This window comes from Argiope bruennichi, chromosome X1 (genome assembly GCF_947563725.1).
Source record: "Argiope bruennichi chromosome X1, qqArgBrue1.1, whole genome shotgun sequence".
In the NCBI taxonomy this organism is placed as follows: Eukaryota; Metazoa; Arthropoda; class Arachnida; order Araneae; family Araneidae; genus Argiope; species Argiope bruennichi.
In genome coordinates, this window is record NC_079162.1 from 133,383,063 (window position 1) to 133,444,010 (window position 60,948).

At 29.3% G+C, this 60,948-nt stretch overlaps 1 protein-coding gene across 1 annotated transcript; it reads left to right on the plus strand.

Annotated features, from left to right (window-relative positions):
- Positions 1–6,987: 6,987 nt before the first annotated feature.
- LOC129958621 (protein RCC2 homolog) lies at positions 6,988–60,729 on the plus strand. The gene is made up of 10 exons (XM_056071219.1): positions 6,988–7,395; positions 22,369–22,459; positions 34,007–34,147; positions 36,496–36,627; positions 38,622–38,710; positions 44,815–44,929; positions 46,951–47,117; positions 47,221–47,407; positions 56,154–56,334; positions 56,420–60,729. The coding sequence occupies exons 1-10, from the start codon at positions 7,132–7,134 to the stop codon at positions 56,589–56,591; spliced, it is 1,539 nt and encodes a 512-aa protein (XP_055927194.1). The 5' UTR covers positions 6,988–7,131; the 3' UTR covers positions 56,592–60,729.
- The last annotated feature ends 219 nt before the right edge of the window (positions 60,730–60,948 follow it).

A 60,948-nucleotide genomic window follows, 5' to 3' on the forward strand; every position in this document is an offset into this window, starting at 1 on the left:
CAATAAAATGGAATTAAGTGAAACTCCACTGCTAGAATTTGCAGATGCATCAAAAACGACACACAAGGGTGTTGATGTGCTTTCTGGGCGAAACACGGCATGATGAGGAATATAATATTCACTATTGGCAATTTCAGGAGAATCTACAATTCTTTCCATATGATTTAACTGGAAATATTCATCCATAAAAGCCTTGTATTGTATTGCCATTGTTTTATTTTTATCTAACCCTTTCCAAAGTAAATTTAAACGCCTTTCCGCCATTTCCTTTGAATCGCCTAGTATAGAATGTTTTTCTTCAATTGTTGGTAATTTAACAACATACCTTCCGGTACTATCCCTCTTATGAGTGGAAAGAAAATGTTCCTCACAGTAAGTTTGTTCATATGTTTTTGATTCGACTGAATCATCTGTATTATCACCAGGAAAAGATTCTAAGTTAAAGAAATTTTTAACAGAATTCTCCAGATTATCATTTTTAAAAATTAATCCAGAAAAGAAATGAGAATTTCTGCCGTTGATTGTTCCAGTTACTAAATATCCGAACACACTATTTTGTAACAAGAGTGAATTATCATATGATCTAAATTTTTCTGCCTTCAATAAATCAAAGAACAACTCGCATCCGAGTAATTAATTAATTTTACTAGGAATATGAAAAGTCTCATCCGCAAGTTTTATCTCACTTGGGAAGTTAACTTTTGAGATATCAATTTCTTTAGAAGGAGTTAAATGAGTTATTTTAGGCATAATTAAAAATGATACAGTTCTGGAAAAATCATTGTCTTCATTAAAAATGGTAGTGGTTAATTTATTTTTAACGAAGAATTCTCCTCCGTTAATACCAGAGATGGATGCATTAACCTTTTCCCGCTTCAAATCTAAAGAATCGGCCAAATCTGCAGTTATTATGTTTACCGAACTTCCAGAATCCAACAGGGCTTTTATTTTTATTTTTTGACCAAATGCGTCTTCAATAAATAACTGTGTGGTGCATAGAATGTTTGAAGATAGTTTCGAGTTACTTGTAAGCGCTGACTCAGCATCAGGGGTTAGTTTTTGTGGCAACCTCGACGAGCCAGACGGTTCATTGTTTACATAAAGTTGCTCCCCCGCGTCTGGGGGCGTTACCTCTGCAAGGCGCGTACTTAAGAGTTTAGGATCCAGATGTATCAAAGAATTATGGCCTGATTTTTGACAGCTTCGGCAGAGGAATGTGGATTTGCAGGGTGGCTTATGCAATTTCAAACAGTTCTTACAAATGTTATATTTTTCTAAAAGCTCGATTCTTTTAGAAACACTCAATTTTAAAAATTCAGAGCATCTTTGTAAAGGATGTTCAAATTTACATAAAATACATGGCTTTACATTACTTAGTTTATTCGCATTAAGAAGAAAGTTTTTCGGCTTATTTTTTGCGCCTTGAAATTCCTTGTGGAATTTGTTACTTGTAGGGTATTTCCCTAATTGATCGAGTACCATCGCTCTTGATTCTAAAAATTGCAAGAGCTCCTTCAATGAAGGTATTTGTTTTGATTGTATGGACATTTCATATGCCTTTCTACTCTCTTTGTCAAGTCTTTCTAATATTATATTTACTAATATAGCATTTGTTAAATCATTGCATTCTAAATTCAAACTTTTTAAACCTCTCAGACTTTTATTTATTGTGTCTGTGATATTTCGTAAGCCTTTTGCAGACTCAAAATTTAATTTTTCTAGTTTTAGCATATTTTGAATGTGAATATCAACAACTGCTCGCTTATTTTCAAAGCGTTCTTCGAGAGCAGCAAACAGTGACTCAAATGTATCGTCACTTGTTTCTATAAATTTAGCTTCACCACGGAGGGCAGCTTTTAAATAAAATAACTTTTGATCATTCGTTAATTCGGTATTATCGTTTATTAGACACATAAATTGATTTTTGAAATTACTGAATTCTTCCATTTTTCCGTAAAATAGCGGTAAGGGAATTTCCGGAAGTTTCGTTTTTAATTGAATATGATTGATATAAGCGTTCAAATTTGAATTTTGATCATTTATATTATGCATTACATTTTCCTTAACATTATAATTAGAAAGTAAGTATTTCAAACTTACCTCTAATTCATTTCTTTCTTCTTCGATATCCAACATTTCTTGATCGCACTTCTGGCTTAGCGTTTCATCTTCGTCGATTTCCAAATAATCCTTGAATAAAATTTCTAATTCATTTTTTTATTTCTTCCACAATTACCAGCTTTTGTTGACAGGTGAATATAAATTTATTTTCTTCTTCGACCGTTGAACTATTTTCAACAAACTTTTTAACACTTGTTAGTTTCGCCTTTATCCTTCCACGGATTCTATTTAACTCTTTGGCTTTTTGAGTTTTATTTTTCTCCATATTTTCGCTAATTCGTCTTCGGATCGCTAGGACAAGAATGGAGAGGTTCAACAATAATGACGGACCTTTTTTGGTTTTATAAAGAATTTATTGTTTCTCCGCTTCGGGAGTTGGTTTGAGCTTTGCCTTTCGGCGTGCTGCTACGTCGATGATGTTACAAAGACTGGCGGTTTTTTACATATACCGCTAGAGGGCGTTACAAGTGAGAGGCGGGGCAACATGCTTATACGTATGATGATACGTAACAAATGTTACGAATCATCGACTCCAAATTCGGATTCTCCAATTAAGCTAGACCCAGATCATAAACATTAAATTAAATAAGTTGATACTGAATAAATAATCATCTTATTTATAAAATTAATCATAAACAATTTCACTGCGATAGTTACAGAAGTAAAACTACGGCTAGGGTTGTGTGAACTAGAACATATCGCTAAATATTAAAGAAATTATTTATATTCATTGAGGCCTACTTCCAATATGAGTACTGTGTATCCGGGTTACAAAATAAAAGCGAGTAGTACTTATCTGGGAATAGCCAAAACGTGTTAAACTGCCGGACAATCCGTCATTGTCCTCTCCTAGCTTGCGGCAGCTACACGGAAACCGTAAGCTTTCCGCAACAACTTTCTTATGATTATTAGGATCGCCTACGTAAGAGTCATTTCTGCTGAGGAACTCTCCACTGTCCGTTCCGATCTTCCTCAGATTCTCAGGATCCCTCTACTCCTTTTTTTTAACTGCCAGGTACCGTTCACATACTCCAAGGAACTTTAATTTCTCGCCTTAGCATTCGCCTTGGTTGAGCACTACCACTTCTTATTGGCTATTTTTACCTTCCGTTGATTAAACAAGATGGATTACTGGTCAACATAGAACGACTCTCCTGAAGGGCGAAGGAGTAACCCCAAATTAGTCATTCAACTAAAGACATTTTTGTTGCCCCTTCGAAGGAATTCCCTGCCTCATGCCCGCCAAATTTTTCAAACTACTCTCACAAGCCTCTTTGACAAAATACAAAGATTAGGTACATACTTTACACATCTATTCATGTACTTATAAAACTATTTACAACTCAAGTACACTATTGATCTTTTAAAATTATCTTCAAAGAAATATATATCTAAAATTCTTCATTTTCTTTAGATCTCTGATGGTAACTTATTATCGTTATTTTTCCAGTTTTGACAAAAAAAAAATAACTTTAAAATTCTATATCCAGTTTTAATTTATATAAAAATACTGATAATTTATGAAAACCAGCATGTACATTTGAAATTTTTTAAAACATGAAATCAGATCAAAATTGTCGCAATTCTTAGATCAGACACTAACTAATTACCATAATAAATTTTGACTCGTTAATTATATTCTGATAATAATGCTCTGAAAGTAGAGGTTACCAAGGCTCTAAATAAAGTATCAATTAGCAGGTTTCGAATTGTGAGCAATTCAGGTTTAGTAAACAGTTATTTCTTAGTCTGCTCATATTTCTAACCTTCCTTATCTGTTGTCTCAAACGGGCTGCTGTGACCTAGTTATAAATCTTTGATATCAAGGCTGGAGAGTTCCAGAATCGAGATCAGATTTCACTAAAGATCCACCATGTATGTGAATCTGATGCTCGCTTGATCTGACGTCGTAGGTTAAATATTTTCCCACTGATACAGTGTAAAATTTTAAAGAAGATATAACAGGTCAGATATAGTACTACCTGACCTGATTGCGTTTCGAATTAATAGGTCCGTCCCGATATAAATTTCGTGTTGCTTCGAAACGAAATGTTTATATAACTGAACCAACCCTTGGCTCGAACGCCATGAGCTGAATAGTAGAACAAAAGTCAGCCTATTTTGTTAACTTTAAAAACAATTTATATTGGTAACAACTCACAATGGGGAACGAAGTATAAGTATAAAGAAACACAGGCCTTTATTGTAATTAATCATGAATTAATGTTTATTCTTCCAAATAACATGTTTTCCTTCGAAACTCTTCACCAAAAAAAAAAAAAAAATAGCCTTCACAAAGTAGCTCATTTTAAATATCTTCTTCAAGCTTTTAGATGTCTTTTTTATGTCTTCTAGCAACCATTGCTTTGAATAATCTCCAAATTTCTAGTTGAAAGGGGAAAGATGAAGAGAAACTGGCACATATAGGTATGTACTCTGCCTTTCGTGCCTTCAAATGTCTTGAAGACTTCTGATAACCTCATGAACTTAAATTTTAGGTTTCAACAAGACGTTAATATAACAACATATCAATAATAATAAATAGTATATATATTCGTTCAGAAACTAAACTTAACGGTCTGTGAAAATGTTCAACCCTCATTCAATTAAAATTCGAACAAAAAGTGTCAGTGCTAGCCCGGACAGAAGCGAAGTCAAGAGAACAGTGCACTTGCTGGGTTTTGAAACAAATTTCATGTAACAAAACAATAATTTATTACATTTAGATACTTATTACATTGTACAGTTTGGCCTAATAAGCACGTATGGTATATATGAAAATAACAAATAATTAATTTATTTTCACACTTAATCACACAAATAATCATTAATAAATTAAATAACAAAAGTAAATTCTTAATAAAATTATTAAATACAATTTGTTACTTCGAACTTTTAGAATAAATTTACTAGTGTGATTTTTGTTTCATTTTCTTACATATCTTTTTTATTCTTTCCTAACTTTCAAAACTAGATATTTTTTTTATTAATCTTAATTTATTCCCTATATAAATAGTTTTGCGTAGTAAATTTGAAATGCTGAAATAACAAAACTTTTAGTTATGAAACACTTTTTGGTGAGTAGGAGAACGAAAACGTCAAATTAAATTACTTTGAAAATGCGACAAAAAAAAAAGAAAAAAAAAAAGAAAGTTAATGAGGTCTTTACGTTGTTGTCTACTTTACCTACTTAATATTACGCACCTGCAATGACGTATCACGAAATGTAGTATTAAAAGATGCCTTGTAATTAAATATTCTGTAAAAAAAAGAAAGATGTCCTTTCACAAACAAAACTTTATATTCTTCATTGTCTCATGATAATCATTTTATTTTAAATAAAGTATTAACAGCAAAAAAAAGCATTTTTTTTCTTAGCATGATAATTTATCATATTCTTTTTCATTATTTACTTCATAAAGTTGAGAAAGCGTCTCTTAATTTTCAGTCAGTTGAGCTTTAGAATTCTGTTTGGTACTTAGTAATCAGTTTACTGACAACAGCGACAAAATAAATAAATAAATAAAAAATCAAGTCTCCGTGAATCCATCTTATAATATTTTTCTCCTAAGCAAGAAAATTAAATGTTCATTACATTAATCCTTTTTTTTTTGTGTGTATAAAATGAAAAAATGCTTCAATCCAGAATTTTAGCTAGATTGCACAAATACCTAAATACTTTAAAAGTTACTAATGAATGGAAGATATAATTTAAAACTGCAACAGCAAAATATATAAATCAATTCCAGAAGTGGAATGAAAGTCTTGTAAAGATAAAAGTAATGGAAGATCCCCTATAAAGCAATAAAAAATTTCCATAGAGAACGTTTTGTTTTGGGATTGTCAGGTTGAAAACTGTATCTCTGCTTGTTACAGTCAAGGGTGTATTCTATGGAGAATTACTAACTTTTGACGGCCAGAGGAAAATTTGATTGTGTGCCAGCAGCTCTAAAAGAAATAATTGCTCTTTCGACTAAGATTGGAACTGTGTAATCGCGGCTAGCTATCTGCAAATGCAATTTGATTATACTTTTCTTGGATCTTCACCCAAACTTTTCTTGGATTGGTGGACGTTAAATGTGCTCAAATCGCTGTATATAATACTCAAATTTATATATATTCGAATGAAAACCAAAACATTTTTCTTTTACAAAATCAGAATGTGACACAGGACTCTCGGAAACTCAAAATTTTATACCGTCATACAATGTGCAACCCCTTAGGACCGGCCCTGAAAATGATTATTTTCACTTAAAGTTGAACTCTCTGCTGTTAGTGACGAATAAGAAAAGGAAAGATTATGATCATATCTCTAAATATTTTTCCTCGGAATGATTTCAGAACATTGTCAAAAAGTTTTCTTCCCAACTTTAGTGTCATGTCAGTTGAGACTCCTTCTGAAAAAATATATGAAATCTTTCATCTTGAAAGCAATGTATCTTAAGGAACTTTCATATTAGAAAATATATACCTCTTAATGAGTCTTTTACCCAATTAATGCATTCGCAATTGAAATTCAAGCAAAACTTGCCATCTTGTCAAACAGCTTCTTAATCACTCTGCCATGAAAGCGGTAGAATTTGTCAAGGGGTACTTTTCTGTTCTGATGCACAGAACATTGAGTGAATAATTTTGAACATGTTTGTTATCAACTGTTGATTCTCATCACCAATAATTCTTCTAAATAGCTTTCTAATCGCCAATTACATTGTTTATACTTTAAATATTGTTTTGTCATTCTATCTTCTTCGGAATATAAGCAGTATATGCCCCCGTTTCCTCCCCCCTCCATCTAAATTATCCCCTCCTCCCGCCTCTACCTCTTTTTTTGCGCGTCTTCCCGTTTTCTACGAGAGTTCTTTGCAATTGGCGGCATTTACATCAATCCTTCATAGTTTTCAAGACAGCGTTAAATGTGCATTGCTTGTTGTGTAGCTGTTTACCGTATTGATTGACAATTTAGCTCACCATTTTTGTTGCCGTGTGGTTCGGGCTGTTCGTAAAAAAACAATGAATCCTAAGAAACGTAAAGAAGACGAGGAGGACAATTCTGATATAAAAGAATCATTTCAAAATAAAATTAATGAAAGTGAAGCCGCAGATATTAATGCGTCCAATTCCGGAAGCAGTGAATGTGGGAATTCAACGGATCAACAAAAATCAGACAATGGCGGTTCATCGGAACAGCCTGGTACTAGTGAGAAAGTTTCTGATGAACAACAACCCAATGATGCTGCTAATCAATCGTCTGACCAACGTGAAAAGAAACATATTGTAAGTTACCACGTGCTTGTGTTTACTGTAAGATACTAGTTTAATTTGCAAAGGGTTTTCTAAACAATGATATTTTACATTATTTATTAAATAACAGTTATATAATTTAACTTTTAGCCGAAAATAATTACCTGGTAGGTAAGATTAGCTAGAATGAGTAGTATTCATGCAGTTATTTCTAAATAATTTTTTTTTATTTTTTGAACTTCAATTTTCTGAAAGCATTTTACTGAGACATATTAATGTCGATTTTTTTTTAGTGTATCATTGAATTAATAAATTGTACATATATAAATAACATGTATAAAATATATAAAAAGTTTTAATTCACCGTAAATTTGTTCGGAATTGTAGATGATTGTTTTCCCGATTTTAATTGTATTACTAGAATGAAATAAATGTTTTCCCTTTTTAAAATAAAACGATAGACTAGAAAAGATACACAAGTATATAGTTATTTGTCAGTTAAATTATTTGTTAAATTTGTAGAATTGGAAATTTATTCGGTATGGTTTAAAGCAATTTTTTTTATGTAATGCAGTATTTTAAGGAAGTGAACTATCCTGATTTTTGCTTATATAAAGCAGTTTTTTAAAAAAAAAAAAACAGTAAACGGTTTTTGAAGCCCTGTGATTTATTATATGATTAAAGAAATTGTGCTCACATATACATTTTTTTTAATTTAAAAAATTACTTAGGATTAAAAAATTAATTAGGATTTACTTTAGTGACACAAAGAAGGGAAAAAAAAATCATGCATTTAGCCACATTAAATAAATTGTAAACCTAATGAAATTTATATTAATTGTTTGGATCTCCAGAATCTTCTATCATATCTTTTGATAGTTTTATGTAATTGTGTCTCTATTCTAGATTCTAACCATATGTTTAGTCTAGAAATTTCAATAATAGTAGCTTATGTCTAACTATGCTACATATCTTATAAAAATCTAAAAATACAGCAATTTCTTATTGCATCTTTGTAATTGAATGTTTTTTTTTTGTTTTTTTTTTGCAAAGAAAAATTATTTTATATATGCAACAACTTCAAAACAAATTGCTTCAATTACATGATATTCATAAATTTCTCAAAAGTGCTTTATTTGTTTTAGAGATTGTTTAAAAACCAAATATTTTAATTAAAATGAATAAAAATATGTTGTAGAGTATTGTATATTGAATAATAAGTATGAAAGTTTCTGATTATTATGGTATGAAATTAGTATTTGTATCATCTCTTGAAACATATAGAATGGCTTATTAACATGAAATTGTGATATCTGGGAGAGTATATTACACAAAAAACAGACAATATAGAATTCTTTGAAATTAAAAACATTTATTAGCAATTTGTTTGTAAACATATGATTTATTCACGGAAGCAGGTTATATCAGAAATGTAATTTATTATGATAAAAATATTATTTTAAATTTTTAAAGGCAGTTAAATAGATCAGCATTCTTTCTCATTAGTGATTTTTATTTCTTTGTTCCATTTCTGTTTTATTCATTCTGTTTTGACTAGGAATGTTTTATAACTTCTGGGTTTTATAGAATGAATGTACCAGTTTTTGATTTATAAATCGTTTTCTTGACTCGTATTTACACAGTTGTTTCAAATTAAAATTAACTGTTTATAAAATTATTTCTTCTATTTGAGTAGCTTTATATATAATAGAAAATACAAAACTGTATATTTATATGCACAAATACATGACCTGTCCCCTTCCATGCCCTTTAAGAATTTTCTTGAGAAAGCTCCGTGGAAAAAATTGGCACCGACTTTATACATGTTTTTTTTTTTTTTCTTTTTTCCTTTCCATTTTGCAGTAGTATTTTTTATCATATCAAAGGATAGTATTGCTATGCTTTTAATATATTCTTTTGACTTGGACACTAACTGTTGCTGATGAAAATCTAATCTGATTGTTTCTCTTCTCTCATGTCTTTGCTTACTGTTATATTTTTAAAAAAAAGAAAAAGAAGAAAACATTTTTATAATATTAAATATAAAAAAGGAGCATAAATATTAATCAAAAATGAATATTGATTTTGCAATGCTTTTAAAATTGGTGTTATTAATTCAGAAAGAATTACATGTAGAGAAAAACATTGAACCACTTATGATATATTTCTGATGTTGCTTGGCCTTTAAATATGCAATAGTCATGTGAATATGTGTTTCTTAATGTCTGTTTGCATTAAAAAGAACGAAAATTTTTTGAGAAAAAGTTCAGAAGGAGTTGGATTATTTTAAACAAGGTCTTTTAATTTTGGAAGAATTGAATTTAACTTATCAGTGAGTGGAATTCAGCTTATATGTGTGTTCTTATGTATATGATATTTTTAAAAAAAATGTATTTATTTTTTATACTTTTTACTACTCAAAATCACAAGTCTACTAAAGCAAGAATTTCCAATTCCTTGTCCATAGATCTCTGGTGGTAAATATTTTATTTCTATTTAGGAGTAGTTTTCCCTCGTTTATCTGTATCGAACATCAATTTTATACAGATTTGCAATTGGGCAAGTGATAGTTCCGATCAGTCAATGCCATCATGTGTGGGGAAATCTGTGTATAATTATACCATTTAAATGAAAGATCATCTGACTTCCCGGAATAGCCAAGACAATTCTATTTCGAGAATTATTGAATTCGTAATATTTATTGAATATTTTATTGAATTCAGAATTAAATTATCCTGTATTTTACTGATCAAATATTGAAAATATAGGATCTTTGTAAAAAAAAAAAAAAAGTTTTGCAAAAAGATTTTCTTTGTAAGTTGTAGTTACCCATCGAATTTGTTTGCTCCTATTTGATAGCAGAAAGAAATGATTCTCTTTACTGCACATAATTAATTTTTCTAATCTAGAAAGGGGAGAGGAACCCTAAAGTTCAAATTCAATTTTTACTGTTTACTTTTAGAACTATTTTTTCTTCCTGAAATAGTTCCTGCTTTAACTTGATTCTGTTCTGTATAATGATACTTTGTTTGAGATCTGCAAAGTAAAATGTAATGAGAAGAGAGGTGGAGTTGATTTCTCCTCAAAAAACAGTGTACACACAGTTAAAGGAATTGTAAATATTTGTAGCTTTTAACTTCAGAGTGACAGAAGCATCTTTCTGTATATTCATTTCTAAAGTTGTTAATTAGTATGTATATTTCTTAAACATCCATACATAAAGTATTCTTTAAGATTTCAGAGATAGGATTAAATGCGAAAGAAAGTTTGATTTATTATAAAAGCTAATTTTTCTAACTTCTAAAAGCCATGAGATCAAAATATAAGTAGGTACCCCAATTACTAAGTAAATGTTTGTAGCATTTTGCTTTATTTCAATATATTTTCCTGCATATTCAAAACATAACAAATATATAACTATTTTGATGCAAAATTTTGAATGAACACTTGCATTGCTTTGATTTGAATTTAATAATCATTTTCACATTGAACTCTTGAATTAATGCATCTAGCAAGAGTCCCCCCCCCTTGAAAATAATATCTAGAAAATTGTAAATTCATTTGTGAAATTGCTAAAAGATACCAATGTTAAATAATTATACTACAAATTTTCTTCAGTTCTAAAGATTTTTTATGATTTCTTGAAATAGATTTATAGTTTGAAGGAATGTAGTGATAGATATAATTGTTTTGTCTGACCATCTGGCACATAAGTGATTCAAGAATCTGTTGTCTATAAATCTTTTTCTTGCTTATTTTTTAATAATATTTTTAAAATTTCATTATTCTCATTGGGATTTGTATGTATTTCTTGCATAGATTCAATTCTGTTTTATAATGTCCTCGCATATTAATTGTAAAGGAATTTTTTCAAAACATACCTTCCTCTACTGATTAAATTTTCTTGGCGATTTGATTTTGTACCTTAGGAGGAGTCTTGTTTGTAAGAATGGCATATATTATGCTAAATATTTTGTTTTGACAGTCAGATTTCATATCACCAAAAATAAATTTAAGCACTTCAGTTTTTTTTTTCCCTTTCTTTTTGATATTTGCTTTAAATAGGTAGATAGATGTATTTTACAGGGGTGTTTGTGCTCCGGGGAAACCCCGGAATTCCGGGGATTTTGAACTTCGATACCCGGAAATTCCGGGGATCGTCGTTCAAAAGGAAGTAGGAATAATAATGAATTATTTATTTTGATCTGGGTAATTTTGTTTGCTTTGATAGCAGAAAACGCAAGGTCAGTGTGTGTGGTGAAAACTTTTCCTTTCTTTCTCCAAAGGCAGTGATAATGCGTGAAAAGGGGGAAAAAACTTCTTTTTTGTTCTTTCCTTATTGCGAGTTATGACTCATTCCCCGGTTCTCGGACATTCTCTTCTGGATTCTTTTCGGCAAGTAGGCGCGGTAGAAAAAAAAAGGGAGAGACTTCGTTCGACCAGATGTACGATCACGTGACCTGGGTTCAAAGGTCTTAATTTTGCAAAATTAATGGTTATTAATTTTGCAAAAAAAGTAATTAATTGAACTTTTATAATTAGGTCATTCAATACTTCATAATCGTAATTTTTCATTTCCCCCCCCCCCTTCTCGAAACTCCAAAATGTCGGTAGTAAGTCCGTAAAAGTTTCAGGGGATTTTTTGGGGTCCCACAAACACCCCTGATTTTAGAAATTAGACTTTTAAAAAGATTCTTAGAAAAATATACTTCAGTAAATATTTTTCCTTTAGTGAATTATGCATGCTCATATTTAAATTTCTAGTGGTTTTCTTATAAATTAGACCATGGAAAAAGTGCAGAACTTTTTCCAAATTTTCTTTACTCTGTAATTATAGACTGCAAAGAGATCTAGAGAGTTGTCATTGAATCACCTTAGCTGGTTTGTAAAATATGTACTTCTCATTGTTCAAGTTTCATCAGTTTTCAAGTTTTTCTTTTTGTAATTCTATTAATTGTTTAATCATAATTGAGTGTAAAATGTATTTTTAAAATTTTACTAAATCTTTTTATTGTTTCAGTTAAAATTTTTTGATGTTTTAGATTGTGTTCTTGCACACTTATGATCCTTGATTTTTAATTTTTTTGTTTACAATAATTTGTGTTTGTATGTATAATACATACACAACTTAATTTAGCATTCTGACATGCTTATTTTAACTGGATTTAAATTTGTGTCAGTAAAAAAAAAAAAAAAATCTTACAATAATATATATGGTGGAAAAAAAAATATATGGTATAATGGTGTAATTTTTTTTTTTAAAAGATAGATGAAGTTTTAATGTTTTTTTTTCCCTGCTTTTCTAATTGTGAAAGAGAAGGATGGCAATATATATATATATATATATATATATATATTATAATAGCGATTTTATTGTAAAAGACGGAGCGTTCGAAAATTTATTTCGATATAATATCCTATGTGAATATTCCTTTGGCTGTATTTTGAACAAAACCGTTACTAGTTTGCAGCGTTCTAAACTGTTTTCTACTGATCCCAAATGCAAAAGATGTTTCTTCCGATCTTGATTTTTTTTTGCCCGTTATAAACCCAAATTAGCCCACGGTGCGCTGTATTGAAAATTTCCGGTAAACATCCGAAAACAAAAATATCGATGCGCTATGAACGCTACTGCTCATTTCCCAGCGCGCAAGTATTATAATTATTAGGTGAGTTTACATTCAGCCAGTTATAAGATCCCATGAAATCGCGCATGCGTTGAAAGAGCGAATAATAACAAGTTCTTGTCTCGATTAGTACAGTTTCTGCGCATGCGTGGTCTTACTGGATGGATTATAGCTGTCTGGGTGTAAATCCTACAGAGTCGTGCGACAGCTAACAATAGTTAGTTTACATCAAGCCAGTTTCAGTTCACGCATAATAGCAAATGCTTATCTTGACTGGACAAGTGCTTGTTGCTGTCCAGTTTGCGGGCATGCGTGTTCGTGCTGAGTCGCCTAGTGCCGCTGAATATAAATCCTACTTTAGCGGGAAATTTTTTGATACAGATGTAAATAAACTGATAGAACGATTAATCAAAAATTCTGGTAATGCTCCATGAGATATAGTTTGTGACAAATATGTATCTTACGGAATCTAACGAATGATGTGACAGGCGAGAATTATGATTTTTTTCGCTTGTTTTTTTTCCTGTCATAGTTTCGTTATTGAAAGGAGTGACGGAGAATCTACTCTGAGTTGGATATTTCACCGATAACATTGAAATTCAGACCCTATTTGCGCAAAATAAATAAACTATATTGTTACAGTATCTTCGCGATATTCGCTGGCATTCAGAATATTGAACAACAGTGTTGGGATATTCTATATTATCTTGTGCTAATAGGGAATGCTTTGTTTGTCATCCTCCACCTCGAACTATTCTCTGTTCGTAATGAGACTTGTGAAACGCTTGTGGGTTGGAGAGTATCAATACCCGATTTTTATTCGTTAGTATAATCCAAAACTAGTGTTTCCTTTTAAACACTGTGCAGCTCCAATTCTAGTGTCGCATTTGATTAGGGTTGCTATATTAGCTTTTTTTTTAATAGGACCAGATATTTTCTCGAAGCATTTTATCATAGAAATGTAAGCTTTTTCCATGATTTTTAAAATGAGTATAGAAATTAATATTTTCTTTTAGAAATGTTAGTCATTATTCTATTCAAATAGCCCATACTCGACTATCTTTTAAACAAAATAATTGCTGTCTTTCTCTCTCATACACACATACAAAGATACCTCAACTGTCAAAATGCTACTTTAGAGAACAACTTTTTAAAAACAAAGAATTTGTGTAATCTGTGTTTCAGCCGATTCTATAAAGCTATTTGTCAGAACACTGAAGAATCACTCTGTTGTTATTCCCATTTTCTTGTACCCAAAATTCTTTCTCGGGCCTTCTTATCAGATTTTAATATTTTTTTCCTTTATTTTTTTAGGTATCAGTGTAAAGAATTTCATTTTATCATAATCTTCAATGTATTTTAGCAATCTTTTGCATTTCATATTATATATATCTTAAGGCAAATAGGATCGTGGATAAATTAGGTACATTTTATTCTCTCTTCTCTCTCCCCCCCACCCCCCGGAATTATCACAGTTTCGACATGCCTTTTAACAATTGTTATGTAAACAAGGAGAGTCATTTTTGGTAATTATTTTTCAATTTCAGTGTGATGGAAAATGACAAATGAATATTTAGTTTCACCCTGTTTGTTAATGTTATATTATTGATGAATTATTAACCAGTCTGCAAAGGAAAGCTCGATTACATTTCACTTTTATAGCTACAGTATATATTAATCTGACTATTCTGGAGGTTCAGCATTGCATAAAAAATATGCTACCTTTTCTTTGAAGCTAGATGATTAATTAGCTATATAAATCTAGTTTTTTAATAGTTGAATGACCTTTAATAAAACAACTAGAAAGTTTTTATGACTTTCCTTGTCTGGTTTTAGTCTTGTATTTTTTTTATTCGTGTCAGAGATAAGACTCAAAACACCTCTTTACACCTCTACAGATTTTAGATAACTATTCATAAATTCTGTAAAAAGTTCACTCCCAGATCAAAATTTTGTTTGAAATGGAATACAATTTCAAATACATTAAAAAAAAAAATCAATGAAATAGAAAAAAAAATTCAGGCTAGTGATCTGATAAGATATTTGTCGCTTTACCTTGACCTTGACCATAGGTATATCCTGGTAAAAGTTGATTAATCTACACTTTTTAAAAATCTTTGAAATAGCTGAAAGCGAAGAAAAAAAAAGATCAACTACTGATTTTAAGAATTAATGCAGAATATACGTAAGCGATATAAGAGATTGTCCACGCGTAAGGGAAGTAGGTCTAAAACAGTTGAAAGTAAAGACCATGGAAAATAAACATTTCTCTCTCTTTTCCCTTCCTCACTATTCTTGCAATCAAATGTTGGCTTACATTGTAGAGGTTCTTGTATTGCCATGTTTCTGACATCCAAGTTGTTTTTGACTAATGAAGGGTCATGTATAAATTATGATAATACTTTATAATTTCACCTCAAGATTTTCTAGAAGTTTCCTTTTTTACTGCTGCATATATTAACTACTTGTTAATCAATGAAAGACCTATTCAATGCAGGAGCATAACTTTAAAATAATGCTAGCATGCTCATTAAAATAAATCATTGCTGCTTCATAAAATGTATTGTTCAAGGGTTTTTTATTTATTTAATTTTTTTTATGAATAATGAATCCAGATAATTCACTGTAAACACTTAATGCATTTTTAAAATATATTTAAATTTAAACACGTTTACAAAACAGTTGCTTAGATTTATTTATTTGTAAAGTTTCAATGTTTAAAACTTAATAAGATATATATTTTATCTTATTGATATATTGATACATATAAGATAATTGATATATTGATGCAAAAAAAATAACAATTTAAAATGACAGAATTATACAACGTAAGGACAGAGAATTTCTACCTGGATAAAATATTCTTGCTAGCTAACATTTTATAAATATTGTAGGTTATGTTTGGCAATATACTTACAGCTCCTTCCCCTTTCAAATGCTTTTTGCAAGCCCAGAATTGTAACTAAATACAAAATGTAAACACCATAAAAAATAATCTTTTATTAATTTTATTATATCCATGCATTTTAACAAGAGATTTTAGTAGTTAGCAAACAGAAAGCTTAGTGTATATAAAGCATCTACTCTCGAACATTTTTTGGGGACATCAAGTCAACAGTGGGAGGGGAAGGCAACCGTTTTCAAAACGATAAAATCGCTCTGCACCGTTTTATGACCCTATTTTAAAAGGGGGTAGGAAATAAGCATATGGTATTTTGGCCATTGTGTAGATGTCTGCATGACCAGCCTTCTGAGCCGAATGGAGAGTCGAAAAGTTAAATGCTTACAATAAAGGAATCCAAGTATTTTGAGTAATTTTTATAACTGCTAGCATTTTGATCAAAAAGTCAACTTTAATGTGAGGAGAAAAAATTTAGCAGAGTAAAAAATTTTAGAAATTTTATTACCTTCTTAAATTAGGGTTCTCTACAAAAACCGAATTTTTGAAAAACCGATTTTCAAATTCAGTATTTCCAAAAAATCGGTTTTAGCCGGTTTTCGATTTTTTTTTTTGTCAAATTCATGTAAAATTTAAAAAAAAAAAAAAATCAATATCAAAGTCAAGTTAGAATGTATAAAAAAAAAAAAATTAAGGATTACATATACATATTACTTACACAAAATAACGAAAACTCAAATAAAAATTTTGAATAATATTTATATTATTTTCACTAATTTTAAATTCTCCTAAGAAAATATTATTTTAAAAAACATAAAATATCCACTGAACGGTAACTTTGTTTTTATTTTAGACAAAATATTGCCTGAAGTTGAAAATACTCGTTCACTAGCTACTGAGCTTAGTTTTATAATTTTCATGGCATCAAATAACAGATCTAAGTTTTTTTTTTTTTAATCTTTTATCTGTTGCCTTAAATAATGAAAGTTCAGCTTTTAGTTTCTTTTGGATTTATAAATTTTTCTTCAGGGTCTTCAAGAAACTTATGAATTGATTTTTCCATGGCTTCTTTTAAAAAAGTATTACTCGGATAAGTAGTTTCTTCGATTTGCTCTTAATCAGAATTAGTTTTCACATAAGAATTTGGAAATATTCTAGACAATATCTTTTCAGATAATTTAATAGTTTTGGTTGCTCAAGCTAAAGAAAGTATACTAGATTTCTTCGCTGAACTAGAAATGTTTTGTGGATTTTGCAAATACAGCAAAAGAGTGCTAATTCTACTTGTCTTCTTTCTTGAATTCGTTCTTCTAAAGTATATAATACTTTCAAAGTTATATCGGGGTTTAAATATTTTAGTTCATTTAACAGAACTTCAAATATACCTTCACTTGTTAATAAATTGTCATCTTGTCCCCTAAGCCTTCAGCTGCTAGAAAAATCGGTCCCAAGACTTCATGAAGTTCTAAAAGTTTAGGATATTCAGCTTCATTCCATATATAAGAACTAGTATCATTAAATGATAAAACAATATATTCTTTTACTGCCAGAAATCTTCCAAATATGTCCTCCATTCTATTTCATCTTGTTTTGCAGTCAAGGATTAAATTTAATTCATTTCCCTTTTTTTTTTTTGGTATAATTTTGAAGAATGGTGTTTTTTACTGGAGATTTTCTAAAGAATTTACAATTTTTTCTAAACTGATTATTTGTAATTGTCAGACAAAATAGACATATGCACATATGTATATATACCAAAATAAATCGGTTTGGCATGTCTTTTCCACAGGCGCAGTGCACAATGCATAAGCACTGGCAAACACAACTCTCAACGTTGAAAAAAATATGTTTGCTGCCCGTTGCATGGAATGAATAGCAAATCAAATAAGTTTAAAATTAATTTTTACATGATATGAATTCTTTAAACAGGTTTTCGTAATTTAAAAACTGCTTTTTTAAAACTGGGTTTGAAAAACCATCAAACCCTACCTTACATATTGTAATATATTTTTCGTATATGATCAGTATATTGCACATATGATCTACATATTCAAGCTCAGAGAAATATGACAAATAAATGCAATGACATAGTCCTGGCCATCAAAACCTGGCCAAATACTGTTTGGTATTTTATGGTGAAGTAATCAACTAATCTGGAAGGGGACGGTAATGAAATACACTCTTCTTATCCATATGGCTTGCACACAAAAGGGTTAAGTGATTCAAGAATCAACAACCTTTTTGTTGCCTCTATTGCCAGTGTTTTCTTTATAACAAGAACATGTTATAGATTGAATGCAATACTCTGATAAAACAAACTGCTTAATATAAAAGAATATAACTGATGCATTATTTATAAAATAAGATATATTCTTTCCCAATTATTTTTCGAATGATATTAAATTCAATCTTATATATGAAATCCTTTACCTCATTAAAATCTTATCCTTTACCTGTTATTTTAAAATAGCAATAGCTAGTATGATAAATAAAAACTTTACTTAATACAAGTATTTTTTTATTTAAATTTGCATTATTTTTTAAAAATTTGTTGTAAATAAACTTGATTTATCAATATATCATTAAATAATTTTAAAAATATGATTTTATTGTCTATAGTTATATTTATTGAAATATTTCATCATATTTCGGCGCCATCTTTAATAGATTCTGTCTAATCTGTTAATTAATCATACCTAAATTTACTATTTCAAGGATTATTATAAATTTTTTTAAAAATTTAAATGGAACTTCTCAAAAACTTCAAACTCAGAAGAATGTAAAATATAATGTCTCAGAAGAATACTAAAATTTTATATGACATTATCGAAGAGTTTTGTTTATTTATGTGCATCTTTTCTGATAAATTATTTTTAAGTATATACACATTGTATATTGTATACATTATGATTTTAATGGCTGTTTCTTGGATACATCATGTAATGATTTATGTAAAACACTGCAAGACACTTAATTTTTTTTCTGAAATAATTGTGATTAAGATTTGGATAGTAGAGAAAAATTGAACAACTATTTCTAATTGTATCTTAATTCACCTGGTAATATGTGATTTCAATATTAGTGTCTAATAACCAAGAGAAATTATTTAGCAGCATACAAATGTGATAAAAAAAATTTTAGTAACTGTTGATTATGATAGTATGCTACGTTTCATTAGGATTTAATGTTGCATATAGAAAGCTATTACAACTTTAAATTAAGAAAAAAAAACAAAAAAACAATTAACTTTAAGTAAATAATTTGGTAAAATGTAAAATGAATCCTCAATATTTGATTAAATCATTACCATATGACAATTTAAAAACAATTCTATAAAGTAATTTGTTTACTTAAATTTGTATTTTTTTAAATAGTTTATTTGCTCTATTCAGCATTAATTTTTCCACTTGTCAACTAGAAGCTGAACATAAATTTTATTTTATTAAGTGTAATATTAACAAAAGGAATCATATTAATTGAATTCATTATGCAATTTTTAAGTACTTATTTTTCAAGTTGTAAGATTTTATGCTGATAATTGTTTTGAATATTTTCATATTCATCTCTTTCAGCACGGGTTTTTTTTTTTTTTTTCAAATAAAGTTATTTAGCTCCATATGACTGCAACATAATGCATGTACATTTGCATCTTTTGTTTTGAATGAAAAGTGTAACAAATATAATGTAGCATTCTTATCACTCATGTATACTCATCTGCATGAAAAGTGCTAAATTTGAAAACCATTTTTAAGCACCTGATAAGTAATTAATTTGGGGAGAAAAAGCTTTTTAAAAAGTGCTTAAGAAGTGTAAGTATAATATTCTCTTCCCTCCACTCCAAGCATTCAATGTGATAAATAAAAAAAATAATCATAAACCTTTTTTTAACGGGTATATCAAGAGGAAGGGGAGAACCAAAAGGGGAAAAGAGAATTCAGGGGTGTCAGTACATGTTTAGATTATGCTTAATGACCTATTTTTTGACCCCCTACTCTCTATTTTTTCAACAATAGATTCCACTGTATGTTGAAAGACGGGAATGATTTTTCCCAAAGTGACAGCACGAAATACGGACTGTACTGAATTGTTACGACTCAAAAAATATTCGAGCTTCTTGATTTTTAGTGTATTAGATAGCAAAGAATTTATTTTAGTTAAATATGGCGAATGTACATTTAAAACTTCATGGGTTGTTAATAGGAGTGGAGTTAGAGTTCATCCCATAAGGGGTCATGATTTGCCTGGTGGAGGAGTAGGATATAATGATTATCCTCTCAGGTTTTCACAAGATCTTTATTTATCGTCTCATTGAATAGCCTATTTTGTGAATGAAGTATAAAAATATTTACAAAAATTCTGGTTGTAGATATTTGAAAAGAAATAATTGCCACAGCACTGTAAAAGTTCATGTAAGCTTTTTTCCTATATTAGAACAATTTTAGATTAATTCAGGTTCAAGCAAAATACAGAAATAAGATCTGCAAGTCAATTTATAAACCTGAGTTAAATTACAGTTTGCTTGTGTTTTTTGTATATCTGATCAGCTTTCTCAAAAAGAAAATTTTAACATTTTCCTTACAACATCCATCTTGAAGGCTTTACAACAAGAATATTACAGCATATGTGATATATTTAAATATAAGAAAAGCATTTAATTTAAATATTTGTAAATAAGTAGTGTGATATTGCGTCCATTTCTAGATATCCAATGGTGCATTTCACATTGTAAAAAAAGGGGAGGGGCTTGAAAATAAGATAAAATAGCTCTTAGCTGTTATAGGCTTTGATGATATTAGTGAAACTTTACTTTTTATCAAGTATTTTATCCTATGATGCATATCTAATCTTCTTCATCTGCTACAATGTACTCCATAGATCATGAGGTTTTGAAGCTTATTCTGAACCACTGTAGTGCATATATAATTTTTAAAAATTCAAAATGTATTGAAATTTCTTTCACATGGATATATTGATACTCGCAGAATGCATAAAATTTTTTTATCAATCTATTCATTGTGCAAAATATGTCAGCAACTCGAGATATGTACTGTTGCAGTAGTGACATGTTTATTTAGATGCATCTTGCTTTTTTGCAAAAATGTGCTTTCTGTATTTTAATTTTTAAATCTTATGATTTGCTGTTGTACAATTTAAAAAAATCAATCATGCCTTTTGTCTTCAAAAATATTGATGATTGTGGCATCTAGGCTTTTATGTTTATCTGTACAGGACTTGGCTATCCAACTATGAACAGTAAAACTTGTAATTTCTTTAGTGAAAAAAAAGAAAAATTGCTAATAGGGAGAAAACTACAAATTTCTTGCAATAGAAAAATTCTCCAAAAAGATATTTGTTGCTCCGACAGGAAGCATATCATCCCTAGAAAGTGGTTAGAATGTAACCTTTGAAACAAAAATAAATTCGAATACATTAATTTTTGAAATTGCTAGAAAATGCAATCAAGATGCAGAAAATGTAATCAAATCATTTATATTTTGAATTCTAAATTCAAATTTTAAATTTATAGCGATAAAAATCTGGCAACATTATCTGATATTGATAAACTAAATTTTCTGAACTTATGTAGAATTGGTAATTGATTGATTACTGTTCTTTTATATAATTCGCATAAATGTTTGTATCCTTGAATAGTTCCCCTCTCCCATCTTCTTGAGCAATTAATTTTTTAATCCCTTTTTATTATGTTTTGGAGATACGTATAATCAGTAAACTAGATAATGTGTGTAGCATATAATATGAATTCTGTTCAATTCTTGAAATTTTCAGACTTTTCTATTCTTGTATTAGTTATTACTTAAAGCTAGCATTGACATTCTCAATAAGTGATGAGGCTCGATTCAATGTTAAGATGAAGTTATAGACATTTTTAGGTTAGTCCCACCATGTTAGAATATTTCAATTAAAATGTGGAAGCTATTTTTTCATTAAATATTTTGCCAGCTACTAATGAAGTCAATGTTGAAATGAGTATCTATGATTAATATTCATTAAATTTATTACATTTTAGAATTTTGATTAAAATTTTAAATGGATGTGGGTGTTGTGTTTAAATTTTGTATATTCCGTTTATAAAATTCAGTTCTCTTCTAAATTTAACATTTAATATCAGCATGTATATTTCAGAGTTAATAAAGTATGATAGTTAAATGCACCAATATAAAAAAAATTATTCAAAATTACTATTAAAAATTTATAAATTCTTTAATATTAGTATTGACTACTGGCTTTTTCATCCTTTTATATCCTGAAAAATTATTAAAACCTTCTTCTATTTAAAATATCTAGTTCTTAGAAGCATGAAGATGATGCATTTTATTCTTGTTAGTAAATTCATATATTTAAGAAGCTTTCATACTTGATTTAGTAATCCATTTTTTAATTATTATGAGTTAAGATTTCTTTTTCTAAGATGTTTATATATCAGATAATTAATCAAATTTATACCTCTTTCTTTTCAAGCGCTTAGAGGGCTCTAAAACTGCTGGAGTGCTACTCTTTTGTGGAGGTACAAATTGGGATCTCATTGGTCGCAAAGAATTGCCTAAAAATGGTAGGTAGTTTATTTTTAATCCTCATACCTTTGTTAGCTCTTTGGTTTGATGATTTTGGCATAACTCAGAAATCTTGTAGTTCTTCTTTCCGTAGATTTTAAATTCTGAATGTAAATTTTCTTGTTTGCTGTCATCTCGTTTTTAATTATACTTTTATTATGTAGTCGTGCAGTGAAAATTGACATTAAGACCATTTATTTTAAATGTTTATATTTATTTTTAAAGTTAAAGAAGAAATAGAGACTTTAGTTTTGCTTTGGAAATATTCTCAGTAAGGATCTAATTTGTCTTGCTGATCCTGCAATGATATTTTAATAGAGTCTATGAAGAAAGTTAAAAAAAAGCAGTATGATTATTATTTTAAAAAAATTAGAATTGTGAAATTGCTTAAGAGTAATAATTAAAAGAGTAGTTGCATATTGCAGAAGGGAAAAAAATGGATCTAAATGATGAATATGATACAGGTTATCCATAAATTATTCACCTGATTAGAAAATTAAAGTGAAATTGAAAAACTGAGTTCAGGATGAGATACAGTATAATGATAGTATACCTTTTAGAATGTTCATTCATTAAAGTTTTAAAACACAATAGCCAACCAATTTCAAGAAAATGGTCCTTAGACTTGCAGCATATTTTATATACTAATAATGTGTCATCTTGTTGAGCGTTCGGACAGCATATTCAGTAAGGCATTGCATTAGAATTTGCAACACCTGAGTTCAGTCATAAGCTGGTATTTTTTTTTTTTTTCAAATTTAACAATTTATAAACAGTTAATAATTTGTAAAAAATTTTTTTATGCAAAAATGTTTATTCTCCTAATTATTGAATTATAATTTAACTTTTGGGAGGAAAATCATAAATTTATATGCACTTTTAAATAAAAATATTCAATTACTTAAATTAGCAATTTAAAGATGGTTTTAATTACTCATTTTTCTTTGCAAAAATAAATTTTTCATCTCTCTATTCTTGAATTATAAGTTAATTTTTAGAAGGGAAAAAATAAAGATATGGATTCATTTTTCTTAAAGTTATTAAAATTATTTAAATCAATAGTTTATAGTTTCAGTTATAGACAATTCAATTGCATAGTGCAAAACTAAATATTTGCTCACTTAATGCTGGAATTGCAATTTTATTTTTAAGCAGGAAAAATAACAAATATAACTCAAATGATGATAAATATTAATTGTAATTCTTGTTGTCATAAAAATATTTTATTATTTTTATATTACATACTAGAACCAGAATGGTAATTATCATAAAACTTTGGAAACAAGATACGTTTTGATATCTTTTACAAATGATGAATAATGGTTAGTCACACGCAAAACGTTAAAGGGATCGATTAAAAACAAACTTCATTTACTTAAATATTTTTTTTATCTTTCTTCAGAAAATTGGACAGCATCAAGCATACTGTCATCAATATGACTGGATATTCTAAAGGCATGCTATCATTTTATTCAATCCCATCCCAAGCTTAATTTTCTAGCCTGTGTCCATTTCTTATATGTATGAGGAAATTATTTATATTGGCATTATCTTTAGTTCAAGAAACATTTCTCATTTTTGAAAATAGAAACCATGAAACTTTTTGCTTACAACTAAAATTTTCCCTTATAATGAAAAAGGGATGTGCATTTTCTGGTTATGAGGAACAAAGTATCCAAAGTAGTTATATCAGTTTCAACAGGCTGGACATATTTTGCATGATGGAGATGCAATTAAAATTTCAATGAAGAAAATGTTTCCACCATTAAAAATGTATTTGCGTTCACAGTAAATCCATTCATTGTGCTAGCTTAGAAACAGGAATTGCCAGATCAACTGTTCATAAGTTGTTCATAAATGACTGAAATTGCAAATGTGTCAACAAATCAGACTTAATGGTCCAGTCATTTGCAAGAAATTTTCTATAGATATTCTTGACCATATTAGTGACAATTTTCAAAAGATCATATTTAGTAATGATTAGACATTTGATGTTTTAGAAGAGGTTAATCATCATATCTAAGATTTATATGTTGGAAAAACAAATTTTGTAAAGGAACATATAGGAGGTAACTCTAAATTAATGTCAGTTATATACTAGTTTAGAATCAAATGATAGATCCTTTCTTTTTCATAGTGTTAAATATTGATTCATGTAGTCATGGACATTTACTGGGATTTGTTAAAATTTCATGCCCTGCTTCTATTACAAGAAATGTGGCCAAATGTTTTCCCACCTTGATAAGGCGTTCTGTGTAAGTTACATGATTTTTTTTTAAGAAAACATTTCCAAATCAGTAAATTGATAGAAATGAAATGCATTCATAGCCTCTGTATTCTTCTAATATTACACTGCTATACTTTTTTCCCTGGGAATACCTGAAGAACCAAATTTATACTATGGAAACTCCCAGTGGTGAAGGTTTAAGAAGCCAAATTCCCATAAAAACAATTACTTTGACTACACAAATGCTTAACATTCTATCTGCACACCCTGCGATTTCTGCGTTTTGACAATCGGTCTGTTTTCTATTGCATCCCACATTTTTCGCTGTTGAGAGTATTTATTTTTACGATTACAAGTTTTTATTATATTATTACTGTGTAACATATAGTATCAGTTCATTTTTTTTGAAAAATATTTTAACTTATTTGCAAACATCGCATCTCAATAGAGATTTTTAAAATAATGCAGTCAGAAGGTTAAGGTCTGAAGGAAATTGAAAGCAAAGACATTCTCCCAGCAATAATGAATGGTGTTCATGTTCAAGTATATTAATATAGAAAATTTTGGATTTTTTTTAATGAAATTCAGTTAGTCTTTTCTCTCTTATTCGGTATTATAATAAATCTTAGGTTATCCGTTAATTTTTGAGCTCTCTGGTCTTTTTAAACCATCTTAGCTGGAATAGGTGCAATTGGCCCATTTCTATAATTGATTTATGTCCCCTCTGGGTTTCAGTTCTAATTTCTGATATTTCATTTATTATTCTAACAGGTATAGTTTATAGCAGTATGACATATAGAAATTATTTTTATCTAAGAAAAAATGAATCTTTTTACCTAAATGGGCCTAATTTATTCAGTCTCATAGGTAATGATATTTTAAAATTTAATTTAAACTTAATTTCTTAAATTAAGTTTAAATTAATAATTATTTAATAATTAATTTTTACTAAATGAATTTCACACTGTTTCAAAATTTTACAGTTTTTTTTTTCAATGCTACCATTTTAATAATCATGCAAATTTTTCCTGAATTTTGATAATTTTTAAAAAATATTTTTTGCCTAATTTCTATGAAATTCAAAATGTTTTCATTGTTTCATCAAATATTTAACTGTGTCATTTTCTTCTATTGTTGAAAGCTAATGAAAAAGGATTTTCTTTAAATCGTCATTGCCGATGAATAAAAAAAGTGGAATTACTGTACAACAAAGTTACAAGATATAAGAGCCACACATTTACATTTTTCTTTGAGCTGTGATGCTATGGGACTGGCCATCAGTGGAATGATCCGTGTACAGAATGAAGAGAATAATGAAGGGCAATTAAAATATCTGGTAATTTAAGGGAATCGTGGAATGAAGTTATATCTAAACATTTTAACTGAAATTAAATATATCCAATAATCCTGGTGAACCAGTTGGTCGCCAAAGGTGACTGGTTGCATAATACAGAAACAGACGCAACAAAATATGTATTTTGTTTTTATGCATGCAAATACTTTCTGCAACCGAACAAGCTATTCAAATGACGCATTTTTCCTTAAAAACTTGGAAAATAGTTACTTGGAAGCTCATAGAAGTATTTATTAACTTAGGGAAAAAATCTATCACTTGCTATAATATACTATAATATATATAGTCGCCACAAGCCAAACTCGCACACCATTGGGGAAAAAAAAAAAAAAAAAAAAACTTGTTTTGCCAAAATATTTTAACTAAAAGGAATTAGAAAAACTCCAAAAGATTTTTTTAAGTGAATTTATTGTACAGCTAAAAACAAAAATAAATGGAACCAATTCATAAATTATAATTAAAAACTGTAAACATAAAATTTAAGGAAGACAGCTCGTAAGCCAAACTCAGACTTCTTACAATTAAGCACCAAATAATTGTAACCGTGGGTGAAAATTACTGCCAACTTTGTGGTTAACGTTGTAGTTATTCGTGGAAATTTCCTAATTGTGCATTTTTTTTTCAGTTATTGTGGAAGTAAACGTTAATTTAATTAAAATATCATGGCAAAAGAGTCGATTGAGCATTGAGTTACGAAAATTTGTTTTTAAGCACGCTGAAGTCCGTGAAAGGAATATTAGATTGTCGACAGAAGTCATTCAATAGTTCATGACATTATAAAATGCTTCAAAACTAATAATTAGGTGGAAAATAAGCCTAAGATAGCCCACAACAAGATTTTCACCAAAGCAGATAAGTGATATTTAATAAGAAAAGTGAAAGCAAATCCATTCATTAGTGTACCAAAGCTAGCTATTATTGCTGAAAAGGAATTAGGAAAAAAATCCAGCCTATCAACAGTAAGAAATATGCTCCATAAGGCAGATTTCAATGGGGGAAAAAAAGCCAGACAAAAATCTTTCATGAGCGAGACATCAGACCGTAAGACTTAAATTTGCCAAGTGGCATGAAAACAAGGTTTTTTTCTTATTGATAAAACGTCTTATTTACTGATGAGAGCTAATTCGATATTTTTGGATCCAATGATAGGCCTTACATCTAGAGAAAATCTAAAGAGAAGTTGGGCACAAAAAGTTTAAAAATAATTGTGAAGCATGGTGGCAGATCAGTAATGGTCTAGGGCTCATTTTCAGCTTCTGGTCCAGGAATCCTGCATTTTATTGATAGTAGAATGGATCAGAATGTATACCTCGATATTTTCAAGAAAAATTTGCCACAATGTGTGCAGAAACTTTCTCTTGGCAACAACTGGCGATTTTATCAGGATAATGATCTGAAACATAAAGCTTATCGAGTGCGTTCCTGTCTCTTATATTAATTGTCCTCATGTCGTGGACACTCCAGCTCTAAGCCCTGATATAAATCACATTGAAAATTTACGGGAATTTAAGTAAAAAATTTAAGTTTTCTTTCTCCACAAATTAAATATGATAATTCGAATTCATGGTCGTAAAGGCTTGTTTACCGGTGTATCAAAAACGGAAACCAATTAAAGGGAAGAATTCGAAGAAGTAATTCAGGAGTTCTAACACATATTCTTCTTTTCTTTCTTTCTGCCATTCTTTTTTTTTTCCCCTTTCTTTTTCTTCAACAATGAGCATTGCCATTTATTAAAATACTGGAATATTTATCCCAACGGGGCAACACGAAATATGTTCTGTGTCATACTTATTGCGAGTCGAAAAGCGTTTGAACTTCAATTTTTGATGTTTTAGATGTTGAAGAATTTATTTTAAGTTATGCCTGGTGAACTTTTATGTGTTGTTAAAGAAGAATATGCAGATTGGTTCGATCCATGGAAAATAAGAAAACAATAGAATAAATTTGGTGCTTCAAAACGATATATCGAACATGGGAAGAAGTGCTCTAAAAACTATAACATATTCTATCATCATTCTCATTAATATGTCGTTTTAAAGCAATCGCTTTATGGTCTATTACAGGTATTCATCTGTACTTTTGAATTGTAATTAATTGCGGTATATAATTACGTTAGTCAATCGCATACTATTTGTTATGATGAAGTTTTAACTTGAAGCTTTTAATTTTCAATGACCGTGATGTCTTGCGCGGTATTTTTTTTTTAATGTCCCCCATCCATTTGAAAATTTTTATTTGTTGTACGAATCTCGCTAAATTTGTTTTGACTAAGGGGGAAAACCTTCTGGATCTGGTACTTAAAATTTTTAAAGAAATGGGGTGGGGGAATTTAATTTTTTTTATTTTTAGGGGTTTTTATTTTTTATATTTCACGTTTTCTGTCATTTTATAATATTTTTTTCCTTTTTATAACTCTTATAGAATATTTTTTCCATTAAAATCTCTCTTAATATATAAAAGTTTGTCCTGGCCAGAGCAAAGCATAAAGCCATTGAAGTTAGGAGCATGAAATTTGGGAGATGATTTTTTGGGCATTAGAGGGCCACTAAGAATGGATTTCTCAAGCTTTTAATCAGACGTTTAATTAAAAATTGAAAACAGAATTTTTAACTTGTTTTCGTCATAACATCAAAGCATTTTATCGCAGAAAAGTTATTTTAACATTGCTTTAAAAGTTTAAAAAAAAAAAAAAATAGCCTTTCAATGATAAAAATTTTGTTGAATGTATTTTTTTTCTTTAGTTTTAATAATTTTTGAGAAATCAGTTTTGAACGCAGTTTATAACAAAGATTTTTATCATAATGAAATTCAAAATAATATCATTGCTCCTTCGAAACGTTGAATCGTATTATTTTGCAGCTGTTAAAGGTTATAATAAAAAGGGGGAGGGTGCTTTCTTTGCTTTTACTTAAAAAAATTTTTAAGTAGTTCATTGAATAAAATTCTTCATTTGATGAATTTTGTAAAATTTTGAAACAATGCGATATATTGTCTCGGGCTGGCTTCAAGAAATGCTATTTAAACAAATTCTTCAATTGGCATTTTTACTTTCTCTCATACAAAATTTCGAGAAAGTATTGTTACGAACCTGTGATGCGGCTTCCCAGCATAGCTGGTTCCATAGGAGGTCCCAGAGCTTGGCGACTTTGGCGCCAAAATAGATTATACCCGAAACGTCGAGAATTTTCCCGATCCGTCCAGTAGGAACGGAGATACGTCTCGAACGTTCCTGATTGGTTGAGAGGCTTCTAAACCCCGCCTCCTGGGACCTATAAAAGGAGGAGGCCGCAGCTGCTAGGGCAGAGTCGAAGAAAGAAACTATTCAATCACTAGAATTTCCCAACTTAAAAACTACAAGATGAAAACCTTTTACCCAATATTCCTACCCTAAGTCAAGAAATCTAGAAGCGCCCTCAATATATACAGTGAAAAATCGAAAGTTACCGTAGAAAAAACACCGCTACCATCTGTTATAATTGTGCAGGTTTTCACCATGCAGCAAGGAACTGCAGAATGACACCCAAGTGTATCAAATGCGGTGGTGCACACGCAACCAGGGACTGCAGCATTACAGAAAAGATCCAAGAACCAGTCTGTGTAAACTGTAAAGAAACAGGACATACAGCTGCCTGGAAAGGATGCAAAAAATTCCCTAAACTAACTACATTAAACGGAAGACCCTCCTACGCAGAAATAACGAGAAGAAATCAAAGAAGCCAAGACCCCCAACCCATCCCCACACCTCGAAAACAGAACGCGGAGCCTACTTTGACAGCTAATGAAGAACTCCCCTCTCTCCAAGAAACCCTGGAAATCCTAAGAGAACTTCGAGAAATACTCAAAGAATTCCCCAAATTAATGGAAGCAGTCAAGTTAGCTAAGAAAACCGATAACAAAGAGGAGAAAAAGATGATTATCCTCAACGCTCTGATCGGCTAAGTCCCACCAAAAGTTAAGACATTCCTCTGCAATAACCCAGCATCCTGATTGGTCACCTACAAACAATAGTTTATCCTTCACCGAACTCAGAAAACCTTCCTGCATCACCCTCTCCTACTCCCCTGACAGCTGCTTTCCTATTGGCCAAGACATCACACCCTCTCTCCCTCACCTGCCATGCGACTCATTCCTTTCTGAGGACTTTGCTCATTTCTCCTTCAACCATCTCCAGGAGATGTTCACAGTTCAGGTCAAATTATCTCAAGCCAGGTCTTCCCATTTTGTGCAATGTTGGAGGTAGCCCATCTCGGGCGGGTACTCCATTAATCGTTGTCATCTAGGCCGCTGCTAGGGCAGAGTAGTCGAAAGCGACGGTGAAGAATTGGTCTTCCAGGGATAAGAGGAGCTGCGACGGAGTCAAGCTCCTCAAGTGAAGCTAGTGCTGAACTAAGCTGTGCGCTACTGTCTGCAGTAGAGAGTCTTGTTATATGCTGCTGTTGTTACTGCAAGTCTCGGCTGAAGATAATCGTCTTCTGTACTGTATATAGTTGTCGTCTTTGTGCTGTCCTGTGTGTCTTCGTGTAAATAAACGTCGTTGTTTTATTTTCTACTGCCGCCTGGTGATTGAGCATTCTTCACACCATATAACTTCCACTATCCAAACGAACCCCCTGAAATTTCGTAACAGAATTGTAATCGTCAAAAAATTCGAATTTGAGATTATGACGAATCTCTTTGAATTCGAAAAAACACATTCTTGGAAAATGTCTGTCTGTGACAAAGATAACACAAAAATAATTTGAGCTAGAGACGGATGAAATTTTGCATATAATCTTCCCACCAAATTTGTAATTTTTATCACATTTTGAGAAATATCCATTTTAAGGAAGTCTTTGTCCGGCTATTCGAATATAAGTTATCATAATAACTACAAAACGAAGAGAGCTAGACAGATAAAATTCGATACACAGATTTAACATCTGTATTAAAGACAATTCAAATTTTGAGCCAAATCCAGCTATAAATTCACCGTATGCCAGTCTGTACTTTCAGAAACAGGTAAACGCAATAACTCAAAAATACAATGACTTAAATATATCAAATTTGGTATGTAATTTTGTGATTATAAATGTAGTTTTGAGTCAAATTTTTTGTTTTGATTAATTGGGAAGAATGCCTCTAAAACCCTAATTCGCTTTTCGAATTCTTTCAACCGCATGCCAGGGATTAATCACCAAAACCGTTGCCAAGGATCATATGATAGAATCTGTACAAATGTTTAAATTCACGCCTAAGGTTAATATCTCGTAACTAGTGTACACCAATGTCGCGCAAGGCATTTTCTGGCAGTATAAGAGAAAGTTTTGTAGAAATGCCCCCACTGATTTGTTTTGCTTCTAACTGCAGAGGGGTTTTTTTACTGCATGAGTTTGTTTTTGTTATTTATGAAAACTAAGATTTGTTAAAGCATTTTAGTTTCGTCTTAAAATATATAACATTTCTTCTGTAATTTTTATAGACCTTTTGCTTATAAAATAAAAAGCAGGTTTTTATTAAATTTTAGAAAAGTTGTTTAAAAAAGGATCTAAAAACTTGATTCAGAACATGGCATTGTTCCATCATCTATTTCATGGCAGTTTTGCCAGTCGTATGATGATAGCGATAGGAATGCTTTTAGTTCTTAGCTTTATAAGATTGCAAATAAAATTACTAAATAAAATGAGTTAGTGCACGAAGAAATTTACTTTTTCCATCCCAGCTGTGTTGAAACTTATTTGTTGTTGCTTATATAAAAATCAAATTCAAATTTTTGGTCATGCTGTGTTTCTACATCACTATCGACAATTTCAGAAATGTGTATTTAAATGGATTGGTAACTTATTAATTTTAAGAAATGTTGAAAAAGATAAATTATCTTTATTGTTAATCTTATAAAAGTTGACTTAATTTTTTGGTGTATATTTGCTTTTATCCAAACCGAAAATTTGTTTTACAACATAGGACGTGCTTCTGCAGTATTGCAGATGTAAATATTAAAATTTGAAAACACATTTAAATTTAAACATTTTTCAGTAAAAACAATGCATTATTATAAAACATAAAATAAATCCCATGCTTAGAAAATATGCCATTTACATATACATACTTATTCAAAGGTGCTTTTTTTTTTTTTTTTTGCTAAGTTGCTTAAAAAGTGCTTAATTTTTGCAGCAATTTCTCACCTATTCAATTTAATTTATGCTCCTTGAACTCAAAATTGCTAAAATTCTTCTATCTTTTTCTCTGTACCAGAAAATGTGAAATTAAAACCCTGTACTGAAAAGAAGTTTGACTTTCCCAAATAATGTTTCATTTATATATTTTTAAGATTTTATTCTCTGTCGCTGAGCAAACTGTAATGGCTTTTTTTAAATTCTTTTTCAATTTTGTAAAAAAAAAATCTTTGTACATGGATATCATGAAATTTTAGAATATTTTCAAAAAAATCACAAAAATGCCATTTTTATTTGAACTATGGAAACTTTGTTATAATTTTAGAAGTTACATGCTAACGTGCACTAAAATTTCCTTTCAATTTGGAAATTCTGAAACTTTTCCTCATATTATTCTCTTTGCAGAAAAGAAAAAAAAAATTACTATATTTTTATAAATAGAACAATCAGATTAAGTAGTGAAACATTGGCCAGAGATAATAAAGAAACTTCATATTTTTTTTGGAAAATTTCAATTCTACATTATTTATTAAATTATTTTTTCCTGAAGGTTTTTGCCACCCCATTTGGGGTCACGTTTGGAGTATTGTTTTTGCTGACAAACTTTTCATTCTTTTCGTTAAGAACATATTACGAGGTAATTGGTAAGAGGCGGAAAATTATTCTTTCCGGCAAATTTCAATTCAGAAACAGTTTTTAAATTTGCTTTATGTTAGTATTCACTTTTTTAATTGTGGAATTCGCGAAAGTCTGTCCAAGCTTAAGAAATAAAGGTTTCTACTTCATAAAATAAAATGCAATAGTCGTATATGTTTTTGTTTCTTTTAAATCTACATTGGGATGAAATGATCCACATTTAAAGTGTGTAAAATGGTGTTACCTCCATCTGCTTGGTATATATGACATATCCTAAAAATAAATAATTAAAAGTGGAAGTAAACTTTTGAAATGAATAGAAAGAAAAAAAAAAAAGCTTTCCATAAATTTCTGATGTTTCTGGTTTAGTGTAATGTTCCATATGTATACCTCTAGAGGTACCTTAAAAATAAAACATCAAACACTTTTATGTTTCTTGATAACGTTTGTTTTTTCTTTATATAGTGAAGTATTAGTTTTGAAAATTTATTTATTTTTAACTGAATGCTGCTAAATCGGAAAAATTAGTTTTTAAGCTGTTTAATATGAAATTGATTTTGACAAATTTTTTACACAGTGTGAACTAATTGTCTCCTAGAAATGGTTGTAATGAGAGTGTGTTTGAACTGTAGATCATCTGATTGAACTTTGTTTGGAGCTGTCCTTCTGTATGATAAAGAAGGTGTTATCTATCCATATGTGACAACCTTTTAGAGGTAATGTTGCATATGACAATAGAAAATTTGTCACAAAACAAGTTTTTTTTTTATTTGTCAATTTTTTTTCATGTAATATCACATTAAAATTCATTAACAGTATCAATGTTAAAATCCTTTTAATATTTATAGTATGAATATTTCAAACAGAGACTAGTTAAAATGAGTAGGGTTTCTTTTTGTGTTGGAAAACTAATAATTTTCAGTTATTAATTTTTAAACATGAAACAAAAATCCTATTTGGGTAATTTTTACTATTAAGTAGTTTATTCACTATCTTATTAAATGATCTACTTTTTAGCAATTTAGACTTTGTTGGATTAGTTGTTTTACTATAACTTTTATCAATTATTTGTTCCAAATATAACTTGTGGAAGATCTTAGCAGTCATTTTGTGAGATTGAATTTATGTTTTTGATAGATTTGTCATATGCTATTTACAAACTTTTATCCTTTTTTAGCTAAAGGAGCTGTTGGTAGAAATTTGTGGGGACCTCATCGGATGACTTCTCTTCAAGGTGTCAGAGTAACAGCGGTCTTTTCTGGTAGTTGTGCTGTTCATAGTGTTATAATCATTGAAGGAGGGCAAGCTATGACATGGGGTATGGGGAGTTTTTGTTTTATATTAAATGTAATTCAGAAAATAATTGTATGTAGCCTTTTTAGACTTATACATGCTCACTAATGACTTTCAAGATTACTTGTTACTTTCCACACCATTCTTAGTGATTTGGAAGTGACCAGTCTAGAAATTTTAATGAAATTGCCGCGTATGCGTTTATTTAGAATCTAATTTATAACCCATTTCAGGATTGCCACACCACCGGGAGAACTCGGAAAACTGGGAACATGCAGTTAATTTAAAAATCGGCTTAAAAAAACGAGAAAATACAGGGAATTTTAGGTTTCGTAATTATTTTTTCCCCATCTAAAAAATGCCGATTACAAGAATAAAAGATCGCAGTCATCGCTTCCAAAAACGAAACTGTACCATTCGTGATTATGTAATGCGGAAACTCGTGAACCTTTTCTACTCTCTCTCCCATTTTTCTGTATAGAATAGTTCAGTTTCGATTTGCGATACAGTTGTTCTTTTTCCATAAAAGATTCCTGAATTGAAGCTAATGAGCATGCACGAGACATCTGTAACTGTGTGAAAGATTAGAACACATTTCTTCGGCGGGAAGCGCAACATTTAATCTGCGGACACATCGCGGTGGTATTTAGTCACGTGACTATTGAATAGTTTATCATATGAGAAATAGTGAGCTTATTCAGTGCAAATTAAAGAATTTAAAAAAAAATAATGAGCTGCACAAAATGCGTATTTAATACGAAAAATCAATCCCGATTTTGTTGAAAGGTTCAAGAAATCCCTCAAAATCCATTTCTTGCGTACTGCTCGCTTTGTAAGAAAATAACAAGCCTACGTAATATGAGAAAACAGGTGCTTTCTAGTTCATAAAAGGGAAACAAAATTATGTGTCAGTTCAGAACAATCATAATTATTAGACTTTACATCGAAAGGAATGAAGAAGGCGATATGTCAAGAACGAAAACGTCAAATTTACTGTCCGAAAATAAACGATTTCCAACTTTTTAGTGCATTAAAGCTGAATTTTTATGGCTATTAAAACTTTGTTGCATTACATTCGTCCTTTAATGCATTCAATGATATATCGGAAATATTTTGACGCATGTTCTTTGCAAGTCAAATTGCTAAAAATATATGTTAAGCCGTACAAAAATGTTGTGCCTTATTTGTTAAGGATTAGTTCAAAAATCTGCAAATATTGATCCTAAAATACATGAATTGGCAAAAATGAATAAATAAAAAAAAGTAATTTTGCTTTGTAATGTTTTTGTTAAGTTATCATTAAATTAATTGGTGCGACTTACAGTTAAATTTATAATTTATTTTATAATATAATTTATTCGCCCCGCCCTTAATATTTCAATTTTGTCTTGCTAAATTCTGCATTATATATATATATAATATTAATATATTGCATGTAAATATAAACTTAATATGCTATTATTTTGAAAAATGTTACATTATAACTAGCCTATGAGTGCTATTTTTGCATGTTTTCGGGTCTTGAATATACGTACATGGAAAACACTTGGATTTTTTTTTTTTTTTTTCCCCAGATTTGAGTGTCAACCCTGTACTTGTTTTCAGAAAATATTTTTAGTTTTTTTGTTTTTCTGTTGTGCGAATTTCACTTATTTATATAGCATTGGCCAACAATTTAAAGTGTGCAAACATTCCATTCTTTATCTTAAAAATAATTTTATACTGAAGTTTAGAAAAGGAGATTTTTTGGGGAGAAAGTTATTAGTGCATTAGTATGCCTGTTGCATCATTAAAAATCCTATTATTAGTATCAAATTAATTTTGTAGTTAAACGGAATTTAGTTTTAGAATTGATATTACATTTAAAATAAAAGTTGTTTATTGCCATAGTCTTAAACAATACAGTTTTCACATACTACCATAATTATTTTTAAAAAAGGTAATTAATGTCATGACAAGCTTGGAAACATTTTGCTTCATAATAATCTTTATTATACCAGCACCTATAAAAATAAAATGTTTCATATGCCTGAATTGTTGCAAGTTTTATCTTACATTAAAGTAAAAGTATTTGGTTAATATTATGCAAATATTTGGTTAATTTTAACATTTTTTATATTTTATCAAAATTTCTAATTTTAATGACTGCATAAAGAAAAGTTATAAGTTTTATAATTATAAACAGAAAACTGTGAAAAAAGGAATACTGTGAATTTTTAATGAATGGTTTGTTTTAAAAAGAGAAATTATAAATTTGCATATCCTTTTCTTTTGCTTCTTCATTAGTAAACACCCTTATGTTGTATCAAACAAATAATACTTTGATTGTGCAAATTATGTATATTATATATATAAATTAATTGATGGTTTTAGGTCGAAATGACAAAGGCCAGCTTGGTCATTGTGATAATAAAAGAAGAGATATTCCTACCATTGTTGAGACATTGAAAGATCATAATATTATTTCTGCAGCTTGTGGCCGTGCACATACTTTATTTCTATCTGGTAAAATTTGTTTCTTGTAAAATTCTTATTTTAATGTTAAATAATTTTGGTGATATAACTGATAAGCTAAATATTTCCTAATTCTGTTTGCTAATTAAATATTAGTAATTAAATATGTTTAAGAAATGATAATATTTTAAAGAAATGAAATATTGCTTTGTAGTTAAATGTCTCAATTTTATTTCTTGAATTGTAATAACATCAATGATTTCCGTGGAAACTGCCCTTATTATTAATTTTTTAATGATAATTTTTTATGTTGAATAGAAATTGAATTTATAGCAAGGAGAGAAAACAATGTGATTAATAATGGTGAACATATAAACCATAATTTGCTTAGTCATATACTGTTATCCAAAGGGCTAAGATATCATTACATTAATGATATCAAGTAAGTCATTGTAGTATTTTTTGTTGTTATTGGAATGAACCTTCTATCATTTGCCAATTATTTCACATGCACTTTCCCCACACTCTCCCTTTCATAGTAATTTCAGATACTGCAAACAGAAGGTCAAATAACTGTTTTCTGTATAAAAACCAACTCTAAAATATTATCAGTTACATAAAATAATCCCTTGCCTAATAATATTTATTTTGAAAAATGTGAATGAAAATGTCAATAAGTTGCTGTAGCATCCCAGCTTTAGCATATAAAAGATGGTAATGAAGGTAGTATCATATAAATCTTAATCATTTCCACTATAATTTGTGCATCTTAGTTCAGAAAACTTCAGTGGGCGTTAAGAAAATATATAATATTATTTCTTTTGTGGCATTAATCCGTAACATACCAACTTCTAAGAAATTTAATAAAATTTACGAACTGCAGAATTGCCACAATACAGGAAATTTAAAAATCGCCTAAAAACAGGGAAATTGAAAATTTTCATAAAAATCGGAAATGGATAGGGAATTTTAAGTTTCTTGTTTTACTTCTTTTAAATCTAAAAAATGCCGATCACTGAACATTACAAAAATAAAATATCGTAGGCATAGCTCCAAAAACGAAACAACATCATTCGCGACTATGTAATCGCGGAAATTCGCTCCTTTTCCAATCACTCACTTTTTTCCAGTATATATCAGTCTAATTACGTTTTGAGAGACTGTTGTTCTCTATCCATGAGATTCCCGGATGGCTGCGAATGAGAATGCGTGAGAAAACAGAATAAATTTCTGTGCCGAGAATAGCAACATTTAATTTGCAGAAGCATCATGGTTGTGTTTAGTCGCTCCCACATCAGTTTATTGAATGCTTTGTTTATTATTTGAGAAATTGAGCTTAGTCAGAGTAGATTAGAGTTTTTTTTAACAATGAGTTTCCCAAAAATCCATATTTAACACGGATTGGATGGATAAAAATATGAGTCCTCACTGGATTAGAGAAGTTTTGCGAAATCCGTTTGCTGCGTACCGCTCGCTTTGTGAGAAGATAATAAACTTTAGTAATATGGCAAAACAGGCAGTTAAAAGAGGAAAAACATACAAAACTGCGTGCCAGATTTTGCTTCAGTAATTTAACTGATTTTAATTTAAGTGCTTTCGAATATGATATAATACACAATATTTTAAATTTATTTTAATATTAAGTATAAAATATTTTAATTTTTAAATTATGACTGAAAATATATCTATTATCACATACTTAAAAACTGTTTCAGTTCTATGTAAAGCGTACATTTTACGAATTATTATGCACATTTTTACAAAATATATTACGCCCTATGCTTAGCGGAAGAAAATGTTCCTCCCTGTACGGACAGTCGGTGTTTGCTTGGGTCCCAATTCTGTGAGAACACTTCTTTCCACCAGAAGAAGATAATAAATATACAATGCAAACAGTATGTTCAGAATGGTTTTAATTTACATGTTGTGTATATTTTTCATTAATTAATGTAAAAATCTCATTTTTCTGTATTTAATCTTACTTTCAGACACTGTGAAAATAATATTTAACTCTGTGTAGTAATAATACTTATGATTTCCTGTAGAAAGAGGCATTGTTTATGCTACTGGTGACAACAAAATGGGTCAGTGTGGCATAGGATCCCAAAATACTGCTATTAATATTCCAACAAAGGTGTGTATTTTTTTTTCTAATGGTATTATAATAAATGGTTTAAAATTGCTGCGCTTCTCTTTTAACTTATCAGCTTGAGATGTTTCTTTAATGAAGTGAGAGTCATTGTATGTAATCACAGTTCAAAATTTTCATTCCAAAACTTTTTTTTATTAATTTTTATTGATTATAAAGATTTCAGTTTCGACAGTTTGAGGAAATTTTATGAAGAAATTATTAAGTCCTGAATGTACAAAACGGCGATAAAACAGTGACTTTTGTGAAGGAATTAGTTAGAAATTATGCATGATTATTCTGATTGAAATACTTTTATTTGCACTCCATTTTCTGTAGTAGCTAAACGGTTTGCGTAATTTAAATAGCAAAATAGTATTATATATACAAATTTCTTTCTTTGTACAATAAGGAAACAACTTTTTTTCCTTGTAGTGATTTAATTAAAACATTCTTTGTTGCTGAAAATTCTAAATTTCCAAAGCCTTGTAGCTGTTACTTAGAATCTACAGTGTTGAAATTTTGACTTAAAACCGTAAGTTTTCAGTTATTGCAAGTTCTTTCTCAGTGTACTTCTTAAATTCTTTCGTCCTTTTGAAAATTATTATTTGTTAACCAATCTTGCCAAATTTATTTTTTATAAAGGAACAATCATGCGAAATCTGGAACTTGTAAGTAGGAGAAAAGTTATGTAACCTTTGTCCTTCAAGGTTTATATTTTATCGGGGTTTTTGCTTTCGTTCACCTTTTGTAATTTCTACACATTTATTTTTTCGTTTTCCAGTTATCTCTCTTTCATCCATATACATAAGAAACGGATTTTGAAAATTTTTTAGTTACAACCATAACACTAAAACATACTATCACACAAAAATTATTTATACATCGTTATTTACATTTTTTAATAGCTTTTCAATTATACAATTTTTTTAAAATAAATAATTTTAAATTTTTAAAAATCAGTTTTAGTTTCTATTAATAACAATGATTTTTATTATAATGAAATTCAAGACAATATTATTGATCCATTAAATCTTATGTGTTGCATGTTTCTTACAACTGTTAACATTCTGATTTTTAAGAAATGCTTTCTTGAACCTTTAAAGTTTAAAGCAGTTCGTTGAATAAGATAATCTCGTTTTTCTATAATTTTTTAAAAACTAAATTCTGAACACTTATTTTTTCTTTGGTTCAATTTTTTGAATTACATTTTGCCGGTGTTTTTTAATTAAATTTTGTTGTAGTTATTGTTTTAAGAAAAACTTTTACATTTCAGAAGTAATATAGTCCATATTTTAAGGTACTCCAGCTAGACGTGCGTGCCGATTTCCTGGAAGTTAATGAATTTTTGAAGCTTTTGATTTTTAATGAAGTTTTGTTCTTTCCACTGGGTATAAAATATCAGTAGTTCCGAACATACTCTAAAAGTTTTGTACAACATAAAACATACATAATTTTCAGTATCTGAAAACTTTTCCTGGTCTGCCATGAGTAATATTATAAATGTTTTTCAGAATAAATTGAATTTGACTCAAATTAGCTTCTCTTGTATTGATATTATTCTTCAGCTATTTCTTTAAAAAATTCTGACATCCGAACTAATAATGCTTTTCTTGTATGAAAATAAGTTTCATTTTTGTTAAACATTTAAAGAAAAGCATTGTCAAATGAAGCATGATTGAAGAAGCAAAAACATTCAAAGCTTATTTTTGATAAAGGCTTGATGATCTTAAAAGTCTTAAGGCTGAGAAAAAATACAGTGAAATAGTAACTACAAGCTACTTGAATACTAGTGAAATTACTGAAACTGAAAAAAAAAAAAAAAAAAAGGCATTTTAGCAGAGTATTTTATATTTCTGAAGAATACTGTAAAAATATTTGAATGCATGTCCAGAACTTTTAATGTTAAAAACTGCATCTCGTTTAAATCCATATTTAATAGAGAAGCTTTCTTTTCTGCTCATTAAAACTATGGAGTATTGTTATTCCACCATAAATAACGAGTGCTGTTCGCACATTTCCTTGTATATTGCATATACGTACAGGGAAAACGTGGAATTTTTATTCCAGATTTGAATGGCAACCCTGCATTTCAGCGGCCCTGCCAAAATTTCGGCTCGTTTCATTCATTGATGCAGTCAGAGGGAGTTCTGGATAATATATATTTTCTCAGTTACATAATCTATTCCTAGTGCACAGTAGTAGAAAAAAAGTCAGTCACTAATGGGGCTGTGCAGAGAGTTTTCTTTTCCGGTACTGAATACAGTAAGCATGCAGTGTCATCTCCAACAGATTTTACTGGTTGCACTGGTGAGATTTTTTGTGAGAACCTCAAACATTGCCTCATGCAAGCGTAGTTTTATTAGTAACAAAGAAATGTGCCAAGTTAATATTTTTGTATTTTCAGACCTAGATGATTTTATGGTAATAAAATTGTGTCATTACTTCGTGAAATTTTGGAGACACATGGTTTTATAACTGTTAATATCATGGTTTTTAAGAAATGCGTTTCTTGAATGTTTAAAGTGTAAAGCAGTTCATTGAATTAGATTCTTTATTATCTTTTAACAATTTCTGTTCTATTCTTTTAAAAACTTTGTTCTAAAAAGTATTCAGTTAAAGAATTAAATTAGAACATGGCTTCACTTAGTTTCTCAGTGATATATCTTTCTTTAACATGCATTATAAATTATTTGCTCTAACTGACAGAGTGGCATGGCCTTAAGCCACTTTGTAGTCTGTAATTTGGCAGTAAATTGCTTCTTGTTATTAGTTTCTCAAGAAACAAATTTTACAAATATTTTACTTAAATTTAAACTTCTAATTAAATTTTAAAAAAAGATTTTTTTTTCTGCCATAACATCAAAGCAATTTATCTCCCCAAAATTATTTTCGCACCATCCGTAAGATTAAAAAAAAAAAAAAAAAAAAAAAATGTTTTTCATTGAGACAAGTTTTGTTGGAATGCATTTTTTTAAGTTTTAATAAATTTTTTTTAAAAAATTCGTTTTGGTCACAATTTGTAAAAATGCTTCAATTTTTTCATATACATGAAGAAAGTATTGTAACTGAAAAAAAAAAATCTTTAAAAAGACCCACATTTTTGGCATTATGATTGTGAACATAACTCAAAAACACTTTGAGCTAGAGGGATGGCATTTGTTATATGATCTTTACAATAAAAAATTGTAGATTTTTATCAAATTTTTTATAAAGTCTGTGAACACGATAACTCAAAAACGCATTGACTTTAAATATATGAAATTTAATATGTGATTTTTTTACTACAAATGTAGTTTTGTCCTAAATATCTGTTTTCAGTCGTTTGAAATGAAAAAAAAAAATCTAAAAACACAAATACGATTTTTAGATACTATTCATTGCATGCAAAAGGATTCATTGCCAAGTATCACATGATAGACTCAGTAAAAATGCTAGATACAAGCCAACGATCTATATTTTCTAACTATTATTTGGCATTTGGTTTTATCCAAGGTCCAAAATTTTGAGTGGTTACACCATTATTAGAGAGTATGTGAGAAAATTTTCAAGAGACAACTCCCACTGATTATTGTATGGAACTTCAAAACAATATCATTCTTGCAGTAAATTTTGAGTCACATGATTTAACCACTGTTGACATGTAATAAATAATTGCCTTTGTTTCAAAAACTTAAAAGTAGTTCATTGGATAATATTTTTCACTTGATGAGTGTTAAATTTTAATATAGTATGATGTATTTTCTTTTGCTAGTTTCAAAAATAGTTCTTAAAATATGGAAGCTTCCTTTTTTTTTTTTTTTTTTTTTTTTTTAAGTTACAATTTGCATCTAATTTCCGAGCTGGTCTCCGCGTATTTTTTTCCATAATTTATTAAAATAGAAGTGGTTTATCATTTACATTTCTTTGTAAAGCATTTGATATCATTTTAAGTTAAAGCTTTTGCATATGGATTAAAAAGCAGATTTTATTGAATTTTGGAGATGTTAAAGGTTGGGAATGTAATTAGATATTTTTGTTTTTATAATTTGGACATTTCTAAATTCTGCTATTCTTTTTTTTAAAAATTGATTTAAAAAATTAAATAAGAACAAAACCATATTCTGTCATCAGTTCTATGGCAGTTTTGCCAAATCTTGTAATGGTTGCCATCTAGAAATGTTTAACTTCTTGAGGTTGCAAGTAAAATTTTCTAGGTTATTAAGTATAATGTATTAGTGCAAGAGGAAGTTTACACTTCCGATTCCAGCTATGACGAATCTCATTCTTTGCTGTGTATAAAAGTTATGTACAACTCATTTACTTCCAATCATGATGTCTGTGAATTTATTAGGTGGTTACGTATTGGGTAAAATGTTTGTTTGGGTAAAATTCAAGGGGCTCTACAGTGTAAAGATTCATCAACACTTATCGAAATGCGTCCTAAATTTTTTAGTCATACTATGTTTCTACATCAGTGTTGACTTTTCAGAAATGATGTGTCATTCCAATTTAATAGTACTTTGTAGGTCTTAAGAAATGTTGAAAAAGATCAGATTTTTATTGCTAATCTTATAAAAGATCTCTATGCAAATTATCATTATCGAAAAAGCCATCCCCCCCGCCCAAAGAATAGAAGACATTATGTGAATGTAGAAATTAATATTAAAATGAAAAAAATGTTTACATTGTTTTAAATGTTGGAAATGTTTCAACAAAAACTGCAATTTTATGAAGCAAAACATCATGTGTTTAGACAATATGTAGGTCTATCTATGTATGTATGTATGCATGCAGGTACAAAAGAGGCTTTTTTTTTATACTAAGATTCTTAAAAAGTGTTTAATTTTTATAGCAGTTTCTTACTATGCACCTTGTTTTATGCATATTCAGTAAGAGGTCAGTGGGTTGAGAATGGAATTATGGGAACAACAATTTATTGCATTGGCATTGTTCTGTAAATTTGCTCGCTGAATATATCATTCTTAAATTTAACATATATTTTGAGGTCAAGATATTTGTTTTTAGTAGGAAATATAATTTTCTGTTTTGAAACAATTTGTTTGTTGATTGTTATGTCTATATATGTATTCATAGTCCAGGTGTCAGTAATATTTTTAAATTAGATGTGGTAACAAAAGTAAAGCATAAAACTTAAGCAAATTAACTTTTACTTTCAGTAATGAAAAATTATTGAATGAATTAAGTGAAGAATATTATTAATAGTTGTGAAATATTCACTTATTAATTTGAATGTCCAAGGTCGGTATCTCAAGTACCATTGTTTTTTATTTCAGGATTGTTTCCTACTTTTTTTAATACATTATTTGGTATGTAAAGTTTAATGAATTGATGAAGTTTTTTCTAGTTGTCTTTTTTGTTCTATAAAGAATTCTTATTTTAATATCAGATACCTTAAGGTATTAGTTAGAACCAACGTTGAATGCAAGTTTTAAAGATTTTTCTCTTTTGTGTATTTACAAGTTATTGTGAATTTTTCTTTTATGTTTTTATTTATTGCAGTTTAGCAGGAATGTTATAAATCAGGAAGCAAATTAAAACTTGTTTATAGACAGTATCTTTCTGGTGTTTCTTATTCAAAAGTGTATACTACTATTTTTGATTGTTAATTTTTTGAAATAAATTATGCTATTTGCATTTATGTGTCATGATCTATTCTTATAGTATTGATAAATCTATGACTTTGATATTTGTATTGGTACTAAATGACTTTGTTATTGATTTTAGTATATCTGTTGGTTTGCAGTCACAAGGGATTGTACTTCACTTATTTTTTTATTTATTAATTTGCTATTACAAGCAACTTCCATCTTTTTAAAAATGTTGTACATGATTATGATATGGGTTCTCAATTTACTTTTAAAAAAATTGAAGGTCGGTTGGTATTATTCCATTGATAATTTTGATTTTTTAAAACTCTATTTGGTAAATGTTTTTGGTGATATTTTATGCAAAGTCTACACATTATTTTATGTCTGCATTTCATTTTCTTTATATGTTGGAAAGTTCCTCGAGAACAATTAGTGAAAAGTTCAGTTTGACACCAAAAGTTAGAATTTGTGAATTCTAATTCTGGCTACAAAATTTTTAATTTAATCAAATTGTTTTAGGTGTCTTTTAAAGGGAGGTCTATTACCAAAGTAGCTTGTGGCGCTGAATTCAGTGTTATAGTTGATGTCAAAGGCGGAATGTATAGCTTTGGCTGCCCTGAATACGGACAGTTAGGTAATTGTTAATACTTTAAAAAATCACTTTCAAGGTATCTATTATCAAGATTTTTACTATTTACAAGAGTTAGAAAAATATGTTATTTTCTATCTAAAGATAATACTGAAAGCCTTTATTTTACAATTAATTTAGCAATGCTGTATATTTATCTGTAAATTAATAGTTTAATATATTTTATATATTTGGATAAATTTCTTATTTTATCCACATTTTAAGGTTTCTTTACTATGTCATATATATTTTAATTACTTCTGGATTATTTATTTTTTGCATTATGTTTAATTAATTAATGTCAAAAATGTCTCTTTATTTCTATATTAGAACTCAATCAGGATGCATAGCGCCATGAAAAGTGCCTAAATATGTAAACCATTTTGAAGCACTTGAAAAATGGCTACTTTTGAGGAATAATCGTTATAGAGGGTTTAATTTTCTCGAAAAATGCAAAGAAAGTTTTTTTTTTTTTTTTTTTTTTAGACATTGAGTACGATAAATTAAAAGCATAGTTATAAGAGTTTGTATAACAGATGTATCAAGAAAGAAAGCCTACAAAAGGGAAGAAATCCAGGGTGAGACGGATCAAGTGATGCCAACACATATTAAGATAATGATTCATGACCTTTTTTTCTTCAACATTCTCTTAATTTTTTTCAACAACTTGCAAAACTGCTTGCAATACTTGAATGGTTATCCCAAAGGGGCTTTTATTGGAATGAAATTCGAAGCAATATAAATTTTTCATCGAATCATTTAGTCACGTGGTTTTGCCTCTTTTATCGTTTTTCTCTGCTTTAATATAATAAACTTTAAAGCAGTTCATTGAATAGTATTTTTCACTTGATGTGTGTTATTAAATTTAGAAGCAGTGCAATATATTGTCTCGCGCTAACTTAAAAAAAAAAAAAAAAAAAAAAAAAAACCCTTGGCTTTTTTTTTTTTTTTTTTTTTTTTGCATTTATTTTGTTTCTAACTTTAGAGCTTGCATCATTTTAACTTTGGGGATTTGATTCAATTATTTATGAAAATTAGGAATTGTTAAATCATTTTCATTTCTTCATAAAATATACAATTGCGTTTTTCTGTAGTTTTTAAAAATTTAAATCAAGATTTTTTTTTCATATTGTGTAAAAGGCAGGTTTTTATTAAATTTTTGAAATGTGGAACGTTTGATTATTTTTTAAAATTCTTTTCTATTAAAAAAGTGTTATAAGAAACTCAGAGTATGACAGTATTCTATCGTCAATTTCGTTTAAATTTAATCAATCTTGTGATGTTAGCCATCCTGGAATGCTCTAACTCTTAACTTTATGCAAATAAAATAGATTCTAAATTATTAAATATATTCAATTTGCGCAGGAGGAAATTACATTTTCCACCCCAGCCATGTTGAATCTTGATTGTTGTTGCGTATATATATATATATATATATATATATATATATATATATATATATATATATATATATAATATAGACATTCTTTTCTTCTACATCTTTGCCGACCGACATTTTCTGAAAAACGTATCCATCCAGATTAATATATAATTTATTAATTTTAAGAAACGTTGAAAATGATCGGCGAGTTTTATTGTTAATCTTTTTAAAAGCTGTTTTAATTTATTGGTACTCGCTGCTTTTGTCAAAACCAAAAAGGCATAATTTGTTTTTGGATAGAAGTTGTGCAAGTATAGAAATAAGTATTAAACTTTAAAGAATGCACATTTAAAAAAATCTGGAAAAAAAATTTAAAACATTTTTTACACTGACTAATGTATGTATGTCTGCATGCATATTCAATGGTGTGTATTTTTATAATTAATTAATTATTATTATTAACGGCTATCATTAACATTTCATTATGAAATATCCCTATCAATACATATGTAGGTCTAGAGTGTGTAATTCAGTTACAGTACATTTCATTCCCTTTTGTTAAATTTTCAGATATAATTTTTTCCATGTAATAAATTATTTGTTTACTTAAAAATTTCTTACCTTGATTACTTTTATGCATTTTCAGGTCACAACTCTGATGGCAGATATTTTGTTACTAGCAACAAATTGTCTTTCAGATGTGAATTAATACCTAGACGAATTATAGCTTTCATTGAAAAAACAAGAGAAGGACATGTATCGTTAGTTGATGATGTACAAATAACTGGTGTGGCTTGTGGTGTGAATCATACTGTAAGCCATTTTGGTTTATATGTAAATGTTGTTTGGCCATTTTCCTCCATTTTTTTTTATTTTTTTTTCTCATTGTATCATTGATTATGGATGTGTTCTTTAGGTTGCTGTAGACGCCAAAAAGCGTTGTTACTCTTTTGGTTTTGGTGGTTATGGAAGACTTGGTCATTCTGATCCAAAGGATGAAATGGTTCCTAGATTGATCAAGGCCTTTGATGGTCCTAGAAATGTGAGAGGTGTGAAAAAAGTTTTCGCTGGTGGTACTTACAGTATGGCAATTAATGAACTTGGTGAGAAATAAATTGTAATTTTGCTCTTAATTGTGTTTAATTTGTGCTATCTCCTTTTCAAAAGTGTCTTCTCATGTGCAACTTATTAAAACTTAAAATCTTCTGCTGCTTCACTATATGTATTTCATGCATTCTAATTTTACTATAAAAATGAATATTTTGGAGAAGGACTCGAAAAGCTGATTTTATTTTCAGGAACTGACTTACAATTGACATTAATTAATAGATAAAACAAAAACAAAATTCATTTTGCTGGAATCTGAGTCTTACACGATAAAAGTTGGTAGTTCAAGTTTGTAGATGTACAAGTTTTAGATAAGAGTTTTACTCGAAGACAAAAGTTATTTTATAGCTGGCTAATTTTAGCTGGAATAAAGCTATATAAAATATATAACTTTTCTTGTAAAAGCTGATAATTAGTGCAGCGAGGAGAAAAATTTGTGTAAATTAAAGCAAAACTTATAAATGTTTTGTATGATGTAGAATTTGAAACTACTGAATCGATCTCCTCATATTTTCTCACAAATATTGTGGGGTATGAAGATTGTTTTTTAATTGGAAATTTTTATTTATGAACTATTATGTTGTATTTATTATATTGTCATTCTTGTTGAATTATATTATAGTTGTTTGAATAATTTTATTTATTGTATTATGAGTTGCCATTCCCAACATTTAAGTCTATGTAACTTTTTAAAAATTAATAGAAACTTATGGGAGAATTAGTTTTAATTGGCTTTTAAAAATAATTTGGTACAATTTGTATTGTTCAGAGAAATTTATTATTCCCATATGCTTTTGCGCCAGTTGGTACCCTCTTAATTGCTGTTAGTAAATATTCTTTGTCACATTTGATGTTTACATTATATTGCCCAACAATAGCTGACTTGATGCGATAAGTATGGCCTTTGTTATGCTATAAATACTTCGAATTTTTCTGAAATACTGAAGCATAAGAGAGGTATTACTAAAGATTTTTGTGAAAATTAATTTAGTAACTAATTTTTTAATAATTATAAACATAAATATTATTATTCCAAATAATATGATTGAATTAGCTTTTATATGTTAATCGTTAGTGGATACCAAGGAATTCATATTCGTAGGTAATTAATTTTAGCCATTACTTTTTCTGTACAAAATATTAATAGTAAAAAAGGATCAAACTTCTGATTTTATTAAGTACTAAGTGTGTGTATTTGAACTTATTCTGTAAGGAATCTATATCAATTTATTTATTTTTAAACTTTTATTATTTTGGAATTGTCTTCTGTTTCTTTTCTTAATACAACATTTCAGGCATATGCTTGTCAAATTTGCAAATCCTGTTTTTATAATCTTATTTTGCATTAATTAGAAAACTAATTCTGATTTAGTATTCATCCCTGTTCTGATTATATCATTATTAAGTTCAGAATAAACTTAAAGGTATCTTTGCAAATTTCAATTATGTTGCACTTTGTATTATTCGTAAGGTTTTATATAACAAAAATAGGAATTCAATTCGGATAGGTTTTTCAGAAGTATTGGATTTAACTGAGAATTATGGATGAGATGCTCATGACATTTTAAGCATCACAATTTTCTGAAATCGAGTAAAGTAAAGTAATTTAGAATAAAATTAAACCTTTTCAACATACAAATTTGTTTCAATTTAATTCATAATTTCAATTTGTTTCAATTTAATTCATAATTTTCAATAGTTCTTATCACTTTTTATGTAAATAGTCAGTGTCCTAGAATTCAGGAAAAACTTTATTTCTTTCGTGTGCGAATTTTCATTTTTAAAAAGAAAGCTATCTGCACAGAAAAGATGGGAGAAATGATTGGTTTTTATCGCAGAACAAGATTAGTTGGCATCTTAGATTACTGTTTAATAAATCATTGCTCCTCCAATTTCAGTATCAGGTTTAAAAATTCAAAATAAAACTTACAGCGGACTAATGACTTATAAATGTTCAAAGTTCTAACTTTATCAGTCTCCAACTATATTGGGCCATTTTTCTTGATGTGCCTAACAGCTATTTCATAATTCAGGAAAGGCACGAAGAGCTTGTTATGGCTTCAAAGCAGGAATCGTATGAGAAATGCCAGTTCTCTGCTACAGGTTTGGCATTTCTCATGTCCGTATAACTGTACCCCAAAAAGAAGTGCACTTTTTCACAACAACCATTTTCATACATCATTTATGAAGAATTACAGTATGATTGATTTTTTTAAGAAAGAAAGTTTCACAGCCTTTTTGCAACAATATCATTGGTTTTTCAGATGCAGTGTTTTAAATTGATTGTATTAATTATTAATTGTGTAATTAACTTGTACTATTAAAATATTTAAATAATCATGTAAATATTTGTTTCATTTAAAATAGTTTTTAATCTTTTGAATTTTTCTTAGCATGAAAGATTAGCAAAACAGATTTTTTTTAATAACATGATATATATATCGTTTATTATTGGAAGTGGTTAAACTCAAAACATTCCAATCTGTATAACAGAGTGAGAAAGTGTGTGCAATTTCAGAGCGCCATTCATTGAAAGTTTGTAATTAGTCTTTAATATAATTTGTCATTGATTTTCTTGGTTAGACAACTTGAAGGAATTTATAATTCTTAAAATATCACGAATTCCAATGTAATTATTGGAAATACATTTGTGTCATAAATTACAGTGTAATGAGTTTCGTAATTGTGAATGCAAGTATAATTTTTTATTATAAAAAAACCCCATCAGTGTGTGGCCCAGTTCTAAGGAACTCGACTCCTTTTTTTTTCTCCCCAACACATTCTGTTATTATTTTTCATCGCTTGATGATAAATATTGCGGTTTTGCTTACTCCTTGCTGCTTGTGGAGTTTTAAAAAACATGTATTGGTGATCCATAAATGGCTGATTCAGTGCATCAGTTCAGTTAGCTAATTCACCTGAATGGCTGATCTGCTAAGGATGAATTGAAGGCAGTCATTTTCTTGGGCTTATTCACTATCCTTAAGAGTGACCTTTGGCTTATAGCTTCTAGCTCACACCATCAACTTATTTTTGATAAAGGCTTGATGTTCTTAAAAATCTTTAGGTTGAGAAAAAATAAAACAATACCGATATTGGAATAGTAATTATAAGCTATTTGATTACTAGTGAAACTACTGAAACTGGAAAAAAAAAATGGGCTTTTTAGTAGAGTATTTTATATTTGTGAAGAATACTATAAAAATATTTGAACGAATATCCAGAACTTTTAATGTTTCAAAAACTGCATCTTGCTTAAATCCGTATGTATTGAACAAACATGCTTTTTCTACTCATTAAAATTATGGAGTATTATTATTCCATCATAAATAACACGAGTACTGTTCGCACATTTCCTCTTATATTGCATATATGTACAGAGAAAACGCGGGATTTTTATTCCGGATTTGAGTGGCAACTCTGCATTTCAGTGGCCCTGCCAAAATTTCAGCTCGTTGAATTCATTGATGCAACCAGAGGGAGTTCTAGATAAGATATATTTTCTCAATTACATCATCTATTCCTAGCGCACAGTAGTAGAAAAAAGTCAAAGTCACTAATGGGGCTGTGCAGAGAGTTTTCTTTTCCGGTACTGAATACAGTAATAATTCAGTGTTATCTCAAACAGATATTACTGGTTGCACTGGTGAGATTTTTTTTTTTTTTTTTTTTTTTTTTTTTTTTTTTTTTTTTTGAGAATCTCAAACATTGCCTCATGCAAGCCTTGTTTTTTAGTAACAAAGAAATCTGCTGAATTAATATTTTTGAATTTTCAAATCCAGATGATTTAATTGTAATAAAATTCAAGACAATATCATTGCTTCGTAAAATGTTTTCGACACGTGGTTTTAGAACTGTTAATATCATGATTTTTAAGAGATGCTTCTTTTGAACGTTTAAAGTTTAAAGCAGTTCATAGAAAAAGATTCTTTATTCCATGAGTGCTGCTAAGTTTTGAAGCAGTGCTGTATATTGTCTCGCGTTGGCTTCAAAAAATTCTTTTTAAAAACGGGGAAACTGACGCATTTTAATTTTGGATTTAACTACAATGCTGGCTTTTTAACTTCGTGAATTCGTTTCTATTTATCAAAATTACAAATTGTTCAATCCCTTTCATTTTTTCATAAAAATGTTTAATCACGTTTTTCTGAAATTTTTTTTAAAGTTATGAAGTTTTAACTTATTTTTGCATAGGATTTAAAAAAATGTTTTTAATTAAATTTTGGAGACTTTGAAAAAGCCTTTTACTTTTAAATTTTAGACGTAAAAAGCGATAATATTTTTTAATCTGAAATTTCTAAACATCGCAGTTCATTCTGTTAAAAAATTAGATCTAAAAATATTCATTTCAACAATTAGAAATCAGATAAGATTTGGTATTGTTCTGTCATCAGTTTCATTACAGGTTTGTCACATCTTATGATGGTTTCATCTAAAAAAGCTCTTAGCTCTTAAAAGTGGCAAATAAAATTTTCTTGGTTGCTAAATATAGTGAAAATCTTACACTTACTATCCCGGGCTTGTTAAATTTTGTTTCTGTTCATGTAATAGTCAAAGACAATTTACTTACTATTTTTAAAATTTCCTTATCGTGATATGTACGGACTTAGTTTGGTAGGCAATTACATATCTGATGGTGGGGGTATTTAGCTAAAAAAGAAAATATTAAAGTATTTTGTATAAATGTTAAAATGATATTTCGTTTTGGGGAACTCAGACAAAATTCGTCATATCTTAATCGATAATTCCCTAATAAAATAACACTAACATTTAAGCTTGATTATGATTGGGGTCTCAAATGGTATAGTAGTGCTAAATCATGCACCCTAAACTTACTTATTCAGATATTTAAACTTAACTATTTGCATATAAAAGTTGTTTTAAATAGATTACTAATATGAGAAGATTCATCAATTGAGATTATGATTCTATTGTAGAATAATTATAAATACAATTTATAGATATTGACCACTGTCTTGATCTAAAAATTCTATTGATATTGTCAGACTTCCAAGCGGTTGTAGAAACTGATAATGATTATGACCATTTGCAAATAGCGGGAGTAAAATTTAAATGTAATTGACATTAATCTGAAATCTATAGTTCTTGCCCTTGGGCTGTAAATTTTCTGTTCTACCTGTAGCTAGAAGGGAAAACAACAAAAGAGTCACAGTAAAACTGTTTAAGAATTAATTGTACATTTTAAGGTACTTTTTAACTTTGTTCTCTATAACTTCTAGAAACGCATATAAAATGGTGATCCCTCCCCCATTCTTTTTCGTTGCCTGGTTACATTTCGCGGCTGAAGCCGCGGCAAAATGGTAGCATTATCTGCAGGCAGCGTCTGACAATTAAGTGAAATGTTGCTGTCTTCACCCCAAATAATATAAAAGTGGAAAAGGGATATATAAATCTGAGGTAAAAAATTAAAAAAAAACAAAAAAACAAAGGGAGGTGAATAATATGTGAAGGCTAAACAAAAATGATAATAAAGAAAATAACAAAGAAAAAGGACAACGAATTCTCCGCGTAGGAGGAAGACCGGTGCAAATGAAGTGTATCTTCTTTTTTTAAAATTACAAATATAGTTTAATTCAACTGGTAGGAATTAATAAAATATGCAATGAAAAAAATTCAGTAAAATATCAAATCAAGCGCTTAATGGATAACCTCACCATCAATATCACCCCACCTCCATTTTTAAGCCTTTAATCAGTGGCTTTGAGATGCAAGTAAGGTATTGCATCTCAAACAGATGTTGGTGTGGTTATTTTAAAATTACATCAGGGTTGCTTAAGACAGACTTTAAAGGTCCCAAATAGTTAAAAAAAAAATCATAATTTTATTCTAGCCATCCTCAAATGGCAACTGTCACGAAGTCGTGTTGTATAATATACTTCTCCACGTAGGTAGAAGGCCGATGCAGCTGAATTCGTTAAATACTCTTTCATTATTTATTTTCCCTTATATCAAGGATAAACAAAATTGAAAATATTGTGCTCTTACCTTTTGTATTTTTTATTTCAGATTTCTATTGTTTTTCCATTTGTATTTGGGGTAAGACATTAAATCATTTCACTTAATTGTCCGCTACTGTCTGCAGAAAATGCTATAATTCCTTTTGCGACGTGTATTGATTTCTTCTCCTGATGAGCAAATTAATACCTCGCTCGCCAAGTTTCACATCTTATTTTCACGGTGTTCCTTGAATCGCAGTTTTTTGCGCAGCCGTTTCGCATGTCTTTTCTATTCTCTCGCCCCCTTTTCATATGTTTTAAGCACTTTTCATCTTTACTCTGGTTAATCTTCAGTTTTCACTTTGTTATATCTATTATATTCATACTTTTTCTCTTTGGTTTGTATATCATATTGTCTAACATAGATGCATTTTTATAGAAATATTCTTATCGCTTTTTTTTTCTTTTTCTTTTTCTGAAGCTTATTATATGTTTATTCTCCTATTCCACTTTGTCCTATTTTACCCTTAGAAAGTTTTGGGACATTCTAAACTAGTGACAGTCGTGATTTTATCTTTGCTTCAGCAGTTATTTGTCTTTCCACTGCAGGATTTATGCTATTTTAGTCTTGACGGCTGTCTGTTGAAATTGAATTTCCCCAGTAGCACACATTCTGTATAATATTATATAATATGAAACTATATTCGCAATATTATGTAATATATCACACAACATTATTGCTCAGCCTACTTTGGTACCTGGATTTCTGGGTGGAAGATAATAGGTCGAATCTCCCCGTCGGCTTTTCTACAAAGCTTTTTACTGTAGAAGAACTTTGCATAAGATTGTATATAATGCCTTGATTTTCGTTGTCTTTAATTAAATTTTGGTTATTTAGTCCCCAATATAAATGGCCTTTTAATTGTACACTTTATGAAAATATAAATATAACTTAGGTTAAGCAGTGTATTCTGTACAAAATTTCAGCTTCAATAAAATACAGATAATTTTTTTTATTAGATTGGTATGTCAAAATTTTTTGGAAGAAACTGAAAACAATTAAGTGCAACTTATATCTAGAAAATTCTATAGTGCATTGATAGTTTTCTTAAATTTGTCTCCGTCCCGCCCCTCCCCTTTCTACGACGATAGCATCTTTTAAATATTCTGAAATGTTTAAATATGCATACCAGTACTTGGAAAAGGAAGGGGCTTTTCTCAGTGGAAGAAAAACCTATCCAGTCCTGGAGCAATAAATAGTACTTCATAATTTATACCGTTTTGGCACTATCTCCATTTTATCGGCGTATTACTTTAAAATGTTTGACACTTGGGAAAAAAAGTTAGGTAAAGTATGAAAATATTTTTTTACAAAGATTTTTCCCACAATCAATAGATTTGATTCCATCAATATCTATATTCTATATCTATTAGGATTTTAAAGAGTGGATATTAATAAGATTTTTAAAAAAGCAAATTGAAAGTTTCTTAAAACGTTTTTAATGGATATGGTATTAATTTTTTTAATGCATCCTCTAATGTTTTGGCCAAATTTTGATGAAATGCATCCTGACAAATGTTTTTTTACCCTTTCTGTTTTTGTCATCTATGCTTCTACATCAGTGTTGGCATTTCCAAAAATGATGCATCTATCAACATTAACTGGTAATTTGCTAATTTGAAGAACTTTTGAAAAAGCTCAGATTTTTTTATTGTTAACATTATAAAAATTAATCTTTTTACTAGTGACAATTGCATTACCATTTTTGCCAAAAGAAACAGGTATCCTTTATTAAATTTTTCCATAAAAATTTACATTATGCAACAGAAAACATCATATGTTTAGAATATACGTTTGTCTACATATGCATGCACATACGAAATATGCTTATTTTTTGCAGCAATTTCTCATTATACACCCTAATAGGTATAAACAGATAAACATCGTCTAAACAAATTCTATACAGAATTTCTGGCGTATATTATTCAAGCTTTTCCTAATTCGATTTATTCTTATTAGATAGTGCTTAAAATGTGAGGTTTTTTTTTTTTTTTTAAGGTATGCAAAGAAACTTATTTCCAAGAACGATTTTGTATATTAGCGACAAAAGAAAATGCCTTCAAATTTAAAAAAGGAAAAAGAATTAATCTAAATTTTCCTTGTCATTATCTTGAAGTCTTTTTTTATAAAATTGTTTTCTTAATTTTTTAAAACTACTGTAGACCAAAAAAAAAAAAAAAAAAAAAAAAAGCACCCCATCGGAAATGCGTTTGGCCCTTTAATAGCAAATAAGTATTGTCTCAATTGTATATACAGAACTTTAATCATAACGCATTTGGCTATTGATATGCAAAGCTAATTTTGGTGAGGTTATAGTATTAATGAAATATTAAATGTGATCAATTTAAAATATTTGACAGTATAAAAAATGTATTGAATGCGTAGCAAATGTAAAATAAATGTGATCTTTCATACTGCATTTTTTTCCTGTCACATACTGCATATTTTCTTTTATTCCTATAATGTTTATGGATATTTTCCCTTCAAAGTTGGTTGTTTGAATTTCTGTCATCTGCTTTTAACTGATCCAAGGATCAGTTATTATCTTTTACAGCCTTTCATTTACTTGTACAATTTTTTCCGTCCTTTTATTACCACAATTTGCTGTTGGATAATAATTGACACCCTTGAAATATATTATTTTATATTCTTACTATAGGATGAATATGACAATAGCTTTGTAGTTCACAGAAATTTAGAGAATATGCTACTTTTATTTTGCAGATGTGTTATTTTTTTGGGGGCAAAACAAAAGAGCTGGTGAAGCAACTATGTATCCTAAGCCTGTGCAAGATCTTGTTGGTTGGCAAGTTCGAGATGTTGGATGTTCCAATTGTAGTATTGTGTGTGTTGCTGATGAAAGTGTGATTTCTTGGGGACCATCACCAACTTATGGTGAACTGGGGTAGGATTTATTTTATGAGTAGTTGTTTCTTTTTTATATTTATTCAATTTATTGAACTCTTAAAATAAAAATTTTGTCTTAAAAGGTATGGAGAATCGAGGCCAAAATCTTCTACAACTCCCCAAGAAGTAAAGCCTTTAGATGGAATACATATTCATAGTGTTGCTTGTGGATATGGCCACACATTATTTATTTCTCGTGATGACACAGAAGAAGAAAAGAATAAAATCAGTCAATTACCTGAATATGCACCATGATACATTTTAGTGAATCATTTTCTGTGTATGATATATGGTGGATGCAGTTTTTACAAAATCCTTTTACTCATGGAAGGTGTTTAGGTTTTTGACATTTTAAAACTGATTTTTATTTCATTATACATTAAATTATTCAAAAGTAAACTTTTACTTGTATTAGCATTTAAAAATCCTTAAAAAGCTTTATTTCATCTTATTTATTTGCACTTTGGATTTTTTCCCCCTTACGTACACATTACAGATTTTAAAAAAATCATTGTGGTTTCAAAGCAAAAAAAAAAAAAAAAAAACTTTCTTATTTCTAAAAGTGATCTGGCAATGGCCATTGCAGAAATCTTTTTGTATATGTGAATTTATAATAAACTGACTGGCCATTGTGATTTAAAGTCTTATTCTGTATATTTTGAATTCCTTGTTTTTTGTGTAAAGAAATGCAGAAAAGGTTTTGTATAAGAACCGTATTAAAATGATGTTTGTGTTTTGAAAAATGTGATAGCCGGATTTTTCTGCTTTTTATATGTTATACATTCCTTTTTCAATTTGTGCAAGGACAAACTGAATTCATCAAACTGTTTTTAGGTAACCATTTTTGTAAATGATGTATTACTTTTTTTATTTAGTAATTAACTTTAAAATATTTTTTGTGTATATTTGTTTAAAATAAGACTTTTTGTGAGTAAATATGGAAATCATCTATATCAAATGAATTCTAAATCTGTGATTTAGAAATACTAATTTTTACATATGCATTCAGTTTAATTTTATTGGCTATTCATCCCTCAGTCTAAAGAAATTATATATCATGTTTTTGTTTTTGATTGATTATAGATACATTCTTACAGTATAGTTTTTGTGACAGATTAGTTTGTTAGTATGAGGAAAGTATTGCTTGAAATCGGATTTAAAAGATGAATTTTATAAGACATTAAAATATGCCAAAATAGTTGAATGTGAATTAACCAATAACTTTGCATTCTGAAAGTAAATTCTTTTAACAACATTAATTCATCAAGTTTTCAACAGGGCTCTTCTTCAGCAATCAAAATAATTTTAATGGTGCTCATTGAATTGTAATTTTTTAAGCTTATGTAACATAAGATTTTTCAAATCAAACATTAACATACTAAAGTCTTTTCTTCCAATTATTAATACTTAAGTGTATAACAATATTTATCTGCTGGATTTAATGTGTAGTATAAGCATATTTGTGATGAATACGCAATTATAATTTCTTAAGAGACGTTTAATAATGAATAAATAGAATGTCTTTGTCTTATTTTTTCTGTATAAAAATTTAGTTTGTGATCTTGTTCATACTTTAGCTTTCTCCTTTGCTATGACCATGTTTAAAAAGAAAAAAAAGCTGGGTGCCTTTAAAGAATCACATTGAAATTATTTGAAAATTTATTTCCAATATGCTGCAAATTTCTCAGGGAAACAGAAATATGACTGGGAGGTTATTGAGTTTAACTGGTGATTAAAAAAGTTAAAATAAAAGGTATCTGTAAAAATATTCTTCACTGCGTTTGACGCGAAAGCTTGTGTGGATTGTATTTTATTTAAACACTAAAATACATTGAAGAAATGTATGAAGTTTATTAACTATCATCTTTTAAACTAGAATTTTGCAGACCGTTTTTCTATTATTCCCCCCCCCCTTCCCAATTTTTAAAAATTCTAAATTTAAATTGGGAATTTCCAATTTTTGTGATGCATTTTTCTTGACATCTTTGTCGGATTTACATTCCAAATTTTAATAAAAGTGATGCGCGTGCATTCATGGCAACAGCATGAATTTGAACGAATGCAATTTCTTAGTTTTAGACATTGAAAGGAAATCAACATGAAGCTCTGAATACTTATCTAAAGCATTATTGGTGCCTAGTGTTAGGTCTCAGCTTCAGGACCGGAGAATTCCTGGTTCGTGACCCGATTCTACTAAGGATCCTCCTTGTATTTGGGTCTGGTGTACGTTAAATCTGATCATGGGGCAAAGATCCTCCTCGCTGGCATGGTGTGGCAATTTTGAGAGCTGGGTGCTAGCTCGGATGTCGTTCTCGTTATCGGACCGTTGTTCAAAATTACGAGGGTCGTCCCAACATAGCTCTCGTGTTGCTTCGAAACAGAGCTTATGTGCAACTAAATTAAAGCATCGGCAACTGTAATTCATGAGCTGGTAAGAGGTTGAAATACAAACAAATTATATGAATTTGGATTATTTGTCATTCACCAGAAATAAGTGAAATAAAGTATTGCTTAATGGTATTTAACTTTAAAATGGTTTCTTATATGTATATTTAGAAAAGTGAAATACTAAATAAGGCATTAATCCAGTATATACTGGAAGAAAATAATTTATTTAAAATTATTTTCGATGTCATTATTGCCTAGTACTTATTGAATTCGATATAATCACTTATTGTCTGGTTTTGCCGTCTCACGGCAAATGCCATAATTTTAGAAACTGAATTAGATTTATTTTCCTAATTGTGAAATTGACATTATGCATGTTAATGTTTTAATTGCTACTAAAAGTCTTGCAAAAATAATTACTTTTATGATATTTCTCTTTAATTTTCTTTAGCACAGTATTGCTCCAGATTTTCGCAGCTCAGGGAGTTGGTAGTTTAAAATTTTTATTTTATTTTCATCTCAGAATTCAGTTACTCTGATGCTTTGAAAGTAAAAATTTGTAAATATTCTTTAAACGAATCCCTTTGGTGGTTTGTTATTTTTGTTGTAATTTATTTTCATCTTCATTGTACCACTGAAAACTGCAATGAAAATTTAAAATGTAGTTAGTAAACAGTTGTCAAGTTACCAGCTGAATATTTCTCTTATATGTGTACTGTATGTGTATTTACATTCCATTCAGATTTTTTAAGTCCATTGTTATAAATCAAGAAGAGCATAACTCTTCTGTTTCCTTTGCATTCAAATGATGTCATATTCATTATTATTTGGGCAATGTAACCGTTTATATGATTGGAGAAGAAAAGTGACTTAAGTATTTAAGGAATGATTTTAAACTTTAAAGTACTTAATGTCTTTCTGGAAATTGCTACAGTCTCTTTTATTGTTGTGTAAACATACTTTTCTTTTCTTTATATATATATATATATGTGTGTGTGAAGCAAACTTTAGTTCTACTCTCGGATCATCATCATTATTGAGGCTATTGTTGATTTGTTATAATTTACTTATATATAATGAGTGTGCATGCATATACTGGTGTCCAAAAATGAAGCATAATTGCTATATAAGTGCATAATGTGGGAAATCTTAAGTCAAAATAACAGAAAACGTGGTATGCAAGTTTAAGAGTATTATAAAATAAGAAAATGATATGATTGAACGACAATAATTAATCTTATTATCCGAAGAAATAAAGAAAATTAGAAAAGAAATAAAGAAAATTAGAAATAAGAAATCACACTTCAGTGGGGGAGGGGAAATAAGCATAATAAATATTGATATTGCAGTTTAATAAATTGTATGGTCACTTAGGAAAACCGTCACCCACCGTCATGAACTTTTCATTTCAGAAGCGGAGCTTTCTGAGTGCGGGACTGTAAGCTGTCTCTTTAACATATCCTGCACATGCTTGTTAGGATTCGATCAGATGAGGCCATAGCATGAGTTGCATATTTTCGAGAAAGTCATTGACCAGGCCTGCACGGTGAGAAGACGCGTTATCATCCATAAATATGGAGTCGTGAGCGATAGTTTTTTTGAAACAGGTGAATATAAGGCTTAAGAGCAACGCCTCTATTTTCCGCATGAAGACGTGGACAGAAAAGTTACGCATACAGATACAGTTTTACTTTCAAAAATGGTTTTTCTCAAGATATTTTGAACGACGATCCATTAGTATTTACTCACATTTTACAAATTATGCTTAACCTCGGATACCAGTGTGTGTGTGTCATATATATATATATATATAATATGTGATTTCATAGCATTTTTGAGGTACTTTCTCAATATTCCTTCAATAATGTTCATTGCTGCTTAAGTGTTTCAATATACTTTAGGATGTTATACAGTATAATGCGCACATAATTTAATCACTGGATTTTGTTTTCATTTTAAACACAATTTACATTATTAGCACCAATGATTTTCATACATTTGTTTTATAAGCTGTTTATGTTTGAAATAAAATGAAACTTTCTTAATATGCTGTATATTTATTTCTAGTTTCGTTTCATGGAAGCTTTTTTTCAAATTATGGTTAATTAATTTCTAAATTGATACTTCATAGCTTTGCTCAATAGAGAATTTTCTTCACTTAATTGTTAACTGCCGAGATTGATTTAAGGTGTAAAGCACAAAAAGTGACTCATTTGATTGAAAA

What these genes read in the sequence shown, in the direction of transcription:
- LOC129958621 (XM_056071219.1), top strand. Translation starts at nt 7,132, where the DNA reads ATGAATCCTAAGAAACGTAAAGAAGACGAGGAGGACAATTCTGATATA. An exon ending in CTATTAATATTCCAACAAAG is followed by an intron (nt 38,711 to 44,814) that starts GTGTGTATTTTT and finishes AAATTGTTTTAG; the next exon opens with GTGTCTTTTAAAGGGAGGTC. An exon ending in TATGGCAATTAATGAACTTG is followed by an intron (nt 47,408 to 56,153) that starts GTGAGAAATAAA and finishes TTTATTTTGCAG; the next exon opens with ATGTGTTATTTTTTTGGGGG.